General features: G+C 40.1%; 2 protein-coding genes across 5 annotated transcripts; one reads left to right on the plus strand and one right to left on the minus strand.

Moving 5' to 3' along the window:
- Positions 1-5,135: 5,135 nt before the first annotated feature.
- LOC124179401 (cadherin-89D) lies at positions 5,136-51,953 on the minus strand. Of its 4 annotated transcripts, none has more exons than XM_046563735.1 (21): positions 51,900-51,953; positions 28,349-28,484; positions 23,106-23,236; positions 22,329-22,487; positions 21,721-21,829; positions 21,431-21,633; positions 21,066-21,194; positions 19,165-20,113; positions 18,462-18,620; positions 18,192-18,369; positions 17,383-17,641; positions 16,922-17,225; positions 15,114-16,747; positions 14,399-14,611; positions 13,625-13,713; positions 12,873-12,956; positions 12,687-12,755; positions 11,697-11,900; positions 8,349-8,552; positions 6,834-7,040; positions 5,136-6,035 (listed from the first exon to the last, which is right to left on the minus strand). In XM_046563735.1, the coding sequence occupies exons 2-21, from the start codon at positions 28,431-28,433 to the stop codon at positions 5,606-5,608; spliced, it is 5,799 nt and encodes a 1,932-aa protein (XP_046419691.1). In that variant the 5' UTR covers positions 28,434-28,484; positions 51,900-51,953; the 3' UTR covers positions 5,136-5,605. The 4 variants fall into 4 exon arrangements, with proteins under 4 accessions (XP_046419691.1, XP_046419682.1, XP_046419674.1 ...); XM_046563726.1 differs by lacking the exon at positions 51,900-51,953 and adding an exon at positions 51,641-51,891; XM_046563718.1 differs by lacking the exon at positions 51,900-51,953 and adding an exon at positions 29,637-29,999.
- A 6,594-nt stretch (positions 51,954-58,547) lies between these two features.
- On the plus strand, positions 58,548-60,989 carry LOC124177356. Its single transcript, XM_046559674.1, has 2 exons — positions 58,548-58,609; positions 59,946-60,989. Exons 1-2 carry the CDS (start codon positions 58,574-58,576, stop codon positions 60,942-60,944), a joined length of 1,035 nt encoding a protein of 344 aa, XP_046415630.1. The 5' UTR covers positions 58,548-58,573; the 3' UTR covers positions 60,945-60,989.
- Positions 60,990-72,089: the final 11,100 nt, after the last annotated feature.

The following is a 72,089-nucleotide window of genomic DNA, read 5'->3' on the forward strand; positions in this document are numbered from 1 at the left end:
TTCGGACAACTCGAAACTAGTCTGTGGTCCAAAATAAGTTATTCAATGATAGTAGACCAGCTTACATGTTCGTCTGACTTTCCTCTGACATGTGATCTGTATTAAATTTATCGGACAAGTTGTTTTAGGGATAAGTTATTCTGAGTATCGTTCAAGTCACTGAAACGTCGAACGGTTTTCGGGAATGCTAACTTTCAATGACAGCGTATCTATTCCGCTGAACTATCATTCATACTTTCAATATTAGGAAAATAGGAAATGGAATGCAAATGATTTTCGGACAATGTGACACACGTTTTTCATCAAGTCGTTCTATCGAATAATAGAAAATACTACGATATGGGATTGAAGGATCTCATAGAATACAAATAGAAATACCGTATCAAATAATGAGGTTTTTGTGGTTCTAATTTCGATTCTACAATATTCTACCTCGAAATCTTTTTCACGTTATCGAACTTTTTAAACAAACGAAAATTCTTGTTTCTACTCGTCGTTGTAAATCTACACTTTTCTGTTCCGATCATTATTTGCGTGTCAAATTAACCACCTAACGAACGTCTAGATCTGCTACTTATTCTCAAATTTGTTCTGATAAAATATTCCTGCAGCACCGAACATCGTACCGCAGTTTAGAATGTACTAAATGGTTGGAGTCAAGACACAAAAAAAAAAAAAAGAAAAAAAGAAAAAAGTTGGCAGCCGTAGCAAGAAACAGAGCATGATATACTCGTCTGAAGGTTCGGGGGTTATTACCGTGAAACGAACAATCGCATTTCGGACTCAAGGTAATTGATTGTTTCACCAACTCTTGGCGTGTTACTCGTACTCTAGCAATGCCCAGCCCCTCGATTTAGGAACTTTCAGAACTCCAGACGATTCTTGACAAATGTCGTTGCAATTGGGAAGTGAACAACCTGCAACTGCAGACTTGACTTTCCCAACGCGACGATCAATGGTGTCGCCAGAAATTTCTCTGATCATCCGGTATGCGTGCAGTTGCAACAAGAAAAGGCTTTCTTTCAATCGCTGCGCGTAATAATCGTCCGGAGACAATACGTCAAACTTGAACGATATTGATTCTGTGAGAAAAAGACCGTTCATGTCAACGATGGGAAAGGACAGCATCGATTCGCTGAGGGAAAAAAAAAATGTTCACCCACTCAAATGACATCCGTCTTCTTGCCCACACGGCGACAAAGGATCTCCGTTATCCTGGGCTGTGCTTCCGGGGGTTTGAGATATTGGCAGGTTGATCTTTGCCATCGGTTCTAATGTCAACCCCCGGCGCAACTGGCGCTTTGTTTGGCGGCTACGGAATGCCGCAGTTCTCCGACAAACTCCTCGGTCAAGGTTCTATGCTAATCGCCCGTGCAAAGTCATCCACTCTTTCTGTATCACGAGCTATCCTGCAGGCTCTTTGACCGCCGCTTGAACACGCGCATCGCCGCAATTTCCGCTGACAAATTATGCGCAGAGACGCCTCGCGTTTTTATTCTACGAAAAGGGAAATGAGTCGAATTTATTCACGTTCGATCCAACCGATCTGATTGAAGAGTTTTTAACGTGAATTTAGTCAAACTCTCAACAATTAAGAAGAATCATTTCCAATTTCGATCGTAGGAAGTGCTATCAAACTCACACCCAACGATGAACATGATTTTAGCCCGATAAAAAACGCTGAAATTTCATCAGCAATTTTAGATTAAAAAACAGCTTCTTCAACGATTAGTGTCAGTTTACGTTTACTCTCTCTATCTGGGTCAATTTGCGCGATATTCACGTGATAAAAAGAATTAGATAATACCTCGATCGACTCGGGGGTGAAACCGAGTGGCTCTAAAGATTCGCGGGCAACTTCTGACTGCTTTTTCTCTACGTGCCTTTTTTTCATTTCTTTTTGTTTTTTTTTTTTTGTTTCTTTTGTCACTCACACCGTCTTATTTGTTTTTCCAGCCTTCATCCGCCACTCGATAGATCCTTGCAGTTCTATTCCCCGCATCGTCGCTCGGTTTTCGCAACTGCGAAGGTCCTTGAGAAACGGAGCTTGAGGGACCCCCCGAGGGGTGGGAAAATTTCGACCAGCAAAAACACGCTCGCGGTGAACAATGATCCGGAGACCTTGACTCTCGGCGTCCGAATCGAACGGTCAGGGCGACTGTTCTCCAGGTTTCCGGACGATATTTGAGAGCGAATTGTCGGATACGGGGTGAAAGCGGGGAAATATTTCCGCCCCCGCGACGCTTTCATTGCGTCCTCATAAGAGGCCGAATATATCATTCGTAAATAGGTTGCCTGTTCGCGGAGGCTGCAAGTCCAATTGTAATTGGTTTTAGCCACCGTGCTCCCGTTACCTCCCGCTCAACCAGCTGTGTCATGGCCAATTGCCTGATAATTCGAACAATTTTACTCAACGAACTGCTAGCACTTCACCCCCCTTCCGCCCCGATACACCCGTTACCTACGACACACCCACGCCTTAACGACCCGCCTGATTTTTCATACAAATTGCTTATTTTATACGTACGGTATGCTTTAAGGGGACAGGTTGTACACTTTTTTTTTTTTGTTTTTTAATGACAGTCGGTATGAGAATGATGTATAATAGTATTAAATGATGACAATTACGATTAACGGTGGAACAAATGAAGACAACGTGTTATCGTGAATAAATGAACGAATGAATATTTTATAGAGATTTTATAGAGATAAAAAAATTCTACGAAACTTTTGCAATGGAAACGTATCGAATGACATACAATTTTTAACGTACGTGAAAATAACACGGGTCAAAACAAGGAATTGTTGTTTTTTTTTTTTTTTTTTTTTTTTTTTGTTTCCTGGGTTTATATTTCAATCAATAAATTTTGGTTCTATACATCGAATAGTAATCAAAATCTTCATTTATTATTTATATTGTTTGCTTTTTACTTTTTTACGTTGATATATGAGTCTTGAAGTTTTTGGTTAATGGTATAAACAGCGAGTAGCAGCACGTTGAAATAAAAAGCATATTTTGTGCAATAAAACTGTTTTTTCTTTTATCAGTTACGTGAAAGAAATCAAAATTTGATATCTATAATCTAGATTCAAAATTCGTATTGACCGGTGTAAGTTTCTTATTAACCACGAATATTGTCTCGTTATTCCTCGATTTCATTATCGAAGAGCTGTAAAGAAACGATAGAATTTAAAACGTTTATAAAGTAGCATATATGTATATGAGTGCTCAATGAATAATTGTATAAATTGATAAAATATGATGCTGACATTTTATCCTGGTACCTGAAACCCTGTACATGGTGACGAAATTCGGACACTAAGATGGAGGCTTTTTAGTATTATATTCCTAAATTAAGGGTGTAGTTTTAGCGAGGAATCGATGAAAATGATCGACAATAACTGATGTATAATTTCCTGAAATTTCTTGAAAAATGATATTCAAAGGACAAGCTTCTCATTATCTTTAAGCTTCATATTTTTCACAAATCCCTTTCGACTCATCTTCGCTGTGAAATATATTACATAAATTGCTGACCTGATAAAATTAATTTTTCAATTGACAAATGAATGATGAAAAAAAAAAATAAAAAAATGGAGACATTTTAATTGATTATTTTTTTTTTTTTTTTTTTTATTACTGATATATTATCGTTACGATTATTGTTTATGAAAATTTACAGATCAATATACAAATAGTATGATACATTAACAGTGACTGAATACGTATAAAACATATTATATTGTTCGAATGAAGTCTTAAATCCTATTATAATTATTACAAGTGCACGAATTGACAGGAGAACTTCTCCGCAATCTTTGCTGCTGCCGCTGCGTTTGACTTTACATAATTATTACAATCTCACGACAATTGGGTTTACGTGATTTGACGCAGAAAACAGATGAGTAACAATATACTGCAGAGTTATGATTCTAATTACAATAAATATATTACAAAAATAGATGGATGAAATTACGCAGCATGTTTCGAAGATGAGCTCATACGCAACGACGGTATGACTACATCCGTACATAACTTCATCTTTAACGGAAAGCACCTTTGAGCTTTTTCGAGTACACTTGAACCTGACTCCGTGACGCACGCACGAACGCTCGTCAAATCAGCAAACAAAGCTCTTACGCACGCGGAAGAATGATGATTTTACACGAAACGCGTATAATAAACGAGGATATTCAACGTGTAATTAGCCACGCGTATGAACACTTGTAGACTTTCGACATGGATTTTCCTACGAGTTTCACCTTTCACACGAATCGTTAACCGTGTCTAATTACACCCTGAAATTATACCTAAGCAATCGTGAGCATAAACGGACGAGATGATACCCGGAAGTTGGAGAATAAGTGATGGGAAAAAAAAAAAAAAAATAAAAAAGGGAAAACAACAACATGAACAGGAAAATCAACGTCTCGTCATATTTACAAAACTGAAATTGAGGAATCGCTGACCTGGGCAGTTTTGTACGTTATCTGAGTAATTCCACGTTAGATAATCATCTTACGTTAATTCACCTCGTGTATACCGTATTATGGAGGTAATGTACTAATTTAAGTTTATCTTTCATATTCACCTGCAGATATCAACAGCTGTACATCTTCGTGTCTTTTACGATGACGATGATTAAAATAATTCGACAAAAACGTACTTCTGAAAAAAAAAACCAAAAAGAAAAATGAAAAAAAAAAAAAAATACGAAGGATCGTTTGAGCCGCGAGAATATTTTTCTTTCGCCAATGAAATTGAAAAAATCAACCGCTTTGACCTAAATTTCCTTCGACCTCAATTAAACTTTTGTCATCACAAGATTGACTGAACAAAAATTATCTGTCGTGACAATATATATTTTTCCACAGATCAAGACGAAATATGGTATTTTGAATCAGCAATTTTTTTTCCTCGGTGCATTAAGGATCTCCGATTATTGTCGTTTTCTTTTCTGCGATCATTGAGATGATAATGAGAGATAATTTTATTTCTTATCAAAATAATTGCATATCTTTGATCTTATCTAGATGAAATTGCATGTGAGGACCCTCAAAGACGGTACAAATGGATATTGATGGGACTCAGATATCGGTTAGAGAATTTATGCACTACGGCTTGGTTGTGGATTTTTGTATTTCTGTATTTGTTTTTTTTTTTCCATAACGGTATCCGTTTCAATTTTTAAAATTTTTTCTCTCGTTCGCGTATCCAATATTAATCAATATCAATAACAAACATAGCATCAGCAAGTTGCGGGGAAAATATTGCCATGCAACGTACGATTCTTGGTACAAGTTTTTTTACAGTCTTAAAACGAGCTCTTAATGTAAGAATCAACGATTTTTTTTTCCCCCGGAACTTTCTATGCGAGAGAAAAAAATTGAGGATTCGAAGAAATAATTTTTTTCAAAACGAAAAAGAAAGAACCAGAAACCAAACCGTAGTGCATAAGTCCCAGTTAGCCTGGTACTTGGGACAAATACCTCCGCCTGAGTCCCATCAAAATCCCAATTCATCCACACACGATGACGATACTCACGATGTTGCACAATTCACTGAACCCAGATCAACGTGGGGAGCCTTCAATCGGAGAATAACTTATCTCGGTCTCGCGTACATGACGTTGAACCTTTCGCTCTGACGCCTCGTCAGCGCCGCGGCGGCTGGCGTCGATATTACGACGTTTTGGGACTTGCCGTGGAGCGTCGACGCGTTCGCCCCCGAGATCGAGGGTATCAGGCCCTCCGTACTCGGGTGCTCGTGGATCACGGTCTCCGTGATGTTGTTCTCCGCCTCCGAGGGCAGCGAGTCCGGATCCGAGCGCCTCTTTGATCTCTTGAAAGCGCTCTCCGACGCGAAATTTGAGCCTGACGAGGTCGGCCCGTTTCCTGAGGACGAGTGGAAACGGTGACGCCTCCTAGACGACGGTAAATTCGCGCGTCTGACCACCGTGCTCATCTCCTGCCCGTGGGATATCTCGTTTCCACTGTCTCGACGATTCAGCGACTTCAACGAATCTTCGTAACCGCTGAAAGTTTTCGAGGGTTACGGATTAGACATCTCAAGAACTCGTACATTCAAGGCCATCCGATACGGGCCTTTTTTTTTTTTTCTCTATTTTTATACATCGCAAATAGTTTCAGCTAATTCCATTTGATCGGTTTCGAGTGGGTAGATACAGAAAAGGATCCTAATAACTTTATACTAGTTTCAAATCTGTATGGATTTGATCGAACAGATTTGCACTGAGTGCTTTGGGAGAATATCAATCCATTTTTTTTTTTTTTTTTTCATAAAATTTTGCCAACATTTCGCGTGGTTCACTGTCTTACCGACCATAATAGATACGCGGCAGTTGGTAGAAATGTGGATTTTCGCAGAATTCTGCGGAAATGTCAAAAACGATTTTTTCCTTTTTTATTTTCATTGTTGTGTGCGTAACTTCAGAACTCATCCCGACAGTCACGAATTTGCGAATATTTTTTTTTTTTTATCATCTCTACGGTTCTTTTGTTTTTCCTTTTTTTTTTTTTTTTAATTCTTACACAGAGTTAGCCAAATGCTTGATACAGACTTCTGGAAATTTGCATTTTGAAGAGAAAAATTTTACCAGAGTCTACCAGAAAGGTAGAAAAAATAATTACTAAGGTATCGAAATTAAAATCATGCGGTGAGAGTTTAAAAATCAGACGAGTCTGGAAAATGTTGATTGTATAAGATTTGGGGGTGAAAAATTCTTTATAATTATTATGTTTCGTTGCGCTTCTTCTTCCTCCTTATTCCGATCGTGCATGATTTTTAAGGCGCAAACTTGGTTTAAAGTTACTTTTTAGAGATCCTGTAAAAGACTGACTTGCTGCTTTCACCACTTGAAGGACTCGAGGAATGACTGCAGTGGCATGTCCTCGCTACGATCCCTGAATCGTGGCCGCTGGAGTGGAGCGAGGCTGCCGAAACCTCCAATCCCGTCATTCCCGTCAGACCTGACAATCCCCCGGGAGCCGCTCTTCCCGTGTGCTTTGCGTTGCTCGATCTGAAAAAAGGGTACTTTATTGGTTCCTTTTTTTTTCTTCTTTCTCCCAGAGTTCAACGCAGGACAAAATCTCACACGTGGAGCAACATTCGCCTCGTATATACCGATCAAGCTTTTAAATTCGCGAAACGAATGACATGGATCGTTATCAGCGGTGAAAATCGATGCAAAGAAACTCGTTATAATCTTGATAATTGTTTTATATTTCGATGAAATTCAACGTACGTTCCGAACCCCGTCAATTTTAATCGTCGTTTCTTAATTTTATGATACAAAGGAAGTTTCGACGTTTAAAAATTTGTTCAGAACCCCAAATAAGATAACCTTGAATTGGAGACTTGAAAAAAGGAGAGTAAAAATCTTTCAAACCAAGCAAAGACTAATCCTAGTATCCAAGTCAGCGTCTTACGAATCCAGACTTCAACGTGATAGAGCTATAAAAAGCTAGTCGTCTACGGTAATAAAAATGCGTTGCTGTAAAATTCCTATGAATATACACGTCTGCAGTTCTTCGAAACGTAATTTTCGTAATCCGGTGTTTAATTTTAGTCCCATGTAGCTACAAGGCGTACCGTCACAAATTCAGGGGGAGAGATGTGAAGTATAAACAACGAAAAACGGGTTTATTAAATTCAACCCGTACAATATACATGTATACGTATTTAGAAGACGTTTCAACGCAATTAATGTATCACACCGACCGACAAACTATGCGGTAAATTTATCACCCTAATTATTTCGCGTAGACGGTTGTTCGTTGCTGACGATATCACAAAATATTATTCAGAGTGATAATTTATTGCCGAAGAACATTATATATAGCTGGACGAACAAAGAGGCCTGAAAATTCTTGCAAACAAAAAAAAAGTACAACCGCATGATTCGTTAGCGTCAAATATTCAGCGCTTGTCTTATTTTTTTGTATAAAAAAAAATTTTTTTTCTCTCTCCAATCGATTCAAAAAATTTTACAAGACCCAGGATGACGTAATACATGTAACGGAAAACGGTAAAAGTCTGAAAAATATTTTGAAATATTTTGGTGTTGAATATTCGATTTTTGTCAAGTAACCTAAAGAGAAGAAGCCAAATAACGAATATGCGTGCTTAATAAAACGTGTTTCGCGATTGACGAAGAGGTTCTGATTTTTATTTTCTTTTATTTTTATTTTATATCACATCCAAAGCTAACCCAGCTTCTGGAATGAAAAATCTGTACAAGACATTTCGCTTTACGCTAAAACGCGTACGGGTATAAAAAGTTGATTTGAATACGCATTTAACGGTGTATGCAAATCGATATTCTTACCTGTGAAATCTCACGCAGCTTGGTTCATGCTCGTAGACACCCTGGTGCCTGACATCCCTCTCGAATGATTCCGGCTCGTAGTGATGAAGGCCGTCGACGAAGGTGGGGAACATTCCTGGCTTCTGCAGGGTGCCGTTTGGATCGGCAAGAGCGAAGCCGACCGGAGCTCCAGCCGCAAATATCGCGGCCTCCCGCTGCTGTCGGCTAATCAACAAATTTCATAACCGTCATAGTCTCGCCTCTGAAACTCGCGCTCGATTACCGCCTACAACTATTTTTCGTCCCGTCTGAATGCGAACAGAGAATATCGTAAAAAAAACGATCGTCTAAACATGCGTCAATAGCGTGGATCCGAATCCCTCTTCACGGTTGAATGTATTTTTTTTTTTTTCTTTAATTTTGTTGTCACACTCTCGTGGAGAATGGATTGTAGGTTTTAATGGATGATTTTGACGTGGAAGTTTCTGTTTTTTTTTTTGTTTTTTGACCTTCAATCCGAATCCTGTGACGATCGAAACCTCGTGTACTCGTATGTCACGATCAGTTGTATTTAGGATCTAAATTTGAAATCATCAACATCCGGCTTGGTTTACAAATATTTATAATCTTTCGTCACGGGGTTTTTATATTTGGATGAAGAAAAAAAAAGGAAATTTCAAAAGAAAGGCGTGTAATGAACGTCATGGAAAAGTGTGCCTGTTTTTACTCGTTTACATTTTCTGGTGATTTATTAGATCGAAGTAAATCGAAACGGAACCGTGTGCACAAGGATGTTAAGCTTTGGGTGTTCTAAATTTGAGTTTCTTGTATTAATCTTGACTTATTGTTTTGCCGAAAGATTCTCTGTCTCAGACGGGAAATTATTATTTTGTTTTTTTTTTAATCGTATGAACGTAAATTAGGTAAACTAGTACGCGGAGTGAAATTTATATTTTATTTTTCAAACGATGTCGATGAAATAATTACAGTACGAGATTATGACTGAAAAGTGTGTAATTTGAAGAGGTATAAATAATTCGCAAAATAAATTTTTCAGGACTTCAAAACCGACAGCTTGACAAAAACATTATGCATGTGGAATAAATAAGCGTTGCACCGGTTTGTCTCTTCATGAATAGCGCGAAAAGATATACATCCATCAACGGAAATGCAATTCCAAGTGACAATACACATGGAAAAATGGTTGGGAGAGGGGGGGGGGGGGGGGAGAACCTGATCCATCGATCATAGACGAAGGTGGACGATATTTTTCGAAATCAACGAGCGTCGGTTGGTTTATAAGATTGTCTGGGAATAAGGGTGGATTCTAAGGAGAAATAACCAGTTTTTATTTACACACACGTGTAAATGCAAAGTGAATACACAAACTTGTTTCTAAAACAAAATGGAGTGGGTGTGAAATTATTATTGAATTATTGTTAGGATTAATGGTAGATTTCGTCGATAGGATGAGGGTTAGGTGAAAATGGAATAATAAATTATGTCTAAGCATACATGGTACAGAAGGTCCAAAAGCAAGCAACGACAAATGTGTTAAACAAGCGTGTTAGTAATGCCTGAACAAAATTGCACATGCGTAAGTATTGCATATATGTATATTGTATACATACGTGATAAGCGAACGTGATGTGAATAATTGGAAATTGTGATTTTTTTTTTTTTTTTTTTGTTTTGAAATGTGTGTTTCAAGATTTTGAACATACTGCACCATGTATAGCGGGTTGTTAGATCTAATTATTATTGATTTTATTCTTACACAGGCTTATTACGTATCATTTATGCAGCGCAGAGTTAGGTATGTATTATTACAGCACGAATACAGGTACATTATGTCCAAAACATATCTACTTCCATTTAAAGTACATTTTTACGTGTTACACATGGTTTATTGTCGTAGCATTATACCGACGTTTCATAAAGATTCTATGTACATAATCGTAACTGGTACATTAATACTTTACACAAAAGACCTACTCCTACTCAGTTCATATATTGAGTCTAATGTAGTGTGCCGACGGAAAAATGTTCATCAGTCGACACGTAAGGTCCTGCATTATGATTTTTGCACATGGCTTAGAAATAATGATGGCAGGTTAATTTCAATATAAATAAAAGCAATCCTCGTCAAGGTTATTTTTTTTTCGAGTACTTATTTATAGAACTTTGTGAAAAGAGGATAGAAAACACAAAGTTTTTGATAACGTGCATTGAGAATTATCTTTGAAATACTCTAGGATTTTTTTTTTTTTTGTTCTTTATTTCACTCGCAACATCTTCAATATTTTCAGACGTCTGTAAAAATATTTTACGAAATTTTGGGTAATAATCACGAGTATTGAACTTAACGGCACGTGATTTATTTCTGCAAAAAATTTAACGAACTGATGCATATTTTGTAATTTTTTAATACATCGAAGATAAAATCGTGAAACGAATATAATTTCTTTCCACATCCAAGCGCGCAGAGTTTAGTAGCTTGGAATAAAATCGTTGAATTCCCGAATGAATTTCTCGGCGGTATGAAGTGAAAGTGAAAGAGGGGACGCGTTCGATGGGCAGGTGAAAGCTAGGAAGAAGCAGAACCGCCTCAACAGCTATGATTAATCAAACTTCGGACACGCGTCCTTCGGATCATCCGTCCTCGCATTATCAACGTCAGAATCGAACTCGAAAAATCTATTTTATCAAGGACCCCGATCCCAGGAAACTTTCATCAGGTTCACCTTTGAATCTAGTGACCCACTCAGAAATTTACATATATACATTCTAAAGCTTGGACTTTCTCAAATGAAAACTTTTGCGAAAATCGTTCATCACCCAAGAATACGATATGAAAATGCAAAAATCACAATAATTCGCTATTACCGACTGAGAGTATTTCTCGAGTTTTTTTCTTTTCTTTTATTCTTTTTTATTCGTTTGTTCTTTTTTTTTTTTTTTTTTTGCAGTATGAAGAATTGCGACAAGTGAACAGGTCACAAGGTTCGCGGCACATTGCCAAGGTTGTGGCGTCCCCTACAAAAAGCAGATTAATCACGAACATTGTAAGAAGTATTAGCCACAGATGATGTACCTGATGTACAATATATTATTGACACACAGCGCAGGTTATTAGAGGCAGCAAAAAATGAAAAAGAAATAAATAAAAAAAAGAAAAAAACAAATAATATAGAGAAAATAAAACCAAGGCATGCTTGAGGTGTAATTTTGCTGCGGTTACGAATCGATGAATGGTTAGATCATCGCGTCGTTCAAACGACACCGAACTTGCCTCTGAATTACATCGTCATTCAAACGACGCGATCGTTAGTTCTTCTGATAAAAATAATAACGAGGAAAGATTTCTACCGTTTGTTTCTCCGTACGCACGTAACGCAGAGTGCCGTGATCAAGGCGCCGACGAAGACGACGCATCCTAGAACTACGACTCCCACTTCAAGAGTCGACAGGAGGTACCTTTGATTCGTCTTTTTCGGAGTGTTTCCGGCTATTTCAAGCACGTGGTACTTTTCAAGTTCCCGTTTTATCTCCGACTTCTTGTTGTGGAATACGCTAAACGAGAAAAACAACCGTTAGAGTAGAGATTGATTCACCGATCTGGGCAATTAGTCGGACCCCTGAAAGGGTCAGGCAACTTTATAAATCACCCAAAAATGCCTAACCCAACCAATTTTATCCAATCGGTATTCAAGACGCCAAAGTTTTATACGGTATTTGTTTTTGCGGATAATTTAATTTACCAACGAATAACTGTATCTTTGATGTACTATAATAAACACTTATTCACATATCTCTTTCAAGTTAATCATCGAGACAAGCTTGTTCAGTCATTAAGCGAGTGACTAACTTTTTTCAAACTCAACGATTACGCGATGAATTAATATACACCAGCGACGAACGATCGGTCTCTCGTTTTTTTCTTTGCAGATTTCTATGCGGCTTCATTACGGAATTCGTTTGCATGGTGTAATAAACCAGGGTCTATCGTCAGTCTAAAGGCTTCATCTATTGAAATTTCATCATCCGGTGTGCTACATGTTTACGTTATTCGGATACCGTTGCAAGTAATGCATTAACTCACAATCGACTCAAGTTGCTTACTTAAATGACCTTAGCTTCTTTTTATGAAAATTCTCCGAGTTTCTTGAACCGGGCAGAGAGATTGGAGACAGATTTGTATAAAGATAACTCGATGTGGAGAAATCCATTACCTAGTTACATGATCAAATTTATGTAGCGAAAATTGTGGAAGCTATTATAAAACACTTTATGATTCGATAATCTTATCGCGATATTATTCTGAAAATTTCACACGACTTTCCATTAGATTTTACTCACTTGTGGAGGGTGTCCATGTCTATCATGACGTTGAGATGTGGATCGACAGCGTATAAATACATGTCGGTTCTGAAAAGGAAGGAAGAAAGATGGATATAAAACGGAGGAATTCATCCTTACGCATCGCATAGATTTTGAATATCATATTAGGTATAGAAATGTAATTTGAATTTGAATGGAACTTACGAGCCGGCATCGATCAAATTCTTCTCAATATGGGGTTCAAGTTTTCTCACTCTCACATCCAGCCCTGTCACGTTGCGCAGTACTCTGAAAATTTTACAGCATCATTTAATTAATTTTTATCTATTTGTCTACTTAACTTTTTCACTCGTTTATTACTTTTTTTCCTCGATGTGAAATTGAATAATACATCTCGTTAAAATCATCTCCGAAAGTCGTTACGAAGCGCCTCAACTGCACTGCGATCCTTTCTCGTTCCCCTGATTTTCTTACCAACTCTATACAGCAACGATTGTTTGCTACCTTGCTACGTTTCCGAGGAATAAATTTGAATACACTTATACGACTTCACCCCACTGAATTGAATCCACAAATTTAATTCCCCGGGTAACCTGCCTTGAGGGGGTTACTCGCTCTTTTCTACACTCTTCGCGTACCGTATCGACTCTGCGACTTGCAATTATTTCCGCTGTGATTTCAAGTCATTTTTCGCAAATTCCAATCATTTTTTCCTACCTTGAATAAATTCTTCCTTACTTTTATCGGTTGTTCGAATATTTTATACGTTGCAGATGTTTTTATATCAGCTTAAAATAGCAGCGTGATGGTTTCTATTGATTATTTTCATTTGTATTTTCATATTGTATTAAAATTTTGTGAAACACCAAGGAACAACGTAATCGTTTCAACAGTCAATGATACTTTAAATCGGCTTATAGTCGTAACATTTTTTTTTAAATTTCTTTCATACTTACGAAGTGATATTTTCGATTTGTCTCTCGATGTCGCTTGGTCTGTCACCCATAACCATAACGACCTGTTTGTGATCATCCAGAACGTAGACCTGTTTGAAAGTAAATTTTCCACATCGTTTACTGATATTTTGAATTTGGTTTTTTTTTTTTACTCCATTGAAAATTCCTACGTGTTTAATTCTGGAAATTCGCGGTTAGGATCAGCTAGGTCAACGTTTTTTATGATTCGTTAAGCTCCTCCGCGGGATATAAGATCCAGGCTGTTAACCCGATACCCACACGTTCGGTTCAAATTCCCGGAGCTCGGTTCGTGACTGAGCGTAAAGTTCCGTGTCACAGTTCACTGGTTCCTTACGATTTAAAACGGAGCGTTCACCTCTGAGTAGCAATTCGCTCTGTAATCTTTCCGAACACCTGTAGGACCCAGCCGACTCGTTTCACGAGAAGGTCTCCGAAGGTCGAGCAAAGCGAAAGTACGTCCTTGAAGTTTACTGTCCGTTTCTTTAACACGCGCAGCGAATTTTCTGCTTTTATTTTCAAATTACTCAGTCACGTTTCGCTTCTTTTATCTATTTTTTATTCTTATTCATTCTTTTTCTCTATTTTTTATAACAGCCAGTCTTTTGGGACTGAAAATTTTCGGTAACCGACTAAGGCGAGAGATTATTTTTCTACTAAACCGCCGCTGGAATTTTCTCAGCGTACGAAGGCGAGGTAACAGCCTGAGCTGAGAGCTTTAAATTTCTGGCCAAGACTGCTGTGTGGAATACTCACAAAAACGTTGGCTATGCTGCTGCGGCCATCGTCTGCACCAGCTCTGTCCGTGGCCTTGACATCGAAGCCAAAGACGCGGCCGGCGTCTCGTGAAAAACTACCAACCGAACGGACTTGACCACTGAGTGGGTCAATGGCAAATCTTGGCGCGTCCTCTCGGCCAATAATCTGGTAGCGTATATCTGCGTTTGTTCCCTCGTCCGGATCCTCTGCCTGGAATGAAATATTATCATTCTTCCTGTAATTTCTCTGTGGTTAAGACGTTGCGGTCATGGGAACTCGAATTTCTAGTCAGAGTAATTTTTCCCGGGGTTGGGTTCTTGGATTCAATATTTTACGGGATCAAAAGATCTTTAATTTTGTTTGTTGCTTTTTGTCACAAGTAGAAGAATGCAAATCAATGATATTCTTCATTTTTTTCAAACAAGATCAAATCTTGGAAAGTTTTTATTTTTTTCTCCTAAATGTTAAGTATCTCGACTTGACCGTTAAATCGTTTTAATTTACTAGAGAGTGCAAGGTCAGAATGATTTCATAAAAACTCGAGTTTGTAGGCAACAAAATCAACCGTACGACTTTTTTTCCAACATAATTCAAGTTGAGGGTTGAAGACAATACCCAGTAGATTTCCAATTGACTTGGTCGAGACGAAGGGTATACCTCTGAAACTAGAAACCCGCACCACTCAAGCGATACAAAACGACAAAGTGATTACCTCAACCCTTATAATTTCGTATCCGTAATGCGCAGTCGTCGGAATAGCCGCGACCATCGGACGTCCGTCGGACTTGAAGCGAGGCGCGTTATCGTTTACGTCCTTAACCCTGACGACGATCTTAGCTTCGTTAAACTCAAGCCCGTTAAGCCTGTCGCCTACCACGGGATAAATCATCGCCGGCATGGCGCGTCCATTCTTAACCCTGTCCACCCTGACCTTCATTTCATAAAGCTCTCTGCTCTCTCGATCGAGGGGCGAAATGAGGAGAAGGGTGCCGTTTTGAGGATCGATGGTGAAGCGATCCTTGATCTCCGATTCCGTCGACGCGAGGGTGTAGCGGACGTGTTGCTGGCGGAACGAGTCGGACACGTTCAGCTGTACGAGCCTGAAAGGAACGGGATAGTTCTCCAGAACTTCTACCTCGTAGTACCGGTGCTGGAAGACGGGGCGCCTCAACTCTTGGCCGTCTTCCGGATCGACGACGTTGACAACAAGCATCGCGGTAGATGTCAAACTCGGCGATCCGAGATCACTCGCCGTCACGGTCACGTTGTGAAGACCCTGAGCCTCGTAGTCGAGCTGAACAATGGTCTTTACGAGGCCTTCCTTCCCGTCTATGCTGAAGTATCGACTGACGTTCTGCCCGTGAGGAACGTCGAACAGAACCAATCCGTTCCCGTTTCCGACCAGGTCTGAATCGTTCGCGTGGAGCTTCGCGATTACCGTTCCGACCGGGCTGTTCTCCGGCACCGAGGTACGGTAGACCGGGATCGGATGCTGGTCACCTCTGCGCTTCCAGACGTCCTCGAAGCCCCAGAAGAGCGGAGGATTGTCGTTGACGTCAAGGACGTTTACCTGGACCAGAACCGTGGTTGTCAACTGCTCGGTACCGCGGTCGCTGGCCGTCACATTGAACTCGTACATGTCGAGCGACTCGCGGTCCAGCACTCCGGTCACCCTGAGGACCCCGGTTTGCTCGGAAATGAAGAAGGGCACCTGCTGTGGACCGGGGACCAGGGCGTAGGAGACAACGGCGTTGCTGCCGTGATCCGCGTCATCCGCCTCGACGGTCCCGATGGCGTGGTCTTGGTACGAGCCTTCGGGGACGTTGAAGAGGTACCAGGACTTCCTGAAGACCGGGGAGTGGTTGTTGACGTCGGTGATGAAGAACCTGAGTGTTACGTTGTCGAAGAGTCCACCACCGTCGACGGCGATGATTGCCAGGACGATCTCACGCCCAGGCGGAAGCGCTTGGGATACCGACACTTCACCGGTACCAGTGCTTATAACGAAATGGGCCTTCGGCGTTCGACGGAATCGGTTTTCCCCGAAGGTCTCGTTCACTATGGCGTAGGTAACCTCGCCGTTCGTACCCTCGTCCTTGTCCGAAGCTACCAGACGGATTATCGGCGTTCCGAGAGTCACGTTCTCCGGTATCGCAAGAAGGGGCGCTTCGTCGTCTTCCCCGTTGGAACCAGACCCGCGTTTTCCAGCGACAAGATGATCCTTCGTCGATTGATTGGCGACCTCGATTCCCAGATCGGGGAGTATCACCATCTGAGTGAAGTTCGGCGCGTTGTCGTTCTCATCGGTTACAGTGACCATAAGTTGGGCCTCGGAATGCAGGTTGGCTGAAAGTGCAGATAATGTCATCACCGAGTCTAGCGCGTATCGATTATATCGTCGTTTTAACCCATATGGTGCAACTCCAAAATTAATGTCAAGTTTCCACAACCGGCACGGTGCTTTTTGCAATGGCACCGGAGGGTCGTGATCTTTCACAAGATGAGCCGGCTTTCACTTACCCTTATCTCTCGCCACCAGGCTTAGATTGTAAAACGGCTTGACCTCCCGATCCAGCAAGCCCTCGGCATCTCCCTTGAAGAACACGCGTCCCGAGACCTGATCAATCGTGAACAAGTCACTCCCTTCCCCGTGAACGGTTATCGCAAAGTTCTGGTTACCACCGTCGTCCGGATCCCGTGCCATAATTCGCCTCGTCAATGCCACTTCTGTGCCCACTGGACTGTTCTCTTGAATACGACCCTCGTAGATCGGAATCTCGAACATTGGCGCGTTGTCGTTCTCGTCTTCGACGATTACGGTCACCTGAGTCAATTACTCCAAAAATTATTTCAAGGTGTACCTGGCGACCTTTGGCATTGGATTTCTCTGGTCATTCGAAGCATGCGGGACTTCGAACGTCTTGGAATTATTCAACCAATCTGATTTTTGATAACTCAAATTCAGGACTGAAAGTACTCACCTGAAATATTCCAACGCCTCTGACGTTGTCAGCAATTACAGTGATGCTGTAATTTTCCCGAGTTTCTCGATCCAGACCTTTTGGCGTGTAGAGAGTACCTTCAGCGGTAATGGCGATGCCCGGTACGTCCTGCTGATTCGCGATTAGGAAGCGGATATTGCGGGTCGAATTGGTGCCATTATTCGGCAACACTTGACCGATGAAGGCGCCGGGCATATTCTCCTTAACGCGAAAGACAAGCGGCATTCCGGCCGTCCTTCTGTAGTGAAAAAACGATGTTGGATAGTAAAAAATCTGACAAATCGGTCGCTAAATAGCGGCAATTAATTTCATCCTCATTCGACCTGCCTGATCGTGGGGTTGGCGTTCGTATTGCCAGACAGGAAGACCCGCAGGCAGTCTTTAAACTGTAACTAGATCGTGATATGTTGTACTAGCGTGCAGCTACGAGGAGTGAAAAATTGGAAGAGAAACTGAGTAGGTAGATGGTCGCGGAGTGATAAGCATAAAAATTAATGACCACCTTGACTGAAACAACATATAACGCCCATCGCGCTGGCGACGAAATTAAGAAGACTGTTACAATTATATTTAGATTGCGCAACGAAGCCAGCTAGCTTTCGTCTGAGAAACCGTCTTACGATGGACACGGATCGGCCTGCTTTAAGCCCTGTTTTCACTTTCTCGCGTGAAATAAACACCTAGCTACCGCTTCGAGCTCTCTTGATAAATCATCCTGTAAACGCTTGGTAGCTAAACGCGCCACTTGGCTTCCCCTTGAATTACGGTTATTAATTACCCTCACTTACTGCGTAAATATTCCCCTCTCGTCCCCGGGGTCCACTACGTGGATGGAGACGTTTGTTACGATCATTAAGTCCCGCTCGTCCGTAACCTGAGCTTCAAAGTCAAACAACGATCTGTCGTATTTCTCGATCTCATCGATCACTGTTATCGTCCCCGATCGTTCCTCCACCGCGAATGGCACTGTAACAAATTTATCAATTTCTAATAATACTGCTAACTCAACTTTCATCAGTCTTACTTATACGACTAACAATTGAGGGTCCAATTCCTACCTCCTTCGTAGTAGCTGTGCAGAAGATCGTAAATCAGATCATCCTTGGGCACAGCTTCGTTCACTCGAATTTGTCCAACGCTGGTACCGATTCCAACATTTGCGCCGACCCAAAATTCGTAAGGTGCTCCGATAAAATCGGGCTCCCCAAGATTTCGCCCTAGGCAGAATCGAAGACAAGTTAATTTAAGACTTTATGAATTTATTCTGAAAATTTGCTTTCACTCTGACTATCCACAAACACGGCGAAATCTTCATCAACATTAAATGAACGTGAAGATCTTCGCAAAGTGATGGAAACCACGACGGGTTGGTTTTGACACCTTTTTGAAAATCCCCTCGTATTTCAAGTCTTCTGACGTATGCGTCTCGCTAACCCCCTTGCATTACCAATTAAGACTTTTTGCTACCCGGATTACGAAGGGAAACCCCTGCAATTTGTCAAGTTACCCACCTAACTCACGTTCTTTTAATCCGTTTTTCACGAAAATTTGTTTCCGAGAGTTTTCAAGGTCGCTGATTTCGACCCTGAGGTAAGGAACTTACAAGTCATGCGATTATGAAAATGACATGTGAAAAGAAAATGTAATAGAATAACGAAAGTCGTCGATGTCACTAGGGAATTTAATCATATCAAACAATCTCGTTCGTGCGATTAGAAACTGAGGAAATAGGATGACGAAAATTACGTAAAATCGACTTACCTCCAGAGCGGAAGGCTTCCACGGTGACGACCGCCAACGAGGACCGCCTTTCGCTAGGATTCGTGGGCTGATCCACCGCCTCTACAAAGATCGCATGCCGTCCTTCGATCACAGGACTTTCAGCGACGGAAATTACTCCTGTACGAGCGTCGACACTGAACGGCGTGCGAGCCGAAGCGTTTCCCTGCTGCTGGAGATGATAGAGAACCATTCCGTTCGTGTCCAGGTCGATGTCGAGTGCCTGAACCTGGCCGACGACGGTTCCAGGCGGAGAGTCACTCGGCAGCATGAACTCGTACAGGTTACCAGGCACGAAGGTCGGATTGTTGTCGTTGGCGTCAAGCAGGGTGACTTCGACCGTGACGAATGAAGAACTGCTCGACTTCTTAACGACGCTTGGACGCCGTTCGCGCGCGAACACCTTCACCTTGAGGGAGCTCTGTCGCTCCCGGTCCAGGTGACTCTGATCGCGTACCGTCAGCCATCCGGATTTGGCTTCGAGGGCAAAGGCGCCTGAAGAGTCTTCAAGGACGTAGTCAAAGTCCGCGTTCTCACCCTGGTCCCGGTCGACGGCGACGACTTGGAGGACGCTCAAGCCGTTGGGGAGGTTCTCGAGGATGCTGATGTTGTAGGACTCGAGCTCGAACTCCGGCAGGTTGTCGTTAAGATCAAGAACCTCGACCTCGACTCGCGCCAGCGTCGTTCGCAGCGGGTTGTCCATTTGCGAAGCTTGAATCTGCATCGCGAACGTGTTTCCAGGCAAGCTTCGCTCCGCGTCAAGGTCGATCTCTCGTTCCAGGAACAGCGAACCGTTGTCCGGGTTCAGATAGAAGAAACCCCGCTCGTTTCCCGCCGTCAAGTCGTAGCGGATACGGGCGTTGATGTCGCGATCCTGATCTAGCGCCAGGATTGGCGGCGTGAAATTCAGCTCCAGGTGGATCGGCCGGTCCTGAGATTGACGGGATTTTAGCCGGTGAATATCGCCGCGATTTCGATACAACGATTTGGATTATAACACCGTCTGACAATGGTCACGTTAACTCGGATCGAGGTATCGTTCCTTCAATTTGTAGATTCACGTAATAGATAAACGGTTGTCCGAACCTCGAAGATTACCTTTCACCGAAAGAAAAGATTTTGTTCCACGGTCACGTGGCTGTGTCTAATCTCAGGCCACTTACACCTGCGGATTGAAATCGATTCTTCTGCTATCTGTGACTAGATACTTCCGGTAGCGACGCAGTATCGGACTTTGTTCTTTCGGTATTGCTAGATTGTGTTTATCACGGCTTTGTGCACCGTTCACTTTCACGTCGTGTCGGAATGTAGGTAATGCTAAAGTCCTTTCAGTGGATAAATTTATTTCTATACCCTGTTGTCATATTCAATACGTATCGTAATAACGAGGCAAAAGGCTGCGCCGCATTGTATTGACAGTTTATTTATGTGCAGAATTAACAGATAGCGTATTATTGAAAAGATGCAAAGTCACATGCTTGGTTACAAATTACACAATGGGACCGTTTAAATTTTATTATTTCGCAACCTAACTCTCGCCGGAAATTGAACTCATTGTCAATTGACATGATCAAACTTAGTTCATTTGTTTTTGTTACCTGTACAAATTTTTTCTACGGTAAAATTCGTACTAGGCACAGGGTTTGATGAAATTCTGCCTGCCTGACCGAGTATCTTATTTCGGGATAATTAGCTAATTAGGATTTTCAGTAGTGGATATGACAACCATAACAACCATTCAGATCAGTTCAGAGGAATCCATTTGAATAGGAATGCCTGTTAATTTACCAGTCCTTCGTTTAGAAAAAAAAAAAGAAACTTTTAAATTATTACTAGTGTCTGTTTTACTTCGTTTCTTTTTTTTTTTTTTTTTTACCACTTACCAACATTGGATAAAACTCGTATATCTGAGTCCTATAAACGTCTTGGGTAAACCTTGGATTTAAATCGTCGCTATCTGAAACAAGGACGGTGACTGTGGTATTGCTAGTTCTACTGGGTATCCCTCGGTCCTGAAAGTCAAACGTATTCATCGTTAATTATCTCACTAATCATCGCTGAACTCCATCGCACTTGATCATCGCAACTCAGGGAATTCAATCTTTCATCAATTACGTTAGACGCTTTAAATGCCGGAACGAAATGCCCGCGTATACTTTTCGAAGTGTATTTCAGCTGTCTAGGTTATTCCGGTTCAACTCGTCCATGTATAATTGCGCAACATCCATGAAAGATCGTTCGAACTTACCGATGCCATAATAGTGAGAATGAATTCCCTGTCACCAGCATCGTAGTCCAGCTGTTTTGTCAGGACGAGTTCGGCCCTGTGACCGGAAGCAAGAGCAAATTTTCCTTCTTCGTTGCCCCGCACGATCGTATAGTGAACATCGCTGTTCTGGGTGTTGAGCTTGTCCCTGTCAGTCGCGTGAATTCCTCGGAATATCGTCCGACCTTAAAATGATGAAAATTTCCGTTGAATCTCTTGACGAATGACCGCGGATGCGCGTGAGATGGAGTGTGGGATGTTTTTTTACTCACCGATCGGAGTCAGTTCGTCGATCGTGACGTGATAAGGAGCGTCCACGAAACTTGGAGAATAGCTGTTAACGTCTTCGACAAAAACGGTAACCGACAAGTGTGCTGATATCTAAATAATGGAAAGTGATTTCGAAAAATTTTAGTCATCGCCTTTTTCGTCCCATCAACGCGTTAGTTCCGTCAAATTTCACGGCTCAGTGAGCTACTAATGATTTGATTTCTGTGAGGAAAATTTAAGAGGGGCAAAAATGTTTCCCATCGATCTCGGGCATGCGGGTACATAGGAAATGGGCGTATTTCTCGGGCGAAATTGAATGGTTCATTGTCAATTGAGTGTGTAAGAAGGAGAATCTAGGTTGAATACCGCGGCGTGCCCCATATATTGTCGAATCAATAAACCATTTCCTACCGCTTTCTTCAAATGATCTCACGAGCCTAGCATGTGACCTAGTATTAGAGTCGGTTATTATAAACTCTGCGTCCGTACAGGATGAAAATTAAAGTTGGCCAAATTGGTGTTTCGTATTCTAATTGTACGTTCGACTTGTTCTTCTTGATGCAAAAAAAAAAAATAAATAAATAAAAATTTCCGTTCCTTTTATACATACCTGTGAATTTCCCGCCCCCATGGCGTTGCAGACGACGCGAAATTTCAGCACGTTTCGTGGTGTTTCTCCCTCTTGCTGGTCCTCCAATGAACGGGCGAGAATTATGGCCACGTGCGTTGCGTTCAGTTCCTTGTAAGAGAAATATCTCGCATCTTTTTCCTGAAAAAAAAAATTTACCTCGTTTCGAGATTAACGCATCGAATTTTACTCCATCTCTGCACGCGATCGTTTGATTTGATTTCTTATTATACGAAAGTTGTCAGTTGTCAGACGTTAACGGGAGCCAACGCGGGCTTCTGGCGTCTAATAAATGGAGCATGGCGTGTTCGTTTTTACAATAAAACGATCAAATACCGTACCTGTTCCAGTTCGGCTGTTTCACTCTATAAAGCAACGCCTTTACTTTACGTTCGAAGTAGATTTTCCCATAGGGGAGATAAAAACTGTCTGTTAAAAATCGTCAAACTTTTACCAATCTCCATCTTACCACTAAAATCCGATGCGATCAAATAGCCAACTCTCACGGGGTGTCCGAGTTACGATAGTGAATTTACTTTGTAACTTCGCATCTCGAATCGCAACGAAACGAAATGAGACGATATCCGAGGTTTTGAAAAAATTGAAATCTTGTTCCGCGCTTTTTTTGAACTTCTGATTCACTCGTCGCTATTACATAATGACCGAAAGGTGAGCGACGATTTTATACCGATAAGGACACCCGTTACGTGGGTTAGGTTTTTGGCCGTCGCGGCGTTGTTGATTGGGGACTTAGCGAACCTTGTCAACCGGCATTATGGCAAGATGCTTCCTGGGATGAACTTCCAAAGTGAGAACTTCGTGCTCCCTTGGCAAATTCCCCGGCAGCCTGACGAACTTCTGGTATTCCCCAGCGGGGTAAAATTGACATCCTGCGAACAAAGCCAGCCCACAGGACCGTTATCTGCGATCAGTAAGTCTTAATTAATTGCCACCACCTCGAGTATTTTATATCTCATTAAAAACTGATCGACACTGATCCGTTTTCTTCCATCTGTGACATAAATAAATTGCAATAAGTATTTATAGCAATTATAAATAGGGATTTAAATAAGGATTAGAAGAAGAATTGCGTAATACAATTCGTTATTTATCTGGCCAAGCCTTAATGCGTAAGTTTTTTCTCGCAGAGTCGGTTCGCAGATACGCCCATACTTTCATTTTCGTTACAATTTATTCGAGTGTATCTCAAACCGACGATTTTTTTTTAATCATTTTTCTATAATTTCTTATGCAAACATCTAGCACTCGATTTAACATTTAATCTTCGATCTTGCGCGTATTAGTTTCAGCCTGTGTCAACATCACGATATGCTTACACACTCCCTAAATTGGTGTGAAAAAACATTTCTCTTTCATTTACGGTAAGGTGATTAATTTTAACTCTCAAATACAGCCCTGAGTTTGTTTCAATAAATAACACTCGAATTCTCGTTTCTCCTATATTTCGCTCTCTCTCTCTCTCTCTCTCACTCCCTCTCTCTCTCTCACTCTTTCTCTTTGGTCACGAAAAACGAACTTAAACAAGACCATCAAACAATATAAAAAGAGAATTAGAAGACTGGAGAAGTCACGACTACGTTATGGTGACGAAGAAAAACGTAATTAATTGCATCAGGATGATCTACTTTTTTTCGATAAGCATTCTTCATTCACTCTACTTACACTTGTACTGATTCTTACGTCAAATTATCGACGTGATTTTTGACGATCACAGATTCCAATAATATCAAATGAACGCGAAAAATCGATATCAGATTGTTCACCACTTCTGGTTTAATGGCGAAGAAAACTGTAACGGTTTGCAAGGATTCTAAAGCTTGAAGGTACAGTCGGTGGCTGCGTGTTAAGCGTTTAATTGCACTCATACACGTTCAATTACGTCGTGATTATTATACGACTACCTGCTGCAGCGCGGACGATGGTGAAAGGGACCTCGGCGTTTTACGAGTTTCAATATTTTTTTCACCACCGTGAGCGTGACACTCCTTTTACTTTCAATCATATTCCCGACCGTCGCGTTGATCGTTCAGCAAAGTTTTGTGTTTTCCCTATTTCGAGTTGAAAGATCCTGCGATGATTGTACTGTTACGAATTTGTGTAAATTCTAGTCCAGATATTTTTACGGAAATTCTCTTTGACTTCCGGATATATTCAACGATAGATGAATAACGAAATTCTACGCCGACGACAAGAAGCCCGTAAAAATTGACACTCGAACATTTGGAAAGGAAAAGCGAAAAGACTGTGAGGAAAACGTAAAAAAATGAATTAGTCATAGTCCTTTCGAAAAATGTAGAATTTATCAGGGAAACGATTAAAAAATCTTGGAAATTTTTGGAACTCGTAAATGTGCAAGGCTAAAAGCACACATTATATTCAAAACAAGTCACGCGCAGTGCAAACTAACAATGAATGAGTTCACGTTGAAAGTACAGCATGAATTGCAATAAATTTACTTTCGATATTAAATTTTATCGTGCTGTACACATGTATGTACAAAGTTCTACGTGCATTCGATTCCTTTGTTCAAAGTTTTTCCGTAAGGATTATTGCTGCGTTGAAAAAACCTTGCAAAAATAATTTCAATTACCGTTGATTAGCTCCATGGCACCTTATATGATTTATTTGTACAGTATCTCTATGACTGACTTATTCTTCTATATCTTTTTTTTTTTTTTTTGTTTTCAAATCACGCGTTGGTCAATATCATTGAGTATTGAGCGAGAAGAAAATAAGTCGTCCTAATGTAAAGTCGAATACCAAATCTAAATCTACTAAGCTATTAATTAGTTTAAAGAAATTTGAAACTAAAGATCGACATCGAATCCTTTGTAGGTATGCATTTCGAGCAGTTATGATTTTTGTATTTCTAAAGAGACCTTTTCTAGCTCATTAATAATACAATAATTCGATCGATATTCTGTCTATATATATATACATGTATACGCAGATCTTGTGATTAAACTAATGAGAGGTAGCGATCTTCTACGAACCAATCTTCTTCGTAAGAGAAGACATTATCTCATGCATTATTCACCCGATTCAATGGCACCGTCGCTGTCATAGATAACCCTCTGCTACTGCATGTTATACCCACCCACCACACCGAATAGCCTTAGCTTCCGGAGCGAGTGGAGCCGGTATGCCCAAGATAATTTAATGAATGCTCACTTGCATTGCTCCTTTTTCGCTTTTCCTATTTATGCCACGTTCTTGTACTTGGAATATTCAAATTTCTGAGGCGTGATGTATCGTTGGAAGAAAATTGTACCGAGTGAAATGAAATTAAAACGAGGGTTTCGACGATCAAGGATTGTATTGTTCTCTTGAAAAGACATTTAATCCTAGTGAAACGTGACGTTGATTGTTTCTGAATTTTTTAATATCTTTCACATTTTTATTCACGATCTTTGTGATCATTGAAAATATACAACTTGTCCATAGCTGTTACTTTCGTCGTAATTTCTTCTTTATGCATCTACTGTTTATAAGATAAGGAACTCGGACCTTTTTTTATTTTTAATACGGTCAGATTTATTATTGTAGAAAAATGCCGATTGCTGTCAAAAAATATATAAACGGTCATGTTTTCATGCGTTTTCTCCATGAATCAATCTGTTTTCGTCATATACTCAAAGATCATGAGTGGAAAATACTGGAAAATACAACAAAGTGACATATTGTCGAACCGATTCATTTTCGACCATTCAGCGACTCGTATTTCGCATACTAAAAAGTTTCAATCATTCCATATCACGCGCGCTTGTAATAATCTGGAGCTGGATCAGTGAATTTTTGATTACATCAGACATGGTACGCGGTAATCGAACGGTGATAATCGGTGTGTGACGAGAGAATCGACGGGGCCGCAACTCTGAGGTGAAACATTTTTTCTCTAATACCTGCTCGAGAAACGTTTTATAGAAAGTCGACGGTTTTACGATAGTCCGAGCTCTCCCTCCGCCTCCGCCGCCTCCGCGTCACCAGGCCAGTCGATCGTTGATTTTACATCTGCATTCGTTGCCCAACACTCTCATCGTCTCAAAGCCGGCGGACGAGTGTTATTCAATATTTATAACTCGTCCATTCGGAATTTATACACCGGCAGCCAAACGCTTCATGACCTTATGAAACCTCCGCCGATTTACCGATTTGACGTTTCGAGTACGATCGGAACCTGCCTCTGGTTTTAAAGTATATATTTTTTTTTTCTTTGTTTTTTTTTTTTTTACCGATCAGAAACGTTGGTCTTTATACGTACCATTTACAGGGATTCGCCAATTGCACGAAGACAGTCGGTGATCGCTGACCCCGACTGACCACAGATCTTCAACCGATCTTACACGATCACTGGCGTCAGCCTTTAAAGCTTCCGCTGATAAATATCAAGCCGTTTTCTCCACTAGTTTAATTACACTCCGGCACGTAATAATTTGCAAGCCGCATTCGTTATCCTTACGTATCCAACACGGCTGTGAAATAACTCCTAATGCATAATTCCGCCATTTACCTAGCTTCTTGGACGTGATTAGTTTACTTTTTTTTTTCTTTTTTTTTTCAATTCTATACCTTTACTCCTTCGTGAGGAAGGAAAAAAATCCTCACGCATGTCGCGCGTTTATTTTTACCACGTATGTTCAGTTGCGCATTTGGTGAAACTGGAGGAGTAATTTAGCTGTTGTTTTACTTTTTTTTTCTGCCAAAACGACCACATTCCGTTTTGTTTCGTACGTGTAATATTTCTGACTGTTTGAGGAGTCGACATATACCTTCAGCAACGTCGGATGGCAACAATAGCGCCATGGTTCATCGCCATTGTTGTAGCAGATCTGGTTTTTCTTTACGCTATCAATGGGAAATTAGCATCCTTGACAGTGGTAATTAATGAGATAACTGTTTTATTGCCCTGACGGTATAAGGCTGCTGTAAGTGCATATTGTGGGAGGTTCGGGACCTCGATCTCACGATACCGAATGCTAATTGTGAGAACATCAAACCGGTAGGATGAACGGATAACACACACTACGCGTAACAAGCTGCTCGCCACTTATCCGTTCAATTTGTACTTTCTTGTGCCACGCATCTTCCTCCTCGTATCTTTCCAGCAAATCTTGGTACCGAAACTATACCGCTGTCAAATATTATATTTACCCACCCAATCACCTCGGGACTAGGTTGAGATTACGAATTTGAAACGTTTCGAGAGCACCAAACTTCGAGTTTTTTGGGGGCGAAACTTAAAGTCAAGAAATCAAACTTTGACCAAACATCAAAGTGTCGAATGGTCTGACAAAATACCGAAAAGACATTATTCCGACAAGTCAAAATTCCGAAAGTGGGGAAATAAGAAAATTTATAAATCGTAATATCGAAATTCCGAACGATCGAAGATTTTCAGTTCCGTGGATTTCTGGCTTGGTAAAATTTCGCCACTTTGATCATTCTTTGTTTCGGATTTTCGATATTTTCACATTCGGAATCCCGGCTATTGTGATTCTGGGTATTTCTGATTCTTTACGCCCACTCGCAGTAAACTACGCAGTGTGATTATGTTTTAATTTTCAGAATTTTACTTTATCGACCCTTCATTTAGCGGAACTTTGCTCTATCGTAACTTAAATTTTCGGCATCCTGTATTCCGGAACTTCGACCCGTCGGGCTTCCGACCATTCGAAACTTGGTTGTTTCGTAAAAGTTTGATTTCTTCACTTCAAGTTTTGCCGCCAAGTAATTCGAAATTAGGCGCTTTCGGAACTTTACAAATTTAGAACTTCAACATCGTCCCGTCATCTCGACTCAAGTCACCTACAGCTTTTAAGAAGCGAGTACAAAAATCGATGTCGATTAACCAGTGACGTAAAGATAGAGAGCGAGAGAGAGAAAGAGAGAAAGAAGATGTTCAACGTAAACTGATCATCGGCTATAAATACAGTTCGCTCCGGAATTAATCAAATTTTCCGTATTTCTTCCGGAAGACTCACCTGAAGCCCCACCAGCAAATGTCACGAAGAGGAGGAAAGCTGCTAGTCGGGTTTGCCAGAAGATGACGCACCGTGCGGCCAACATTTTGACCCGCTCTGGTCTTGAGATTTCAAGCTCGTTTTTGCGGGAACATCTCTGCAAATCGGTAAAAAGAACATCGCGGTATTAGATTTGATTTAAAAATGTTTAACGTTTATTTTATGGCTAATATAAAACGGGACACCGTAAATTACAGATTGTATCGCACTGCCTTTTTTCAGCTGAGCAAGTTCTGAGCAAATGTCGAAAGGCTGCACACGCGCTGTTTTCCGCAGTTAAATTTATCGTTCAACTTTTGCCGATGTAACAATTAAGGCGTTAGAATCAGTTTTTTGTATTTTAATCAGTTCCGGGAATCGTTTATCCTCGAATAATGTAAGATCTCTGAGCTTTATTGCATTGGGAGGACGGTTGGAATATGTTACATGCAACGCGGAAGATGAATATTGCGAGTCTCCGTTGTCAGGTGCGATAATTACTTTTACGATAATGCAGTTTATTCTGTTCGCCTCGATGTCGAAAGTCGATAAAATAATGCAACATTGTTGATTTCGAAACGTTTCTAGAAACTATCCTAGTAGCTCTTAGGCGCAAGTATTATTCTCGGTTGAATGGCTATTTCACAGAGTTATAACAGGGCTTCTAGTTCTCGGTTGAGATCAAACTGCAAAGTGCAGGATATAGGTACACGATATTGTACATACGTATAAACATTTTGTTAAAATATTGCTTTATCTCTAAATTTGGACAGTGTAATTACGAGCCACAGTCAAAAGTTTCAGCTATACGTGTGTGCCTGTGTGCGTGTGTACAAAAATATGCAGCATGTCTAGTCGACAATAAATTTTTATTTTATTTATTAAGAAATAAAACTTCGCGTGTCGCGTGTCTCTTGAATGCCAATTTGAATTCTTTTACTTCTTTTGTGATTCGCCTCTTCGTTCGTTTCTTTTATTCATTCTCCTTTTTTTTTCTTGCTTTCTTTCCTAAAACGTTTCGGCAAACTACAATTTTCTTAAGGGAAATTTTTACACTCATCGAAAACTGCTGTTGCGAATTCCGTCTCCGCAGCACTGACCAAAACGAATAAAATAAAATATAAAATAAAAAATAAAAATAGAACAGAACGTCGGCAGTTATCAGCAGTAATCGAGAAGTTAAATTGAAGCGATTGATCCGTAAGATCACTCTCGCGGAATTTTACCGTTGACACTCGTTCGACCTACTCCAAAATCTTATCAAACTGACCTTGATCAAATTCCCAGGAAGTGTCCGTGAAAAATTAAATTCCAATTCCAATTAAGTTCCTATCGTCGACGGCACTTATCAGCGTACAATCATTAATCACATACACAAAAACTGACTCGATCGAAAATATTCACCGTCGTCGATATTCCGTCGAAAGTCGGCGAACGGTGATTTTCACTGATTGCGAATACCTGCGACAGACGCGAAAAAATCGGCACTGATCGGTGAACCGGGAATCGGTCAAGTCGACTTTTCGACTGCGGCCCAGACGAGGAAGGACTGCGGCATGCGACCAAAGACTAGCCTCGATCAGGCTGCGATATCTACCAACTGGGTTTGGTTGGGTAAAAACTTTCGACTAGTTTCACGTTTCACGAGTGACTGGTATAGGGATCGGTACCCGGAGTGGTCGACGTCGATGGCTCGCCGATCCCCACGCCCGATCGAGTATTTCATCCAATCGAGCCTCGACGTCGCTCGATTTCTTACCGATTTCACCACCCCGTCGACGGTTTTTCGGAAAACTGAGTGCCTTCATCCCCTTGGTCGACGATCGGTCGACGGAGGATGAGGAATTCGAGAGAAGAGCTGCTCGGGGAAGAACCGATGATCCTTTCGCTTTCGGCGGCCATCCAACGACCATCGCCAAGAGGTATTAAAAGAGTAAACTGTCCGTTTTGCTTTCTTTCTCGACCGTCTCTTTGGTTGCCGTGCTTATTGTCATCCTCGGCTGTTGTAGCCACGGGCTTGATGCTCATTTTCTAACCCATAACGGTCCAGGCAACGATGAGAATTCATTTTTTAGTTACATCGATCGGAGAGACCGTTGCGTGTGGGTTTTTTTTTTACGCTCGGTATATGTAAACACGTGATTCTGTTTAGGCAGAAACTTTCTATCGACTTTTTGTCTTTGGGAATGCTTGATCCGAATTATGCAGAATAAACAAATGGTGTTTTTTTCTGTCTCTTTCTCTGCTACTCGGCTTAAAATACCTATCGTGGGTGGTTGAAATTTAACAGAATTACATCGTTTGGTCAAAGGCAGTGAATGTTTGCGAATGAAAATTGAAAAAACGAACGATATCCATAGCCAGCTTGTTTTTCTCTCAGGTTTCATCGCAACGCGAATTCATTTTCATTTTTGCCCTAACAAAACGGTTAAAATAAAGTTTTTCTCTGCAGTTTTCTCGGCCCAGCTACGCGATAGAAAGTTTATATTTATGATATCGAAAAAGCAAAACGATATACAACCAGGCCGGTTTGTGATTCAAAAATTGTGTAGGATGGACACTAATCCATTACCATTTCAATCAGACAACAGATTCAGCCTCAACAATTGCAACACTTTTGCATAATTCGCGATGATTTTGATACAATTTATGTTTGCGTAGGTATACGAAGAGGCCGATCTGTTTTGACGAATCTGTGATACTCGCGGTTAAATATTTCCTGTCACGACTGCATTCGTTAAAGAAGCCAGTTTCAAAACTGTTTTGCGATATGTTACTTCATTATTCAGAGATTGGCGAACTTTGTGATAAAAAAAAAAATTCGCAGCCAACTTCAGTGCTCAAGAAATGAATGTACCTGCCTAAACAGACATTAATTTGCAACGGAGAATGCATAAACCGTTCGAGTTTTAAGGATTAAATGCGGTATGAAAGTTGACGAGTGAGTAAAAGTTGTTTTCATGAATTTTTTACTATTAACAGAAATTTGCAGAAGAACTTTTGCACAGACAAAAGCCGTACGTACTTCCTTTGTCTTGGAGTGGTGTAATTTTTTTCCCACAGTTGAAAATTATCGATGTGTAACAATTCTGTATTTTACAAGGTAGTTACAAGTGTATACGCGGATACAAGTTACAACAAAATTGCACGTCGGGGCGAGGCCCGTAATTTTATCCACCTAAAACGTCAACCTTATGGGAGTTTTGATGTACCTGCCGGTTTAACTTTCAGCAACGGATAATCATTGCCGATTGTTGCTTCACGTTTTTGCTCACTCACAGTTCCGTGTTATACGATCTATTGTAAATAGCGAGTTTTAACCGTAGAAAGTAAAAAACAGAAATACTGCATCTCGGGTGGAAACCTGCGATTCAAATCACTCTCAAACGCATTTATACGTGACAGCGAACACTCGTTACACACCCGTCCAACCGATCACCTTCACTCTCTTACGAAGTACCATTCCCTCCAATTTGCCTTACTTTAGAAGTAAACGAGTGATTGTGATCGTGATTACGCTGTTCGAAATAACCGTTTTCTAATTATTTTTAAACGTTGCTCCACTCGGCCTGTCTCATTTATATTTGCATTTGTTTCGCTCGGTGGTTATTCATGCAGTAAATATTTCTGGCCAAAGAGTATAGGAACCTGTTTCTAATTACCTAAACGGGGATACGATGATATAAGGCGATAGATGTCACATGATGTAACTTGCAGGAGAGCCAGATATTGCTTTAATGTCATTGGCGATATGATTTGCTGATTTTTCAGCCTCTGCGCTTGCAACATCGTTGATTTATTGGTCGGCTTTGAATGTATTGTCTTTTTGCCATTTCTATCGGCAGTATATTTCGCATTTATAATCACCGCTTCCCAAGTCGGTTCCAGCTCGGTATAATTCGTCCGAACAGTAGTCATCGTCGAATAAAACGCTCCTCGCTTTCTGCAACCGATTGATTCATGCTCTGTTCACGGTATGAAACCAATTTGCAGCACGATTTAACCATAATATTGAAAAGAAAAAAAAAACAAACTTCATCAGTCCAATTCGTCCGACGATTCGATATAAGTTTAAGGTACACCGGCCGATCCATCGACGATGAAAAGGCTGATTTTTTTTTTTTTCTCAGGGAAAGTATGCAGGATTGTTAAAATCCAATTGTCAGCTGTCGATTAAAGCCAGGTTAAGACGCGAGAGGATCTACATAATCGGTAATTTCGCAACTTAATCGAGATTTTTCAGCGAAAGAAATAGATGTTTTTTTCAAGCCAAAACAGAATCTCCAACATCTCTCGAGATTACTTCACTCCATTCGGTTCGACAAACGACGAGGATGAGAGATCGCGTTAATCTAACAGCTATGCGATGATCGGCATGATTATTCAGAATCCAACGACCAATCGATCGAGACGCAGCCTGGCTTAGATTCGCTTTCGTTCTTTAACGCTCTTCAACGGTTTCACTCTCACAGCAATTTATATATTTCAAAGGGACTGCCATGCGATCTACTGAATTGAAATTTTGATGACTGGCCGTTATACGGGCGATCAGACCTTCCTGATTTTAAATTAGATGGTCGTCTCCAATCACTTTTTTTTCCCGATAACCTTTCATTAGTTTTCACTTGTTACGACGAGTGTGAGAAACTCGCTTACTTCGGCCAATTAAATTTCATAATCGCGCGTCAGGGTGACACTAATTTTCTGAATCCTGATTCCTTGGCTTCGTTCTCTGAATCACGAAAGTTTTCACCCATTATTTTATGTCTCAAACTCGATTTCAAGAACAAGTAATAACGGTTCTGCAAAAATGAGATTTTTTTTCCTCGTGCCGAGGCACGTCCGATTCTCGTTATTAATCTAATTTGTGAAAGTTAATGTCAAAGGGCAATTTCAATCTTGTTTAGAAGACTAGCCGTGAAATCAAAGAGGGAAGAATATATAGTTGTGCAATTCTCAGCGAACTTGAAGTTCTGACCCTAAATCCACATTCGACAAATCTATGGCCCGAGTTTGTTTTACCTGAAATATCAATAAAGACTGAAGCAGGATCTTTTCTCGGTATCACCGTCTCATTTGCATTACATAATATATTTGTAGTATTGAATATTTATATAATTGGTACAATCATCGTAAATTCAATGCCGTAAGCGCGTAGAGGCGAAGCAAACGAAAACAGCGAAGAAAAGATCGAATTTTACGGGTAAACTTTGGTCTTCGGAAATCATGGCGAATTTCTCCAAGTGCACTTGGGACACAACGACGCGACGCATACACCGTGTCGTTGAATTATTACGAAGTAGGCGAAATATGAAAAGTTTCATTCCCGGACCACAGCGGGAGTTTCTGGCTCTAGTTTCAAACGATTCTTACGTACCTACGCAAAAGCTGTAGGTGTTGCCTCGCTTCCGACGTAGTTTTACGACGGAGAATGGAAAGACGACGACTTATTGCGGGATGGTTGAAAAATTCTTTACGATTTACATTTTGGCAACAATCTGTAAATAAATTCAAACGGTCCTTGAAATGTTCAAGGCATTAAAATCACTTGGAATTCATTCCTTATTATTCCGTTTACCGCTTGCTCAGGTTGTAAGGAATTGGATTTTTTGCCTCACTAAATCTTCGACTTTACTCATTTACGATTATTAAAATTGTTCGCAGAAACGAAAAACAAGATATCTCGTCGTGAAAACACTCCTGATTATCCATAAATATATTATCCTTGTTGCCATTCGAGACTTTATCCCAAGTTTTTATCGGCTCGTAAAGCCAAGTGTTCACTTTTGAAACAACCTTTTTTTCTGACAGTGTGAAAATCACAGTTGGTTACAATATTTCGTGCATACGTTACACTTGAACTGGACATTTTTATAAATATCTCAGCAGACGCGGAAAGTACATGATAAAAAAATGTCTTGAAAAATAAACAACAACCGAATACACTGAAGTACCGAAGTGATTGGAACAAGCTTCTCGCTCGATTGAATCGCGAGATACCCAAAGGTGGTAAGATATTGCTGACTTCGCCAATTATTGCATAGGAATTTTACCGAAAATACATTAGTAATTTACTCGTAAAATTCTCGGACTTAAAGTAAGTATTTGAACTAACAAAAAATTAATACATCGCAGCAATAAAAACGTCTAATTGATTTGTACCAATTTTTTTCAAGTCTAACGGTATAACCGAGTTATTAACAAACCGTGTGGAAATTTCGTAGATCATTTTTATCCAGGTATAGGTTACGCTTTTCGCTTAAGATCAATGCACCTGTACGATAAATATATTCACACCCACGCGTTCAGAACTCGTTTCTAAGATTAGCCAAGCTTACGAGGCAATCGAAATTTAGCATCAGTTGGGAATTGTTATTATTTGGCTAGTCGATATTTTGTTTTCACAGAAAATTCTAGAGCTCTAATAATTTCTGGTTTGATTATTTTTACTATTTTATTTTTTTTTATTTTTCGAACAGCATGTTGTTGGTTCATTGATAGCTGAAAAGATTCGTTGAAAATTTACAAAATGGATCTTTGATCATCCGATTCCTACAATTACTTGGGCTTTGAATTTTTCGGTAAGAATCAAGCTTCAAAATATCAGCAAAAACAACGCACTTTTCTTAGTAATTGTAATACGATAAAAATTTATTCCCGAAGGGTTCTACTTTCGTGAAATTTCTCGTGTTCTAATATTTTTGATAAAAATTTGTATTAATACAGGTAATTCCAACGACCGGACGACATCGGAGTTAAAGAAATAATTTATCAATTGAGTGGAATTTGCTTTCTCCGTTCCGCAGGTGAATTTCTCAGCTATCATTACTCGCGGACCCGGGTTACGAGCCTGATAATATAACCGATTGGCCGAGTCTGGGACAAGGCTTTCTTTGATCACGTTATACTTAGACACGGTCAAGTAATGCCGAGCGAAAGGAATGGAAAATGACATTTTGACACGCACGGAAAACGATCCGGGCAAATTCCAACTGCCGCAGCCTTTATTGTGTACACAAAAGGCGGTATAATCGTGGAGAATAGCAGAAACAGGTTAATTAATGAGAATTTGGCAGATTCCTTGAGCTCAATATTCGAGACAGAATAATAAACGGTTGAATTTTCTTCTGCCAATTCATCGTTCCATGCTGTTTGTTGAAAGAAAAAGCGGAACTAAGGTGAACCTCGACACGTTTGTAAAAAACATCCGACTATGATTATTGCTTCATACTATGCAAAATGTTGCGACATCGTTTAATCGTCAGTTCTGATAATTATACAAGTCGCAAATTATTCGCTATTTTTTTACATTTGTTTTTTGTTTACAATTATTTGTCTCGTCACCGAGTAGCGAACAGCCAATTATTTTCTCATTTACTATGAAGAGGACATTTTATTTATTACCTTAATTTTTTTATGTAAACGATACGTAATTAAAGGATATTTAAATTGAAAGAAAGCATTCAAAGCTGTGACAGGTTTTCAAAGGATACGTTTTTGATCGTCTTATTTCTTGATTCGACAGTTTCACGAAAGTCGCGCAATCATTACGATTGCGACAGTCTCATGATGGCTGTTAAAAGGTTTATTTTTATTTTATTTTTTTCCGCTCCGGTAGTGAGAACTTGAACGGTAATTTGATCGCATGTGTGTTTCGCATAATATTTTTCTACGGGGCGTGGCGAATGCTGTATAATTTCATCAAATAGGAGATTCGAACGATAATATTAATTGCTTCAAGGTTTCCTACACACGGCGGTATTCTACAATTACATTCATACAATCAAAATCGAACGATCTCTTTCAATTATTGACCAAGCCGGTTAAATGCGAAATCGGAACATTGAAAGAAATGCATCAGCGCTTTGGTATGCAGACGTACCAACGTTTTGAAATTATGAATTACTACGGAGCAAGCGAACGAGTCGCGACCCTAGATAAGCGTCACGCAATATCAAGAGGTGCACGAAGCGTGGCGAACGGCTGCAGGAATTCAACGGCGTCGGTATAAATTTCCGAGCGGATTTCAAAAGGATCGGCGAAGATGTCCCTGTTCGTAAAAAAGCAAGAAACGGGATATAAAAGTGAATGAAGTGTGAGTATAAATAATAATTAATTAACTAGGTTAATTATCACGTTCACGCACAAGTTAATTAGCAGGTGCAACTATTGCGGAACCCTGCGGTCGTATTCCTCGTTCGTAGATTAAATAATCGCGAGGATGAACGGGGGATTGCAGAAATCCTTATCAGAGTATCCTGCGATGCATCATTTCGGAATTGAATGGTAACAAGAAATGAGCAAACAACAAGCCGTGCAATCATAGTGCACTCTACGTCGAATTACAAACGAAGAAAAAACCATAATCTAAGTTATACGCGATGGCCTCGGTTGTATTAAACTTCGACGTGTTGCAATATGCGGTATAAAATGAGACTAGAAATTTACAGATTAATTCAACGTTTCGTCAGTACGTGAGGATATACATATAATAACGTATGCTTACGTATCGCCGTTTCATGCAAAACCAACAACTTGTGCTGCCTAATTAACGCGTTAAGAAAAATTATAAACACCGTTAGCTGGTCATTGAATACTCTTCAGTTTAATTACCGATTCATTCGAGATATCGCGTTTCGGATCATTGGCGGCTTCAACTTCATGTAACAAGTTTTCAGTTCTTATTTTTTCTACAGCTTTCATCAAAGAATCGGGTAGAAAAATTCAGGTGAGAATACAACAGACTCCTTTTATTTTCACAAAAATTCTTTTAATTTGTTCAGTAATACAGGAAGAGCCCTGTCATTTTCCAGACGATTAATTTAATAAAAAAAATTATGAACTCGTTTCTCTCTATCTCGCTCTCTCTCTCTCTGTTTTTACTTCAATTTCACTCGCGTTTAATTCTATTGTACCTCATTCGTTCGATGTTACATAATTATTATAACATCTTTTTCAACGAGAAAAAAAAAGAAGATAAATAATTGCAACCAATCGGTAACGCTATTGTCATCGTCTCGAAAGTCAATTCGTACGTCTTCCTTCGAACACTCAAGAAATCGTGATTTTTCATCATCCGAACATGTTTTCGTGCTGAGCAGAAACGAAGGACTCTCCAGTCGTTACGAAATATCAATTTCCTCGCCACCTGTGGCTGTCTTCTCTATCTGTGCGCTGTTTTTGAGACGCCACGTGGATTCCCTGAGGGCGTATTTCAAGATAAGACAGCGCCCTCGGCTCACCCTCACGGTTTGAACACTTTTATCTTGTCGGTTTGAAATATGGTTTCGGTTTATACGATTCAAACCCGAGATAACCCTCGATTGCCTTCGGTATTCCAAAAGGTTTTTGGTTCGAGTCTGTCCTCGATAATCGATTGTCAGTAATCAAATGTGAATTACGCGTCTGTGATTCCAGAATTACAAAATTCTCTTTATTTCGTTATTTTCAGAGAGTTATGAAATGCTATTTCGGGTAAAAATTCGATCTCAAATCATCCAATAACTATTCACATAATACAGTCTTACGATATTTCGACACTTGTCATTTTACATTTCACAGGTAACTTCAATATATTTGTATATTTTACTCATTCCAAATGGTTCCAAATAATTTCAAATGTAATTAAAAATCTCTCTGCATTGATTCGAATGTTTTCGCACAGTTTTAAACAGCGATTCGTTACAAATTTTCATATTTTTTGAATTCTACATTGAATTCAAGTACGACGTCAAGTCCCTACTCATTTAGAGTATTTTAGAGTAGAATTTTCGAAATGAATTGAAAAACGACATAATTCGTTTCTGTCAAACCATAAATCTCGGTGCTAGATATTCCATCTCATTTCTCAATTTTTCCCGTCAAACACTTTCTGGCTCCTGTTTTGCATCAGCGATTCAAAGAAAAAAAGGCGGCAGAATCTATTTGGCATTGTATTGGAGCAAATTTGCGCGTGCAGCTATTTGGAGAAAACGGTTGAAAGCTCATTTGGATATTTTCGGTCGAGGAGAGAGCGAGCTATCGTTGAAGGCCAAAGGCTAGCTTTGTTTGCGTATTCTTGCGCGCTTCTGCGCTCGCTAAATTTCTGTATTCCATCCGCAAGAAACTCCGAAAACTCGAACACGCGCGAGTTGGAACACTGAATTAACTACCTGTCTTTACGGTTCCCGCGTACTTGACCTCAGCTAACCACTGTCCCCGTAATGTTTACTACTCTGACAATCTGCTCCACCTCGCCGCATAATGTCGCTCCACTCGTATTTTATCGTCGGCCTAAATCTGTCCGGCTGAGAGCCGGCCCTGCGATTTTAACGCAAGCCTCGACTTCTCCTGGATGTATAAACCGACTTACAGGCCGTTTCGACCCTGCCCCGAGACATATTTTTACTCGAAAAAAACCGTCAGCAGAATTTTCGAATTTTGTCGAAAGGATTTTCGGTGATTTTCATCATTTTTTCGATAAACGTCACCAGGATCACTCCGACAAGGTTTCTTCTTCTTCTTTTTTTTTCACCCTCTCTCGTAAAGAAGTGTAAAAATTACTCGTCAAACGGTGGAAAAAACATTTGACAAGAGGAGTGACATGGTTTTGAGAAACACATAATAAAATGTGGAAAATTTAACGCCCATCGATAATTTCAAAAATCAAATATTTCCAGCATTGTTTTCTGCGGATTTTTAATTCTGTTGTACAGAGCACACAATGTTTTTCGACGAATACAATTTTCCGTTCTCATAAGACTTCTCTCGTTTATTGACAATTCTCTGTCAACGTTTGGCTATCGAGCCGTGAAGCTTGAAGTAAAAACAGCCTTTTCTCAATGTTGCTAGGAATGAATAACCGCTATTTGACCGGGCCTTTAGGCAGGTTAACTGTCAGCATCTGAGGTGCCAGGGTCAAGTCAGTGAATCAGTCGATAGTCAAATTTCACCGTTCCGCTGACTCTGATGAGAGGTTTTTTCATCTCCCAGAAGGCGAGTGGATTGAAATTATGAATAATTACTCGCTTTTTTCTATCTTTTATTTCACCGTAATTTTGTATTTGATATATTAATGAATAACCGATTATCGCCCAAAGTTACTGTACAATATATTAACATTGTGGAGATGGTGTATATCAATAACGGTTGTCAGATATTTTTTAATTCACAATCATCAGGCATTGCGCTATTTTCCCGTTTATTTTTTTCTTGGTCTCCGTCAGAACAGAAAGTTTTACTAATTTCTTAGAACCTCTATCTGGCCTTTCTACCCAGCATGGCACAGTCTTAATTACACATTAGACATACTTTCTTCCTCTCTTTATCTCCGTGCTCAAAACCGAGATAGATGTACCGCGTATAATGCTCTCGAATTTTACCTTGTCAGCTAGAGCAAACTTTTCATCGTGCCAAGCGATCAATTTCACCCAAAACCCGTGTAAAACGATCCTTGGTCTAAAAGTCCGCACTGTTGTGCATAATTTAATTCAACCGAGTATCGTGATAGATTGATAAAAATCCGATCCAATATGCTCAGTGTACCCACAGTGAAAAATCATACCCACATGTATTTTCATTCGAACGCCGAGTCGATAATTTCAAAATATTAAACCATCACATTGAATAAAAAAGAAATTGCATTTTTGCAAACGCGCAATTGTCACATTTCTCTTGATCCGTACTTGCGAAATAACGCAAAATTTTACTTGACACCTGACGTCTGCGTCGAACGAAGAGCTTGTTATATAATTCCTCGCGTTTTCAGAACTGTTTTTCGAATATTTCGAGTTCCCTATTCGAGCATGCTCCAATTACTTGACAATAATTCCTCGTCGAACGTGACGGAAAATGGTATACAAGAAGCGGAAATTTAATTCCATGTGTAAAGCCGAGGGCGTTGGAACGTCTCGGACGTCTGGGGTCGAATATGGGTATGAAGATCAAGGCGTTGATGTTCGAGACTCTCGCCATTTGCACGTCGCTTTCGCCAGACTGTTTGCAGTCTAGACTCGACAAGCTACGGCCCTCCAGCTCCGTGACGGGGTTGCTTTCAACTTCTCCTGCAGCAGTTTCCCGACCGTGGACGTGCTTCCATTATTCCTAATCCCGCAAATCTCGAAAATTATCACTTTGTCCGGTCTCATGGGTTTTCGACGGTTGATCCATCCCTTTTCAAGGGATACGAAGAGCCAAGAAAAATATCCCACAATTCCGCGTCGAGAGTTCTTTTCACCGAATTTTAGCCAGGAAATCTGTGTTCACGTTTCTTTTCTATTTAATCAAATTTTAACCGGGAGTGAAAAATTTTAAGTGGGATACAAAATTATTAGTAGCTTGAAAGTATTTTTAAACGAAAATTTTTATATCAACGCTGTTTTATATTACTCTAATTTTTTTTTTTTTTTTTTTAACTCTAAAATCATGAGTACTGACACTTTGTTTAGTTTTATTATGACACACCATTACATCCAAAAACATTAAGATATCGTTGTAATTACTATCGATGAAAACATTTCTTGAGTATTCTTAGTATGAAAAATGAAGAAAACAAAATAGCCAGAATCGCAGGTACCTGAAAATTGACCGTGAGGAGGAGAATTTCGATTATATCGACTAGCGATTGATTCAATTTATTATCAATTAGAACTTTGATTGGTTTCACAGATCCGCAAATGTTTGAAAAATTGCGTCACCGCTCTGAAACGAGTGCCTACTTAAATTTTGAGATTAACCATAAAATCTCGAACCACATGTGAGCTGAGGAGGAAGCGCAGCTGAGGAGAGCTCAGACATTAAACGGATGGTGGAGAAAAGGTCAAGAACCTCGCAATTATCTACCATAAGCAGAGTAGAACATTCACGGTAAAAACTACGGTGGACAGGTTTATTCACAAGACGGGCCAGCCTCGAGAGTTCACAAATTTCTTACACGTGTACAGACGCATCTGTAGAAGATATAAACGTCGACAAGACCAGGAGAATGATTGTAAACCGCTTATCTTGCTCCACTCGTTGAATGTTGAACTTTGAAAAAATTCCTGTAAGCGTGTAAAATTGTTCTTGAATTTAATCAGACAGGATCAAATTTGCAAGTTTACCACGAATTCCCAGGTAGACAAATTATCGCCAACCATCAGCCGGTGAAGCCTGAATTCATATACCGAACGTTTCGTCATTAAAATCATAACGACATGAATTATCGCTTGGGTTAATTGACTCGCATGAACCGTGATATTTATCAAATTAGACAATTTGCCAGGTCATTTGTTGAGGATTTATTTAACGTACGCATAATCCGGTAAAAGCATTGTCGAGACGATGATAAGATGAAACTATTAGAGTTTCAAGGTGCTGTTAAATTGATCGAGTTAAACTCGGAGGTTTTATATAGGATTCAACCGCAATGGCGCGGTTATTAATAATAACTAATCGAAGGTCCTTATGCAATTGAATCAAGTCCTCAAAAGAAGCTTACGGTTCGACCTACTTCGACGGCAAACGGATGAACTTGTTCGAAACAAATTCTCCTCGAATCTCCAGCGTCAGGTTTTGTGTAACAATGACGAAGTACTTTCGACAAAAGCATTAAAATTAGCTTACAATTCCCAACCAGCGATGATTTTTCTCGTGGAAGTCTTATAATTGGTCAACTGTCACGCATCGAATGGCACAGTCGCTTAACTAAATCTTCGCTCTTTCCATGATCCTTGACCGATCTTCCGTATAATCTGCGTATCATTAATACGTATAATGAAATTTTACAGCTCTATTATCCCGTCGTAAAACTTGACGATTGTCAAAATTATTATTATTGGATTTTTTTTTTTTTTTTTTGTGATATTTTTTTCAAACGTTATATCCACAATTTAGTGTTGTAAGATACATCTTTGAGTGTGTAATATAATTCGAAAAATTACGTAGCCGGGAGGCAGTTCATTAAAACTTTACTGCCACACTCCGATCGAACGCGGAGAACATTATAAATCGAGACTCGTCAATTCTGGATCGCCTCTATTTTACGGGTTTACTTGAAACCGGTGAGAATATCACGCAATCAAAGCCTCAACGGCTAACGATCATCCCCCAGATTCCTATAGATGTCGTGTACTTGAATAGATATCAGATAATACCGCTTCCGACAAAGTTCGGTCGTTATTGCCGTTCTCGCAATAATCTCTGCAGTTCCGGATTTCAGCTTCTCCATCGCTCTTCGGAATTCAATTCTCCGCATACGTATGTTCGTCTTGTCGCACAAAGGCCGAAGGAGAATTCTACGAAACAAAATTATCAGCAAAGCACTTTGCCCGATGTATTTAAAGCCGTTTCTATTCAATCTCCGATAACTTTTTCAACGATAAACATACGCTGTTACAGACATTTGACGCGTGAATTCTACGTTAGAGATCGATTAACTTCTTAATTTTAAATCCTAATACCCTGACGATGTTAGAATTTCTGTAGAACGAGTTGAACCTGCCTCACGAACAAGGTGATGGAAAATATTGTTTAGAAATGAAGGTGCAGCAGGTGACGCCTGAGTCCTGGTCGAACGGACAATATCTGAGTGGTAATAAATCACGGTTTTCCTGTCGTTTCCTTTTTCTTTTTTTTTTTTTTTCTTTACTCTCTCTCCGTGTCCGTCGGTAGCGAGCACCTGGTAGAAAATACCAATTTCCAACACAGTATCTGAAGGGGGGGGGGTGGAGGGTAAAAATGACCTAGCTCCGAATTCCACCGAAGTTGGAAACCAATAAGATCGCGACCTTGAAGCCGTCTCCACCTACGACTGGATCCATTGAGGAACTCGGGAACTCGGAGGTCCAAAGCATGGTCGGCAGGACCTTCCGAGGACGCTAATGGAATACCGTTTCAGACCTTGGCCTTTGACGTCACATATCCTAAGAGCAATTGAATAGGTAATGCGAGCTTTCGGATCCCCGATCAACGGATATGTTACATTATACGTACATGCAACGAGCCAGTTTCACATACCGAAATGAAAATCGACGAACGGGGTGAGCGAATTCTCGTGTTTTTTTTTTTCTTTTTTTGTCTTCTTCTCACCGCGGGAACATAAAAGCTCCGCATAAATTTTTAGATAACTTACTTCCAGTATATATATACCGGGACATTTTAATTTTCGTTATTTAAGTCAGTCGACATATTTTCGCGAGGTTGCAATTAACTGTTTCGCTCTCTCTCTCTCGCCCATTTCTCTGTAACTTTCTTGTATTTTTCCAGCGTTGTCATAGACATAATAAATTACTATTCTATTCTATTCTCTTTATCTCTATCTTTTGCTCCGCACGTTACAACGTCACTTGTAGGGGCAGTTTGATATTTCACCAACGAGACGGTATGGTTTGAAAAATTTCTCCCGTACCGTGGATCCAATTCGCTGCACGCAAGAGTCGCGGGAAGAAAGAAACGAATCGGCGAAATAGGAGGTGGAAAAAAAACGGGAACACTTCTTTTCGCTCAAAGTCTGGGGAATAAATTTGTGCGCTTTGCAGACTCCTCGCCGGCCGGCCGGCCTATAATCGAGCTGCTCGGACGTGACCGTCTGAGTATTCGCGTCGAGAGTGTAGAAATTACGTGGGCAATAGAAAGCTGTCAAGTAGATCGTCCCTCCCGCCTTTGGCGCGATTCACGGTGCGAATTTCTGCAGCCTTGAAGGACGCGGAGACGCCTTGCCCGCGTATTCTCAGCGAATTCTCTTCCTTCTCTGCCCTCCTTTTATTTCCCTCTCTGCAATACTGTCATGTCCCTGAGTGTTTCATTTCCGCTTACACTAAGGTATGCTGCACTGTTTCACGTGATTTAGAGACCAGCTATTCGACTCCACCGACTAACTCTCCTACATCTCCTTGCAAATTTCCCAACCTCCGTACATGCGCGTATATACATACATGCCGAAACACCCGCGTCTCAAGATCCGTTCGCATGTAGAGACAGATTATCGATCCCTCCGATCGATATCTTTTTTCGATTTCATTTCAATCCGGTCTTTCGGTTTTTCTTCGTTTTCTGTTCTTTCTCTACCTGAGGGGTTTTAATTTAATCTTTTTTTACGCCTCCTTCGTCTTTTTCTCATTTCGTTGACATCGATCAGATGAATTATTCATGGGAGAAACGGCGCGGACATGTGATTTTACATTGATAATTTCAATATTACTGCAAGGATTCGGTTACATACAAATTTTTATCGATCAGCAATCGATCACGGTCATGTACAGTAACGAAAATATTGTCACCGTTGTTTGGAAATGTTTTTTTTTTTTTCTTTGATTTTTTTCGTCACAAATGAGCCAATTTTAGTGGGAAATATTCGATAATATCAATAAAACAATGCCAAACATTGACGATGAAACGATCACGAAAGTGACGATCCTGTTTCTCTTTGATTCTCCAATACGTGTCGACTTTGTGCTCTTGAAAGCATCACTTTTCGCAGGTAAAAAAAAAAAAAACGATAAGAAAATAAAATTTCACTTGTACCTTAATATTCTTACGTATTATATCGACAGACACTTATTTATCAGATATTTGACGATGCTGATTAAAAGTTTTCGATTTCACAGGAATTCACCACATTCGGAATTAATTTTTTTTTAAGCAGTTGCCAATCGTTCCAAAAATTATTCACCTGGTAATAAGGCGAAGTCGTAAATCGATATCTACTTTGGTCACTATAATTTAATATTCAGGAATCAGCGATCTTGTCTGAAGTCGGGAAGTCGACTTTGGTATCTGGAACAGCGATTATTCCGGCCTATTTGTCGCGATCGAGAGATCAGGCAGATCTAAGACACACGTTGCATCGGTCGAACTCGCGATTATCGGAGAGGTAGAAACGATATTTTGTTGAAATGTTTCCCCCCTCGGTGCAGCGGCTTATTTCGAGCCATCCGTCGACCTATGAAAAATACATGTATCGGGGTGAAAATTTTATTTTTTTTTTCTACCGGTTTTTCCAGCCGTGCGGTCGAGTCGTCGTCAATCCTCGTTAGACGAGCCAGACGGAGTGAATCGCCGTATGGAATTGATGCGCATATAAGAAGGTCCTTACGGCGTTGACAACACGGATTTATCTCCACTAACAACAAAAGGTTCTTTTCTCGCACGTTTAAGCTCGGATATAAACGCCCCCAAGTTTTTCTGGGTCTCATCAATCCCCGAAATCCTACTTCGCCGCGATGATAATGGGGCCAGAGTCAACTTAGTCGAGGAGGGAAAAATTTTCTCGTCGTGTACCAGAAATTGCTATAATCATCCTGCGGTTGAAATATGATTCTGAGAAACTTCCTAACTGTGGGAGAAATTCGGTAAGAGGGTGAGAAAAACAAATGTTGGAATTCAAACAGCTGGAACGATGTTGAAATTTCTTTAAAAAAAAAAAAAAATAATTTCAAAAACTTGCGTGGCTCTCAGAATTTTCACTCGAAACTTCCACCCAAGTTACTTTTGTGCAATGTTCTCGACAGCGAGAATTATAATCGCAAAAACTGCTTGAGCAATTGCTGCCTTTTAAACTTGTTGGTTTTTTTTTTTTTTTTTGTCTTTTTCATCCAACCCTGCACCCCAAAAATATTTGGAATGCGATAATGCAAATTCAAAATGCATTATACAATATTCTTTACGTATACAGACTGGAAAATTTATAGTCTACTTTAAGCTCATAACCGTTTACGAAACGAAAAGAAAAGTGTTGATAATGCGATCGGGGATAGAAAAACGTCGGTTAGCGCAAAAAAATCTTCGCACTTTCCGCGGCTGATGGTAAAACGGAGGCGTGTTTTTTTTTCTTTTTGTTTTTTTTTTTTTTTTTGTTTTCCTGCAGGCAAAGTGAGATACAGTTGTGTGCGCGGCCTTCTAGGACGTCGCAGTGCAGGATCATCGAGCTTTTTATTGTTTCCCATCCAAAGCCCCGGAGTTTAAACGGTGGAAAAACCGGGCCGGATAAACCTGGTGTTATTTTATACGGTTAATGACTATAATGGTATCGCGGATATCAAAGCGACAAAATAGAGCGGCGTCGGCAAGGCCAACTGCAAAATATATGCAGATCAAGTTCAAGGCTAATACGAAAGCCATTTCGCTCGAGCTCCGCCTCTGCCGACCGAGCTTTCAAAAGCCACGGAAGAATGTCTATATTCATGCACGTAGGTATATATTTCCCCGCATGCATTAGACTATTGAAGACACGAACGCGGGAAATCTTGCTCGGATATTTTCACCGGCATCCTTAATCCGTCGTTATATCCACTCCTCGCTTTCAGCCGGCGCCAATATCTCCGTGCCAGAACCGAACTCGTTCCTTAATTTAATGTCGCGCGAGATGATTGATATTTGGTCCAACGCTGAGAAATCTAGTCGCAATTGTTTTATCGAAAATTGGGAAGAAAAAAAAAAAATAGAAAAAGGTGAACGGTTAGAAGAATGGCAGAGGATCAAAGACCTTGATCAGGAAACTTCAGGCTTTCTAAATTTTATTTCAGGTCAATTGTCATCGGCAACTAATTGTGATTTTGTTGCTGTAAGTGAATCTTGAAAAAACAACAAATGAATAGATAAGTATATTTTTACAGTCTGCAACTCTTCGGGCAAAAAACTTTTATCACGTGAACGAAAGAAATCAGTTTAAAAAGATTTCAAAATTAATTCAGACACTCAACAATCTCTTTTGAATGAGTGTGATTTTTCTTTGGGAACTAAAACCTGATACGAAGAAATATTAACAAACAATAAAAATAAATAATCGGCGGTTTACGAAACTGCAGAGATTTCTTTTCTGACTCTAAGCGTAATGTAAATCAGACGAGTCAATTTTCATTTCCAGGTAACTATATCAACGCATTTTCTGACAGGCAATAAAATTCACTAAGCTTCGAAAAGCCCGAATTGTCATAATAATTTTGCTCCGAATTATTATTTTTTTTTTTTTCTCTTTCCTTTTTTTTTCCCCGCAACGCGAATAAATCCGTACTCTTTCCGTTTAGCAAAGTTATAACGCTGACCGATCCGTTGCTTATAGAAACGACCGCACCGCTCGCGTTTCTTGCTCTGAAACCCGCAACGACGAATAAAATATATGTTCTCAGATAAACCCAGTCTCTGTATTACAATACAACCACATAAATGCAGTTAATTCTTCTTTTTGCAAACGTCTACCGCGTACGGCTGTATATTTCCTTACGATGTATATATCACGGTACAAGTACTTCTTATTCCGCAGCTTCTTTATCCCGAAGTAAACGGATGTGAAAATAATGGATGTATAGTTTTTTGTTCCTATTATTTCCCAGTCTCCTTCTCATCGTTCAGAAGCTTCTGCTCTTCGGTATATCGTGTAAATTAGTTATTATACATTTATCACCGTGGCTGGGAACAAATTCGCAATATAACCGAGAGGCGATTTATCGAGTTACATTTCTTCTCGAGGCGTTTATCGAAGTCTAAATACCTTCGTGACAGAATTTACTCAATCGCAAAACCGCATCGCCTCACATTACATCGCCACGTGTAAATTTACACCGACCGAGTGCGTACGAGCGATTTAAATTGGAGTGAGTTAAGTATTCGATGACGACACGGTCATTGAAAAGTGAATGTCTGGCCGAAATATCGCTTCCAGCCGGCGTAACAGGTTTCGATAAACACTGGCGTACGCTGTAACGCAAATAACTAACTGACAGTTAACGAACAGAAAAATGATAGGTAAAAACAAATGACAGAGAAAAAAAACCTGACAAGTATTAACCTTAATTTGTGCAACATCGGTTCGAATTTCAGACGTAGGATGAAAATTAAATAAACGGCACTTTGGCATAGAAAAATCCGTAACCACTGAAATTTTTTTTTTTTTTTTTTTTTGTTCTCAAGTTTATGCGAAAATTTTTGCATCATCGTTCGATGTATACGCACTGAAATTTAGGACAGCTATAACTTTATTCGTGCCGTTGCGACGGCGTAAATGGATGCACTTTCCGTAATGCAGTCGATTGTTGCAAATGATAAGGAAACGCGGTACGCGAGAGTGTCTTTACTGGATTACAGTTTAATCTAGAAAGGTAGAATCGCGGGAGGCGGGAAAACTATATTAGACAATAGCGAACTGCTGCTGCGCATCCTCGATTAACTGTAGAAGAGCTCACTTACAATTATTGTAATTACCCAGCAACCGTTAACACACGTGCGTAATGAATAAATGTTTTTCAGACACGTATTCTCATGAATCAACTTTCTTCATACGGGTGATGAAAACACAACCTTCGTGTTCGTCGTCAATTATAAACATCTCTCTCTTTCACATTTCCGCAATGAAAAATTCAACCGAACACGTCAATGTACTTCGGAATCTAGTTAGTCCATTCAGCATGAGTTTGAATTAATAATATTCGGGATATGGCTGCATTTTTGTGGGCGGGAATTTTTCACCCCTCAGAAACTCAGATCTGAAGTCATTTTTGAGCTGCATAGCCGGCGTTTTGAGAAAACGATAAAATTTTACGTTTTTTGCGTTTTTCTCAAAAACCGCTAACGATAAATGAAAAATTACTTCATCATTATGTGTAAAGCGGAAAATTCTACATCGAGTTGTATCCTCATGTGGCGGAAACGGAGTCGGATTAACAAATCTAGAGAATAAAATTCTACTTATCGACGGCATCTGGGGAATGTTTGTGAAATAATGCCTTTTTTTTTAATTTGTTACTCCGACTCCGTTACTGACATATGAGGACCTAACTCGATGTAGAATCTTCCGCTCTACACGGTGGTCAAGTCATTTTTCATCTCTCGATAACGGTTTTTGAGGAAAACGCAAAAAACAAAATTATTTATACAATAATATAATATATAATATAGTATAATGTATACAAAAATGCAACTATGTGTTCCGAATATTTTTAATTCAGACCTATTTTGACTGGACTATATAGTATTTTAACGAACGATTACAGCGTTGGTCTGTCTGACCCTGAACAGCAGTAGTACCAACCACGATTTTTCGGACAAAAATTACAATATTACGAACGGAAGAATGAACCAGCGAGAAAGAAGAAGCGGCAAGCAGAGGATGGAAATCGGGGCAGCAGTTTTAATGAAATTCGTATCTAACTGTACAGCCGGGGTGAGCACGATGCGCAACGCTGGCCATTGTGCGCTGGTCATCGAAAGCGTGAACAGCTGCTTGATTCCATCTGATCAAAGACTGAAAAACCCGAGTCCGCTGCGAGGCTGGGTCCGGATTAAAAACCACGAGTCTTACATGCTATTCCTCCAGGTTTTATAGCCGCTGCACGCAGCTACAAATTCTACACGATACGAATCCCCTTACAAAGGGGATCGCGTATCTGTTCTTCTCTGCAGACATTGTTCCGAAAGCTTTTGCACACAACGGAGCCTTTGATGCGGTTTAGTTGAAAAACCGACAAAGACTCGAACTTACGATTAGGCGCTTGCGACGCGCGTTACGGATGCTGCATTCAAACTTAACATCGTCAGATATCATGGCTGGCGAGAATGCAAGACTTGGACGTCGGATTTTTTAAACGGTTGTAACTATCGATCGGCTTCTGTGTTGCCGTAAAGTGTGACAGAACTAAGAAGGAATCAAAAATTGTAGAATAGTCGTAATATCGAATTATAACAAATGCGAATATCCAGCTTATTGAGTTTTCGAATACAGAGTGTCGAATTGTAGAAAAACCAAAATCTAGAAGTATAAAGTATAGAGAATCAAGAACCGGAATTTTGACGATTCTATACTCTGACTTTCGGGGAATAAGGATTCGTAAGTGTGATTATTAATGCTAAATCTATAAATCATGGATCGTCGGATCAGATTAGACAGAAATAAAATGTTCATGTAATTAAATTTAGAATTTTTGTTCTACTTAGTATATTTAATAAATTTTTGCGTCTTTGAAAATCTGATTACTACAACTTTTCTAATTATCCGATTCTTCTACGTTTTTATCACCACTTATACTTTCTCAGATTGGTTGTTTTTGTATTCAGTTTTGATTTGATCAAAAGTTGATGGGATCAGTCGAGGAATGAGGTTTTAGTTTGCAGACAATTTTGAGAAAACTAGAAAATGTCGAAAATTAACTAACGTTAAAATCGTTTTATAGAAGTTTCAACCTTGATATTTAACGAAATAATATCATAGCAGTGTAATAAATCAGGAGTTTTGATTAATTCAATTTCAATTTAACGATCGTCACCCATTGACAAATCAATATGCAAAATTTCAAAACAGTTTAATAAAAAAAGGTATATACACTAATGAGAGAATTAGGTACGACGCGAGAGTGTTAAATTTAGCACGGTTCGGTATAAAGATTCAAGTACACAAGTCGGTGAATACATCTTAGGTGAGAACACTCGTCTTCTATTTTAGCCTCGTTTCTCATTAATAAAGTAAAAAATAATTGAAAAATACCATTGACCAAAACGAGTACGTGTATTGTAAATTTGGAATGTGATACGGGATTGAAAATTTGGTTGAATTGGCATAAAAGTAAAAAGCTCGAATCAGTGGTAACAGATTCGAAAAGATCATTCCTTACAAACAAGCATTAGAACTTGGTTACATTCAAAGAATCGGGACGACAATGCGAGTTCATTTTACTCCATTCTAGACTTGGGTTAATCGATCAAAGGTGTGTACGCGTATATTTGATTAATTACAAAAGTTTATACGGCATAATTTCAGGGCTGGCTAATTGTAAGATACCTTAATTACCTCGACTTCAATGCACATGGTACGGGCATAGAAGCTGGTAGCGGTTGAAATAATTGAATCCATTCTCACGTGTTAGACGACGGCGGCACAACGGCAGCGTCGCGTGAACTTTTGATAAAGGATCTGCAGGATTCGCGCCGATGAAATCCTGCTGTTAGCGAAATTAAACCGAAGTGAAAAAAAAAAGAAACGGTGCTTCTCAAAATCGTGACAAGGAATTACAAGGAGCGAAGACTACGCCTCCGGTATCTCGACGAACAAAGTACAACCAGCCTTGTGGCCCAGATCCGTGACCCTGATGGAGATCCGGAAACACACATGTGCGAGCGAGAAAACAGCGCGGTAAGTGTATGAAAATTCACCCGCGGGATGATCAATTCATCGCTCAACCGTGTATCGCGTTCGGAATATAAGATCTCATCGAAAGCAGCATAAAACCGATGAATGTATTCATCGCGCACGCTCGGCGATCAGCCGACAAACGCAAGCTAATCGTGGTCTAGATGCTTCAGAAATATACCGCAAAAGGCTTTCGCGCTTACCTCAAATTTCCGAACGATTCCTTGGAGCCAAGATTTTTCATCCCACCAAGTGTCGCAAGAATTTACATCTCGGTGTACGACTTACCATCCACTATTTTTTTTTTCTCCCTCTCTTACGCCAATCCGCATCGTTTCACACCACGAGTATCGGATGTATCGATAAGCGCGCGAAAATTCGAATCTCGAGCACGTGCGCGTGTACGGTTTGTCTTTTTCTTTTTTTTTCTACTTTCGTTTGGTCGAAAAGATTCGAACGTACTTGCCAAGCTGACGGCCAGCGATCTACTGCATGGAGCTGGAAATGGGCAGTTCGTTTCAGGCAGTCGGATAGTACTGGTTGTTGGGACTGGTCGACTTGCTTGAGTTACCAGCGGCTTCAGCCTGCCTCTTACCTGTTATTTCACCTGGGCTAGGTGCAGCCTCAAGTCCAGATACCGGTGAGGCAAAAATCTTCCGGGTCGTTCTGCGGCTGCCGGTGGCATGGCAAGGCTAGAAAGGCGCGCAAAACGAAAGTGCAGGACATCGCTTAATTGCAGCTATGTAACAGGTCCGATCATAACTTACTGACGCGTAATTCACGCACGCAATCTGCCGAGTGCGTTTCCTTAGTATTCACGTATCTAGTATTCGAAATTCTTAGCTGTCGAAGAGGTTCGGTTCCTTCGACAAATTAAATTCCGTCAGCCAGCTGATTGGCTGTAAATAATGAATATTTTTTTTCTTGGTAAGTTTTCTCACGAGATAGTCGCACGATGGCTATTTAATAAATTGTTGTATATGTAGAGTGTGAGATCTGTTTGAAAATAACAAAAATATATTGCAAAAAAAATAGCTTATGTATCGACGCTGCTTTTTTAATCGCATAAATACTGTTGACAATCTAGTGGATTCGTTTGATTTCGGTCTAATGTGGTTTGTTTTGTCTAGAGGATTGAGGAAAATTGTCTGCAGTAATTGAAAACAACAAATTTCCGAATAAAATGATCGTCATCGTTGAGTTAAATCGAATGAATTTGATAAATTTGTAATCAATATAAAACGATTTGAAATTAAGCATCGATTATGTTCGATAATTCGTTTCGAATTTCATTGTTTCCTGCATTTTAATTTTCCAAAAATTTTATTTATGCAGAACAAGGTAAGGATTTTGAGATTATTCAGTCTACGAAAAACATTCGCTATGCCTGCATAGTAAAGCCATGACACATTTTTCAAATGTAACGATTGATGGTTTATCGACGAATTACCAACATTGCTAACAGCTTGAGCTGCAACTTCTGAACCGTTATTTTATAAATTTTTTAGGCGTGACACTGTTTTGACTGGAGTTCCACGGCTGCATACATCCTGAATAAGTTACAACCACACGGTGACCATAAGTTACGTCGATACGTCGAATAAAGTTATATTTAGCGAGGAAGATATCTCTCCCTCCCAAACCAGTTTTTTTTCTATGAGTATAAAAAATTTACCGCAGGATCACACATTTGATATTCAATTTTTTTTTCCACACGACGAAATAAAATTATATTACAATAATTAGGTAATAAAAGCTGTCGTTGATTTACATTCCAGAAATCGTTTCCAGTTATTAGATCATGGTTGTATTACTAAACCAAATGACGAAATCGGTAAGTTATGGCGCAAATTTAATGAAAAAATAAAACCCCAAAATTTAAAGATCACGTGCATTTGTCAAACATCGTTTAAAATATTCAAATAAAATTTGTACACGGTGGCTGAAAATGGCATATTTTTCCTGTTTTCTGTACTGGTTAACCTCAGACTGATAGATAACAGACATTTTGACGGGAACGAAAATATGAATGCAAAACGTTTGAATGTCGATAATTTCCTTACTTAACGGTAATTTTTTCTCAAGTATTTATTAACAGCTGTCTTCAGATAATTGATTTATGCGAGATTGATACGTAGGTACGTTATAGTCGGAAACAGAATGTGAGATCAGTCGTAAGTCAACGATCGGTATACAATAATTTGAACGGAGGGAAAAAAAATTTAGGAACAGGCAATATTACTTATTCAGTAACCAACAATTATCCACGTGGCCAGAATGTTTTTATAAAATTAAAAAAAAAAAAAAAAAACTCCAAGATCAGGTAATAAATGTAAGCAGTGTCCGTGTTTTCGTAAACTTGTAAAACCGGCTACCCGCATGCCCTGAATAGTCTCTATGTCGTATATAAAATTCCACCGTTTGCTTATATCTTTCGACAAGTTGTCCTTGATATTCATCCCGGTATTTTGTTTTTTAGTACTTTTTTAAGTTAGGAAGCCGCAGAAATGAAGCAGGCTCTCGACCTGCAGTTCAGTTTCGATCGGACATGGTGAAACCATTCTTTTTTTCCGTAACGAAACGACGAAATATCAGCACGATTTTGAAACGTTAATCGACGCCATCCGACAGATGTTGAATTAAGATTTATTCACACCCACAGGCGATGACGAAGTTCCACGCGTCAATGGAATTTACTCAGTTATAACGATTACCGCTCGCTGTACGATGTTCATCAAATTTATCGACTGACATTTAAACCTGTGCGGTAAGCATAGAGGAGTAAGAATGAATAAAATCTTCTTTAAAATCAACGTTTCCGAAGACTGGTCCGAGTCACCGAATCGGCGTTTGATCCTACGAGTGTGTGTATGAAAACTATGACGAATAATTCGAATACGCATCCCAGTTTCTGTTTCTTGTTTTATCCCGTTACCCTACAACCCGAGAACATAACGTCGTTCTAACTCTAACCGTCGTTCGAAACGTAGGTACCTTGAAATTTACATAATATATAGATAGATATGCCGGCCTTATTAGGCGTATCTTTGCCTCACGCGTAAACCATACAAACTTGAATACTACAACCACTTACGGAAAATTTGACGAATTTTTACCGCTGAAAACAAAGAGGATGAGACATTTTTTACAAGCTTTATATTTTCCACTGTTTTTTTTTTTTTTTTTTTTTTTTTATGCATGAGGAACTTCTGAGTTGGATTGATGAGGTCGTAAACTGCGGCTGATACTTTGCCACGATAGGATAAGAAAACTCTCCGTTAATAAAGCATTCTGTAAAATTCTACTCAGGATCGTATTTTTTGCTGTCTGTATAACTTTATGTTTTTTCCTTGAATAATTCTCTCGTCGTTCGTTGGTTAGTTTTATTTTTTATGCAACCGGTGCTCGTACTTCCCGAATCGGTCAGGCATTATGCAATATCAAACGGGTTGGAATCTGCGATTAACATTTATGGATGAAATCCCGGACTGTCTGAGCAAGAAATTCGATAAAATTGGATATGATAGAAAAATGATTCTATCGAATTAAGGAATAAACTTTGAAACCCCGGTAACTTGGATAAATCAAATCCGATCATCAATCAATTTCGAGTAATAACATTATTGTGTCATATTTAGAATGAAAGAATCGTGCTCGTTTACCAATTTCAATAAGTTTTTTCGCATCTATTTTTTAACAGAACAAACAACCTGCATATCGATAAATTTATTTCCTCAGTGGATTACAAAACTACAAATTACAAAGTGTTAACAGGTTGAAATCAATAACTTGATTCGAAAAACTGCATACTTGTAGATTGTGATTTCACTTCAATGAAATTTATAGAAAATCAAAATATTATGACAGTTGATCGATAAAAAGAAGAAACACCGTCCGTATTTCGGACAAGATTTTAGTAACAGCAGCGGATCAGCACGTCCAGAATGAAAAGCTCAATTTTCCTGCTTTTCGGTTTTTCGATTGACGTACAAATCCCGGTCAACACCGACCCAGTTTGATGCCTAATTAAATTGGGTGATTTACGAGCAGAGGGTTGGCAGGTATCCATTACGTGAGTTACACACCCATTATAGTGATATTAATTAACTGTATGGCTCGAGGAACTCGTATAACGTTGGAAGAATAACAAGAAAAATTTACAAACATCTTTCTGTATTTTCACGACGAGCCACGTTTTGTCAGAGCTATAAGCTCACCGCCAGAAGCGCAAATTACAAAAGGAACTATTCCGGTGGGTCAATTTTAACCATGTAGCTGTAAGTAGAGATTTCCTTCTGCAAACGGTCCTGAGGGCACACACATATATATATATAATATATAGATCGTAAATCTCCATCTGAGAAATTTCGATGAATGAAAGGGGAAAGAAAAAATAATGAGGGGGAAATATTCAAAAGGTCAATTCCTCCCGTTCGATGATGTAACTCGGCGGAAAAATATACCGCCGAGGCCGGATTCGAACGACTGGTTTGGTAATAAAATATATTAGGTTCACTTCTGACCAGCTCTGATTTTTTTTTTATTCTTCTATTTTTATCTTCGCATTTACTGGCCTGAACACTTTCTCCTCGCGAATAAAACGAATGAAAAAAAAAGGGGAGAAATGAAAAAATGCAAACGCACGCCATGCATCTTCCTATATAACACTCTTACTCCGAGTGAAATTTTTTTATCGATTAAATATCAACACTCGCCGGCCTTGGTGGGTAAAATAATAATCGATTCAAAGTCATTCGATTTCTTCATACTTGGTTTTGTAGAGATTTGTAAGTTTTATTTTTTTTCAATTAGTTTAGTCACAGGTAGAAACTGTAATTTTTTAAATTTCAATCGCAACGCAATTGATGTTCAATAATTTACAGTTAATCGATATATACTGATTCACGATGATCGAATCAAACAGTTTTTGGAAACCTGCATTCGATAATCGGCAAATACATAAACTACAATAGTCGGAATTTTATTCACAAGACGTTCCCGCTTGATTGCCGAAAATTGACAATCAGGATAAAAGAAACTTGAAAGTTGACAATAAATCTTCGCAGAACATGTGATGAATTTTTCCAGGAGAGGAAGATAACTCCGGTTGTCGTTTTGTACCAGCTTTCTCGTGACATTCGAATGCTTTCTTTGGAACAAGAATAACCGTCTAACAAACACTCGCTCCCTCTCATTACCGTCTTAGCAATAATAATTAATAAGTCGCTAGTGAAAGTGCGTTACATTTCGATATCCACACCTTAAATTCTGTCAATCGCTAAACCTGTGCTGTCTAACATGTTTTTTTTATGCCTGAAAGTAAGTAGCGCAAGTTTGTATAACGAATTGGATAAATCTGTATTAGCGTGTGTTGTTTGCCTCGAGTCAATTCTGCTCCACGATTTTTATTTTTTTTTTCTTATTTTATTCAGATCATTTGTTCGGTTAATTTTCTTCTCTTTCTCCAATTTAACGGGGATTAACATGCGAATTAATAGAACAAGGAAGCGTGGCTCCGCAAATGTCCATAACGCATTATTTGACATACTTTTTGTCAATCTGTTCCGGGCGGTTCCCCCTAATCTTTTGCGAATCGATGGTTATAACTGCTCTGGGTCGTATCCTTGGAAGTATGGCCATAAAATTGAAAGAAGTCGAATTGTTATGTACTACAAGGCGAAACTCGTAGAGTGAAAAATGTATTTTTCTACTCGACCGCATGCTACGACCGGCGTATATATGCACCCTGACCGCACTCACCACTGTATCGTCGATGAAACCTTGGGCTCTTTTCCACACTGTGCAGTCGCCCTGCAGGCTGCTGCGGGAGATAAGCCTTCCACTTCACAGCGTTTACCAATCAATTCGATCAATGAACGATATTGTTTCCGCACGCTGTTTCGAAAATTAGTTTTTCGGAGAAGAACAATAGAAAACGCACGTATCATCGTCCGAAATGTTGGATGAATTTAAAAACAACGAACCATGCGCTGCGAGTGAATCGATTTGACAGATGAGAAATCCTAGCAATTGCATTGAAAAATAACTGGATTCGTATTTTTCAGCGTAGGCAATCTTTGAAAGTTGAACAGATTGGATAAATGTTTTGACAACGTCGGTAATTTTCTCCCAGATTCTTCATCCGATAAATTCATTCGTTGGATCGCTCGCGATTAGGTGATGGATCCGAATGAGATAAATAAAATCAGGGATCTACCGGAGCGCCGAATTGACTGCGTGAGGGTCTGGAATTCGGTTCTAGAATTATCATGCGGTGATTACTGCTACGTCTAACTCTGCTCGCATTGGGTTTACGAGTTTTACTATCCGACTGTCGATGGAGTCTGTTTCATAAAGTGAAAGTAGGATTCGTCGGTACGAACGTGATGTGCGCAATCTATGTCAAAGTTAACAGAATGACGTCTGTGAACTGAAATTAACAAATAACTAAATTTCTTGAAATTGGGTGGATAAGCGAATGGAAGACGACTGATTTTTTTCATTGCAACCAACTCAAATCAAGAATGATTAAGCAAGTAGAATTGGGAGATTTATTTTGGTTACAGATGAAACGGTAGACTCAACGAAACTCATCCAACTGCCAACAATAGTGTTGAAAGGTAAATTCAGAGTCCCGCAAGCTCGCGAAAAGCTACACAACTGTTGTCAGTTATCAGCGCTGGAAACTGAATGATCTACCATTGGTAACCAAATACCTTCCGCTGGTAACATTTCTAACTGACCTTCGGAAGGTAAGACGACCTTGTTTCTGTAAGCGGGTGAATGAATTTCATCAACGACAGATATCACGGAGAACATTGCGCCTGCTTTGACAGACTTACGCAAAGATTAGAGAAAAGTTCTTACCTTCAAATGCGAATCGTGTATCCCGGTGAAACTTGCCGAGAGATGGGTATAAACGCGATTGCGGAAATAGCTGTTGATGCATCGCGCATGTATTGTGAAGTGTAAAAAGAAAGTGTTATCCGGTAAAGGATGAGCATTGAGGTTTTGAAACGACTAAACACGACTTTGCCATTAAGACCCGATGTAGCCTGACTTTATATAAACGAGCCCAAGGGACGTTGTCGTTTAGTTGTATACCTGCACCTTCTCGAGCTTCGCGTGGCGAAAATATGTACATCGTTGCTAAAATCAGTTACACGTTACTGGTAAGAAACAAATTACACCACTGGCACTAATTGCCGTTAACATCTTTCATTTTTCATGTACAAAGGGTCGATTGCATGCTCGTAAAAATTTTTTTAACGGGTGGGTGAATTTACACATCATTAACAGGTTGAAAGTGTTGTGAGTTCTGTTCACTTACATTTACCATTATAGTAGAATGTCTTATACTCGATCTAAGAAGGAGAATATCGCAATTGCACACCTGCTTCTATAGACCTTTTCCTTTGATTTATGGAGTGTTGAGAGGCACGATGAACAGAAATCTGATGAAGATTTATTGAAATCTGTTCAACGATGTTACACCCGGGATCTCATGGCGGTGTAAAGTGAGTAACAAACTTGAAGCAAGCCTATCACATCCCGCCTTTTATCCCACCGAAGCTTTTTATCCAGCTGATGTAACGCGACTTTGGCCAAATTCCTTTTCGTCTCGTAAAAATGAAATAAAACAGGAACGAAGCGGTGGGAGTCAATTCCGGAGGTAGCGGGACATAAAATTGCAATAAATGAAGAAGATCCCTCAAGAATTTTCTTCCGGAACTTCCGTCTCGGTTAAATCTGAAGCTTCTCGAGAGGTTATAGGAAACCTTTACTCTTGCTCCGCCTCACGCTGAGAACTCCGACGTTCTTAATTAAAGCAATGCAAATTAGAGAAGGTGAAGAAACAGGGAATGGAAAATGAATGGGAAACATCCACACTTGTGACGTTTCAGCAAACTTCACAGTATATTTGTTAAAATATTCATTCGTTATTCACAAACTTGCAATCTTGGTTTTATTCAGTTTACTCATTTTTCTTCATCGTGTTGTATCAAACTCTTCGTCTTTGGTTATTCTTTTTCCTTTTTTACTGTAATTCGTATCCTCTTGGAGAGAACAACTTATTGCCATCAACATTTTTCATAAGAGGCGAAATGCAATCACCATCAAGACTTTTCTTGTCACAGACTCACGATTCACGAGTCCCACGTATTATTTAATTTCTGACAGTTTTCAACAATCGTGTATGGATTTATGAGAAAGTTCGCTATAAAATATGATTCTCTACATCACGAAGGAACTTTAGTCCACCGATTTTGTCAAAATTTAACCAAAGTATCGAGTATTTGGTGGCGAATTTTTAACACACTCGTCAATGGGCTTTTGATTTAAATTATTTCTCCTTGAAAATGAAACAAGAAGAAGAAAAAAAAATACGTGTTCAATTAGCAGCAAGACTTTTTTTATTAGGTTAATTTTCGTCATATGTCTCGCGGGTGCAAAAGCGAAGCTTTTTCGTAAATCTCACCAGCATCTCATTAGTCATATCCGTTTCAGATGGCACAGAGCTTTCTGCGAGTGAATTGTGGCAGGATTCCGAGTCTCGCTAATCCTCCAGTAACACACAGGGTGAATTTTCCGTCCCGACTGTACCTCCCGGGTCGTGAAAATCTTGGTGAAAAGAATCGCGTCGTAGGAAGAGAAAGAGACCAAGGAATAGAAGCGTCAAACGATACCGGCGGAGTTCGAGAAAACGATCTGCAAGTCATACCCTTGGCGGTTTACCGCGATCAGCGAAACGGGTTCCAATATCAGCCAATAATCTCGCGGCAGTTTTACCCGAGTTTCTTCGAGTATCCGAGGCATTTGCAATCTGCGGTCCCAAACTCGAGGCGTCCGTTTTCCCGGGGACCAAAATCGGGACGGCCAATAATCAGCGTGGCGAACGAGCCGAAACCAATAACAAATTCGAAGTTGCCACAGCTGTTCCGGATCGCCGACGATCTCGGTTACGGGGCGGAAATTCCGAGCGCGGAAAAGCTCGTCCTGGAATTGACTCCTCCCGAGGTCGATGGCTCAGGGATTCCGGGAATTTCGGGGGACGTCAGGCCCGTATTCGAGGACTCGGATAATTGCGAGGAGGATCATGACCGCCCGGATTGTCAATTAGCGACGGGCGGCGTTCAATCGGCATTCAATCGGTCCGTTGATCCGCGTCCTGCGTTCTCCGGAAGTCCAAGAACCGTCGCCGAACGTATCGAGATGAAGATGGAGGCTTTACCCCGGGCTTTTGACGCCGGATATTGCAATTATCCGCACCGTAGTCGTCTAGATATTAACAGGAATCCTACCTCGAGTCTCACCTTCCGGAAACACGGAGCTTACGAACAATTGGCTGCGAACAATGTTCACAACAACAAACCTTTTGGTAGCTACAAGTTGGCGAGAGATGAAGAGCCAAGATCCTCAGGCAAAGGAGGATCTTCTTCGAATGATAGAAGAGTGTTGGAGTCTAATTTTAAGGACACGAGAAGTTATTTTACAGACATTAAGTAACGGAATGTTTTTTTTCTATCTCCATGTAAGGATGGTCCGTTTTCAGAAGAATTATTTTTACGCGAATTAAGTACTTCAGATATCGATTATACAAAATTGGTATTGAGGTTTTGAATTCGGTAGACTGTGATACGGTGGAAAATTGATACATCTGGAAAAAAGGAATAAAGAAGGATACGATGATTCAAAAGATACAATTAATCGAAATATATATTTCAAGAGTAAGAAATTTGAATACAGATATGTACAAACTACATAAAAGAACTCGAAACTGAATATTCGTCTCATCGATTTGGTAACAATTCGTATAACATATAATCTTTGAAATGTCAAAAATTGCAATACAGCGATTGAATTTGTCGCAAGATTTTATTATCTTATCATATTATTCAGCTTTGAACCATATTCCATCGTTGCAGTTTAAAATTTTGCTTCGCAATCGTTCCGATCATTCAACCGTCTACTTCAAAGTCAACATTTTTGACTTTCTAATTTACACTCCATCGATCAAATCCCTTCGAATCGATGAAATTTTTGATTGTTCAAATCTTCGGGCGTTGACGATTTAGTCTATTGTACAATTTTCATTGTTTACGAAAAAAAAAGTTTCGTCAGTTTCATTTCTTAATAGTCGTAGTATTGATCGCACGAAATCCTGAAACAGCGATTCGTCCTACATACCGCCGAGAATTTCGCTAATTTCGAGAAATCGCGTGCCGCGGCATCTCGTTCGTGCCGATTTAAATCGGGCAAGACGGTTCTTGACGTCGGTTTGACCGTGTCTCAAACTGCAGGATGGGGTGAAAAACCGAAAACCATAATTGACAAAAAGCGAGGTTGTAATGGCCGGTTTGTCGGACGGTGGGCACAGCTGATTACCAACCGCGGTAAAAGTTTAGTGGGGAATTGCACGAGCCGCAGGTAAGAAACGCTTGTTCCGAACTACCTGCTTTCAGATCTTCTCATGCCGCCGGTGCGGCACTAAAACTTGAGCGTAAACGGACAGTCGTAAGAAACGGAGACTAATTGTAAGTGCGGATGTAGTCACGAGGCATAGATGAGCGCCAATTATGCCAGTCTACGCTGGGTGAACGTTATTGCTAATCACCCGAAGCAAACAACTTAATTAATTTCCTTGCGTTGAAAATTAATTCCTCCACAAGTAGGTACAGTGCCGGGTTCTTGATGCAAATTTCCCACCGTCGACGGATGCTGAACTCCAATTTCATTTACAGATATAGTGACATTTAACGTTCTCTAAATGTTGATGTATAATTATTAGGCACGATAAATCTTTTTCTTAAGAAGTCTTTTTCAGAAGAATGACTTCCCTACAAATTGCCTGAAATTAATAATTTCTTTCCCGAGCTTCTTGGTATCCTCAATTTTCGTTCAACCCGAGTCAGTGACACTAAGTTAAAACAGAAAAAAAAGAGAGAAAATCAAGGCGATCTGCCGGCGAACCGATTCGGATAAAATTCAAGTCACGCCTTACGGCACGCAACTGAGCATTCTCTCGCGTGCTTGAATTCGTGTTTTGTATGCGGATGACGGCTCGGCTACGGCTCGCTTTGACTGAACTGATAAAGCTAGTTTTTGAACGAGGTTCGATCACCCGGCGCGGTTGCAAATCGAACCGAATCAGTATTTCGAGCCGAAGGGTGGACACCGCGGCAATTCCACGGAATAATTGCAATCAGGGTTTGCAAAACGAGGGTAAACACTTCCCGTGAATTCTGATTACTTCATTGTTTACACGCTGAAAGCTCAGCTCAGCGTGTCCATCTCCGCTTTCGTATCACTCGCGGCGGTTTGGCCGCCGGTATTCTCCTGCGAAAAGTTATCCGAGCGTATCTCAATGCGCGGAAAATTTGCAACATTGCACCGTCGGTCTTGTTATTGCATTGAAATGATTGCGACGCGCCGTTACAGCGAAAACTCTGAGACTTGAGCTTTTGGCAGCGAGATAACGGTAGTAAAATTGAACGCTGATGAACACGGAAGTATATAAATTGCGAATCGTTCTACGACAAAATTTCATTCGCTTTATATTGCGATTCCCCGACGACAAAGTCAATTAATTTCAACCCGTTGCTGCATTCAAAGCCAATTTTATCACCGTTCATTTCTCGATCTCTCTCTCTCTCTCTCTCCCTCCCTCTCGAGAAATACAACTGAAATATGAATTACGAAGTCTCCTGTGCTTAAGCGAAAGCAACGACGTAACAGACGGGTATAAATCTGAATTCTCCGCATTCTGTTTGTCGGTCAATTATTTCCAAAGTAGGTTCAAAGTCATTCGTGAAGTTTAGATACAGCGATGAAGGATTCATCGAACTTAGAGCTCGCTGAATTATGCGGCTTCAAAATTAATCGAATCAATACTTGCGAATTCCTGTGCGAAAATTAACCGCAACAATAATGAGGTAAATTTTCTAAATTCCTTTCTCCGATTGTAGTTAGCAATATTTAGTTTAGTGCTGGGTTATCAGATATTTCGACAATGAAATTGGGTGAAATTGATTCTGTAATAAATTCAAATATCTTTACCGCTTCTTCAATACGGCCAAGTCACATTTTTTTCCGCTTGAAACGAAGATAGATTTTTCAGGCAAGTCGTTGTAGCCCCAGCTCACAAATAGTGGGCTTAAAACTCGTAGATAACGAGGTTCGTCGAGCGTTAGAGTCTGTTAAACTTTAGAGACGATTCGAACTCGAAATTTGTTGAAACGAAATCTCCATAAGTACTTATGCAAAGAGAAGCCATGTTCTCATTGTGCCGCCTGAAACAATAAACGAAGCGTCTCGAAGTAATTATAACACCGTAATTAACCGAGAGCAATTAACAACTCGGTTTCATGTTCGGAAGATAATACCGCTGCAGTTTCTCGAAGCATCTTCAAACCGGAATCTTGACTCCGTCTCGACTCCTCCGGAATATGCGTTACATCCTTGAAAAGTAACGCCGCGATATCACGATACCCGTAGTAATTAGCTTGTAATTAAAATTGTCTTCATAACCTGGAAGCGTGGCCCGGAATAAATGGACGCAAACTTTTCCTCGGGCCGTAATATGACTTCTAATTTCCTCGGCATATTTTTTACCCCTCGGTCCCACGTCTGAAGCCTCGAGCAACCGTTTCAGGAGATTTGTTCGCCAAAAATCGATACCGCTTAGTGATGATATTTATTTTTACGATATAATAGCACATTCGGCATTTAACGAATCTTTGTACCAGGGAGGTACGAAGATCTCTGAAAACGGGTGAATAGAAAATAATGGAACCGTGAACACAAGCTTGGATGACGACACTTAACTTCGCAACGCTTCAAGATGGTTGAAAATTTAACGAATACGTTCGATTTCACTCTACGATCTCTCATTTTCTCATCCAATACCGCAACGAAGTACAAGAATGAGAGTCTCCGTAAAATCGTCGACTGGATTCAGTTCGAGCCTCTTTCGAAACGAATCTTCGCACTGGTTGAGAGAATTTCCTTCCTCCCTTAATCCTTAGCACCCTGCAGGACACTCCGAGTTCCCCGACTTCTTTGACTCTCATCTATTTTCACCCCTTGGTTCGGAACGAAGCACTAAAATTGCGAGGCTGCAGTCAAGTTAAATTGCAATAAGAGGGTGGGATAAAGAATCGCTTTTTCTTCGCCAGGACACCCTCTCCGAATCCTGCTTCCGTAATCGCGCTGCAAGTCGAGTTCGATGCTGACGGTGACAATTATCGAACATCGGTGCCTCGGGTTGTCCGAAACTCGCCGGGCTTCTTCATCGATCATCTCCGCAGCTTGTAAACGCCATTCTGACCGAACTCTATAGCGTCCCTTCCTTTTTCAAAATTGATAAATTAATACCTACTTGATACATTATACCTGTCTTGACGTGACGATTTTTCTTACAATTAGCCAAGCCGGCTCAGTTGCTCCTGTAATAAATTGCGACCGCTAAGTTAGGCAATCGTAATCAGCAACGACACGTGATCTCATGCGTGACGTATTATAACTGGAAAATATTTATATGTCTACTCTTTATTTCAGAGATGAAAATATCCGGATAACTGATACGCGTGGCTCGAGCTTAAAGTACGTATATAGCTCCGTTCTTAAACCCGGGTTCAGAAAAGTTTCAAACTCTTCAAGACCTTTCTTTTGTCAAGTGAGAACTTTGTTCAGGTGCGGCACGGGTAAAATTTTTAACAACGACCGTTCGAGTGTTATTTCACAACCGCCATTCGGTACTTGACTACTCTTTTCTCAGCGGTTTTATGCATCAACTTATTTATTTGACGATCTAAAGAATGATAAGTCGTGGAATTTTTCAATGGTGAAAGTGATTTTAGGCGTTAACGTGTTTTATAAGAAAATTCATAAGTTATTTTTCGAATATTTTATGAAAAACTGTAGACAAAATCTACCTATAGCAATTTTCCCAATTTTTTCACAATAATTTTCGGGACTAAATACTGAGCCCAATGTTGAAATATTGAACAAAACTTAGTATCTACAAAAAAAAGATGTGGAAGGATTTATAAACACTTCCCTGAAATTCTTCTATGCAAAGTCTCTATTCACGGGCTTGTACAAATGTATTTCAGAAAGCAATATGCGTACAGAAATTTTCTCAAACAAATTTCTGCAAGGACATTAATCATTCAGCATTCGTTCGTAACGTCATTTTTCCACACTGTAATAATTCAAGTATCCAAACGCGGCTGTCAAAGTGAGCCAAGATTTACTTTTGACTGCGATATATTATGTACTTTTTACACGTACGATGCAGATGTATTTCTTTTTTTTTTTCTTCTCTCATTCCGGGGGAAAAAATTCACCGCGTAAGATATAACGTTGATGTAGTGCGTACATTTATCTCGTATTTCCACGCCATTACCTGGCACGATTGATTGCTCTGCTATACTGCCGAAAATAAGCATCGATAAGATTCGGAAGAAGATGCGGGGCAGTAAACCAGAACTTAAAACCGACACGTGCGGGAGGCCTGAGATAAACGGAAATATATCGTTTTCGATAAAAAAATTTCGAGAACCCATTCCGATACTGGAATATTGATCATGTTCTTTTCTGGTGCGGATCAATCACGCGTCGAATAAATTGAACAATTGTACAAAATTCAAACAAAGAATAAACCACACTTTGAAACTAAATATTCTACAAACGTATGATACTACAGGTACGATGAATTGTTTACGACGTTTTTCGAATCGACAATATTTTTCAAACTCGATGCGAATAAACGATTCAACTTGTACGAGTGAAATCACAACGAAGCTGAAAATGTATGGTAGTTGTTTCTTTTTTTTAAAATTTTTTGTGAGGCGCGTTTCCTGTATTTTCAACACTGACGATAAAAAGTCTTAGCGCTATTTGCATCGGTTAAAAAAATTCTTATGTCTTCTACAACTCTATTAATTTATCACACGGAATCCGCTCTCCTTATCATACTGGCGGAAAAGTTTGAATTAATTTTAAGTAGTACCTCGAAGCCAATAATTAACTTCTTTTCATGCCTGATCCTATTTTTCATTTTTCTTTTTTTTCTTCAAATTTGTTTCTGCGGGTTTTTGCTCGGAGCAGTTCGGCTTGTTTTACATCCTTTTATCAAAGCTCCGGTTCAGAGAACGTATAACTTGAATGGTTGGTCTTTGGCAGCCTTACAGCTCCTTTTACAACCGAGAAAGAAGTGCGCGCTTGGATTTCTCAAGCCAATTAAATATTTAGACCATTCGACTTGAGCTCGGGGCTGAAAGGGAGGAAAGAGAGGCAAAGGGGGAAAAGAATACGAAGGGTAAAGAATAACAGACAGTGAAAAAAATTCGATGAAAAAAATATTGTACATTCAAGAAGGTGTATAATTTACGAAGAAACATTGTTATATTTGCATTCAATTCTTTTCGTATTCCGACGAAAATATCATCACGTCGAGGGAACATTCTCTGATTCTCATTCTCGCCGAAAGATAAAACAGTCCGTTACAAAGTCGAACGAAGAGCGAGACATGCTGCAAGCTTCAACCTATATCAAAGGGATTCGCAACTCAGTTTTTTCCATCGTGCTTTCACTTTTTTTCGTTCCGAGAGACGTTATTTGCAGCTCTGTAATCTACGACACGTATTCACTCAGTTTTCATACCCTGAAAAATTCAAACATCAACGAACGAAAGAAATTTCGAATAGAGATCAAGTATATTTGCACAAAAGTTTGTTCTCCATTGCACTCTAGTTTCGACGTTTGATTTCGAAGGGAATGCCTGTGACTAATTGTTCGAATTGAAAATCATATTAGTAGATCTTTGAGAAGTGATTCAGTCCAGAAAATTATCTGTCTGTAAGATAGGATAATATTAAATCGATGTGACAAATATGTGACGCTTATTTTCAATCATCAAAAAAGTAACGAAAGCAAAATAAAGTTGGAGAAAGAAATGAAATTGTACGAGGCTCGTTAAATCCATGTTCATTCTTCTCACAATACATCCGTATAAAAAATCAAATCATCGTGGATAAGAGGCAGCGTTGAATCGATATATAAAGAAAAAAAAAAAATCCGTGTAGTAGTTACGCATAATGTGTCAAGCGTCTTGAGTGCCAACGCAGGTAGATTATCAATGAAAAATCCGAAGCACGTAGGCAATATCCATAGAGACGATACGCGCGTCGTTGATCTCGGTGTCTCTTTAGGCTAATACCAGCCGTTGTATCGTTTATAATAATTATGCCGAGTATAAGATAGGCAGCGAGCCAGAGGCGGTCTCTACGCGTGCAGTAAAGGCGTGAGGCACAAGTGTGTATGTAACGTGAATTACGAACGTCATGCAGGGACGCGACAAGGTTTGAACCCAGACTGACCCCGCATTCCTAATTTCTGTCCCGGCTGCGAGTGCGAGGCGGACAAACGCGACGACTTTATGCCTACTGGTCCATAGAGGCGGACACGTAACCGTGTAATTCCCCCCGGCTCTTCGGAGGGATCGCATCATGCCTCCGAGTCTATAGGCGCCACCATTACGCGGCGGATGGGCCGCAGGACCCACGACTGTAACGCACCTTACGTACATGCTCCGCACATTAGTGTCGGGGATCGAAATCGGGACGAAAATTGGTCCGTATTAACGGCAGGACGTGACAGGACTTGCCACTCGTACCCCAGGGTTGATGCCTGCTTTATGCCGCTGTTCCTTCTCGCCTGTCAAACCTCCCACACGGCCATTCGACAACCCGCTTCTTGAACCTTCGACCCAACCGGCGTGTCGATCAGCTTTCGATTTACGAGATCGGAGAGACGAACGATTCTTGGCTCACCCTGTGACCATGTCAACCTTTCCAAGCTGGTCCGCCAGAAATTGAAGGATGAACGAACCAACTGCGGTCGTGCTTTGCACTTGTTCACTTTGCTGTGGTTGGCCAAATATTTCCGGTCAATATTTGGAAGCGATTATTAATTTCGCCAAATTTTAAAGGGTTAAAAAATGTCATTTTGTAACTCGAAGCAGAGCTTAGATACTTATATATTTAGAACAGTTCATTTTTTATCCAAATTTTCATGCAAATCGGTCGAATTATTTGTTTCGCTATTCAAGGTACGCCGATTTTTGCACACATGTAGAAATACGTTCGGTACTTGGTGGAAAATTTTGATTTTTACAGAAGAAATTTCATCAGAGTTTAGAGAATTAACGAAGGAGAAATTCATATTTATAATTAATAACGAAAATGTGAAACTTACTAAAAATTCAACGATCGAGGATATGAGGAGACTCGTTGTTAACGGGTCTATGCCAATGGCAAATATTATTCTAACACGAATAACTATGTTTGTAGATATTTAATGAAAACGAATAAAATTTAATTCCAATATAAATATAACGAAAAACATGACCATTCACCGTTACGGAAGTTGTGTACTATGTTAAATACACGTTTTAAATTCATGTGCTTGCACAGCTGCTGGAAACTTGTACACTCAAAGTATAATGCCTGGTCGTAAATTCTGGAGAACATCGAGCACGTGGTTACAATGAGATATAATATTATAAAATATCTTTGATGAAATTTGTAAAATCATTACTCTTTTCAGAAAGTGTTCGTTCGATTTCAATCCGATAGCAAGACATCGTGCCCTAGGAAGAGTATCAACGCTTTTCTATTCTTCTCACCTTTTTTAGTCTCTTCCCCCATTTTCCGGAAAACCTTTCACGCTCTCAATAGATCTGCACGTTTGATTCCAGCCGCATGTATTCTCTGAGGTTTCGAACTCCTTCGACCATTTTCCGGAAAGAAATATTACAGACTTTGTCAGCCGCATTCGACATGAGACAGCGTGCTTCTAAGCCCGACCTCATTCGTGAGAGATCTCGAAGTAGACCGTGAGTGCTGAGCTCGAGGGTGGAGTAAACTTGATAGAGTACGAAGCCGCTTGCAGTTCGCACACCCTTTGACTCGCGAAGCTTTAGAAAATTACCTGCAATTGCTTCTAGACCCACACCGTGGCTGACCGAGTTGTGCCAGTGCGAGTTTCCAGTTATCTTACAACCTGGAAACGATGTTTCACAAACCTACATCTATGACAGACGCTTCAGGACCGTTGTTGTCGTGGCGATTCAGGAGATGGAGAAACCACTTGCCACTAAAAGGCTCCAAGATCGAACTTCACAGCGACATGTATCAACCCAGTTAGCAAACCGTAACTGCTCTGATCTACGGACTACGATTCGACTGATTGAAGAGGATTCGTGATCGACAAGGTAAATTTTATTGCAGCGTTTTCAAACGCCCGTCGAAAAATTTGAGGAATCACCAGGTACTCGGTAAGAATATAAGGATGCTGATGTTGACGTTGTGTCTTTGTTCAGCGAAGTGACAATTGAGGTCAAAACAATCCATTGTTCAGTCATCGTCACAGCTCATCGCGAAATGACAAGAAACAAACGAAGGGTGTCACTACGGAGAGCGATCATTACCGAAAGCTCAAATATGACTTCCACGTGACATTTCTCACCAGTCATATTCCACCGATAATACGTAAATCATGCAAATTTTTTTCATTATCTCCTAGACACTTGGCGGTACAGACTGTACGCGGGTGTCGTAGACATTGGAGTGCGTGCGTACGTGAGCTCGTAATAAATAACCCGATACACAAGGAGCTTTGCTATATTCGTTCTTGGTTCCTCGACGTGGTTGTAGTACCTGCACTGGGTTGTGGGCGGCAGTCAACTACACATGCACTAGGGCCCAGGGGGAAACGTTACACATAATCTCGTGGATGAGTTAGAGGTTCTGGAAAGGTGAGAAACTTGGCGAGGGACTGAGTTATGGTCTTGGCTCGTGGCTTTTACGTGTGGCCCGCGTCTTCCGTCCTCGGTCCATGCCGACGGGACGATTAGCTTGGCCAAGGAAAACGTGTTCGTTCGTTAGAGTTCGTTAGAATACTGCCTCGGACTCTGTGGAGTTCGTTCATATTAGATTGCATCTTGGCTTATCTACCATTTTCATTTCCCAAACTTCCTCTGGCTCAGTAGCCTGGTGCAGTCCGCTTTCTTTTCGATACAGTCGCCGGAATGCTTCCTCGGAACTCGCTTGATCCCTTCCAGCTGGATCCTTAGCTCTTCATAAAAGAAGCCTCTATCGTTTCACGAGAGAGAATTTTCTTACTATGAAATTGTATTGAGTACAGATATTTCAACGTCAGGAAACGGTAGAAGCTTTCATTCCGACGGGGTAGAATCCCCGACAAAAATCACCAGAGGAACGTTTGTTCATTTTTGCGGAACGATTCAACATTCCTTCGCAGCGAAATTAACAATTTTGCAAAACCATGCCTGCCATCATTTTAATATATAATGGATGGTGTCATTAGTATGTCATTTGGATAAGCTTCGTGTAATGTTTGCGTTACTGTTGCTAAACTATGATGAAACAATTTCCGATGCTATAACCGCTGCGCAAATACATAATCATTGAATTATTGTCCTCTAAAATGACATGAGCGTTGCAATTGGTATCTAACGTGCACTGAAGGGTAATATTTGAAATGGTTTCATTGAAGATAGACATTTAAAATGCAAATTGCATTTTGCATTTAACATTTTAAATGTCTTCAAAGTAATCATTTACATTTACCCATTTAAAATACGTTTTCGAAAGCATTTCACCCAGCAGTGCCAGTGCTAACGGCATACATGCAAGCTCGACCGTGCACGTACAAGATCGAATATTGGAGGTGAATATTTCATCGAGGAAAATGGCCGTGCGTGGACGTAATGCAATGAGGGACGTTCACTGTGCAGGCGGAAAGTTGGAGCGAAGGCTGAAAGCAGGAACGCGTCCGACGGTCGTCTAGTTCGCTGCTCTGGGTACCTAAATCCTTCGACGTTGCTGTTCTGAGGGGAGCCGTCGATTGGCTTGTTGATGAAGTTATTCCGTCCTCCCCCAGGAAGTGACGTCATATCTATCCACTCGTAATACATACAAATACAAGCAGCCAGTTACGCTGCTCCCAGCGTCATTCCATGTGCGTCGACGTCAACGCGAACAAATCAAAATTGTCACTCCTTTAATTCAGTCGTCGAAAGTTTCGCTAACGATCAGAGGAATGTTGGCAGTTGTTCTTGGTAAAAATTTTATGATAAATAGTTATTGCTTTTCAAGATGCTGATTAATGGTCCGGTAATTCAGAGAAATGACGGAGGTGTTCAGAAAATTGTCAGTCCTCGTTAATGCCGAGTTCAGGAACTGTTTATAGAATGTTAATAATAAACTGTAATACTATATTCCGCAGAGTTCAGAACTGCCGGCTACCAGGAATCATTACATTATGTAGGTATAACGTAACTATCTATCAGATATGAAAGTAAGCGCAAAATGTCAGCTGCACGCCTCAGCTAATATCATATTTCGTACTTTACATACTGCCAAGGATTGTTATTACACAGTCAGTAGGGATTGGTATACTGCCGTGGGAATTGTTTTGAGCAATATTTTATTAGAACTAACGCTATGCATACTTGATAAATTATTTCTAGCCTTGTGCAAGATGATTTGAAATAGATTTTAATTTCAATCGTTTTCTACGATTAAGACACTGTGTCAAAATGCGAATCTATCCAACTAAATTATT

This window comes from Neodiprion fabricii, chromosome 1, assembly GCF_021155785.1.
Source record: "Neodiprion fabricii isolate iyNeoFabr1 chromosome 1, iyNeoFabr1.1, whole genome shotgun sequence".
Taxonomy (NCBI): Eukaryota; Metazoa; Arthropoda; class Insecta; order Hymenoptera; family Diprionidae; genus Neodiprion; species Neodiprion fabricii.

Coding starts and splice junctions, on each gene's coding strand:
- LOC124179401 (XM_046563735.1), bottom strand. CDS start 28,433: ATGTTGGCCGCACGGTGCGTCATCTTCTGGCAAACCCGACTAGCAGCT. Junction 21,634..21,720: donor CGACGAACTGACTCCGATCG/GTGAGTAAAAAA, acceptor CATCATTTTAAG/GTCGGACGATATTCCGAGGA. Junction 8,553..11,696: donor TGCGTACGGAGAAACAAACG/GTAGAAATCTTT, acceptor TTTGTTGATTAG/CCGACAGCAGCGGGAGGCCG.
- LOC124177356 (XM_046559674.1), top strand. CDS start 58,574: ATGTACATCGTTGCTAAAATCAGTTACACGTTACTG. Junction 58,610..59,945: donor AAATCAGTTACACGTTACTG/GTAAGAAACAAA, acceptor TATCCGTTTCAG/ATGGCACAGAGCTTTCTGCG.